At 45.5% G+C, this 71,446-nt stretch overlaps 2 protein-coding genes across 2 annotated transcripts; one reads left to right on the top strand and one right to left on the bottom strand.

Moving 5' to 3' along the window:
- Nucleotides 1-17,825: 17,825 nt before the first annotated feature.
- ASCL1 (achaete-scute family bHLH transcription factor 1) lies at nt 17,826-18,476 on the bottom strand. The gene has a single exon (XM_065658401.1). It carries the CDS (start codon nt 18,474-18,476, stop codon nt 17,826-17,828), a length of 651 nt encoding a protein of 216 aa, XP_065514473.1.
- Nucleotides 18,477-27,862: 9,386 nt separating this feature from the next.
- Nucleotides 27,863-67,893, top strand: PAH (phenylalanine hydroxylase). The gene is made up of 13 exons (XM_065641540.1): nt 27,863-27,904; nt 32,372-32,479; nt 44,869-45,052; nt 53,431-53,519; nt 56,077-56,144; nt 58,950-59,146; nt 59,517-59,652; nt 60,939-61,008; nt 62,460-62,516; nt 63,530-63,625; nt 63,949-64,082; nt 67,113-67,228; nt 67,850-67,893. The coding sequence occupies exons 1-13, from the start codon at nt 27,863-27,865 to the stop codon at nt 67,891-67,893; spliced, it is 1,341 nt and encodes a 446-aa protein (XP_065497612.1).
- The last annotated feature ends 3,553 nt before the right edge of the window (nt 67,894-71,446 follow it).

Below are 71,446 nucleotides of genomic sequence, written 5' to 3'. Positions count from 1 at the left end.
AAAGAGGCATCCTAAGCAGATTTGGAGACATGATCCACCTGAGAGGACAGGTACTGATTTTCAGAGGTATAAGCAAGGCTGAGAGCTAGAGGCCATGGCATCCTGAGAGGTTTAAGGGCTCCCACCTGCTGCCTTTGCTTTACCCCCGAGTCAGGAGGAATGGTCGTTTTGCACAGGCCAATGATTACACTGCAGCAGAAGGTTTTTGCCTCTCTGAGAGGCAATATCTTCTAGCCACGGATGAGCTCTTGTTGTCCTGTGTAACCTCTGCTGATAACCACAGGCTTGCAGACCACCACTGATAGGTTGTTGACCCACATCTTTGCCCTGAAGGCAGTGTCAGCTACACAACCGTTTATAGATTAAAAAATGCACAGCAGCACTATCATGGCTGTACAGCAGTGTGCTCAAGGATTATTTTATTTATTTATGTACGTATCTGAGGCAAAGATTGGTTAAAAACCCGCAGAACAGTAGGACCTCCTTGGCACATCACTGTGGCTTGGCTTATGGCATAAGGGTGAAAGCCCCTACAGAGAGGGGAGGATAAATGCTGCTTTGCTTGAGTGTGTTCATAGCCAGAGGCTTCTTTTTCCTTTCTTCACATCAGCAGGAAACCATGACATCTCTGATCGTTTGAGTTACGAGTTGTGTACTTCCTATTTGTATTTAGTATTAAAATTATTTGTTTAAATGAGCACTAACATGTTTGGCTCTGAAGTCAGAGCAAGGGGAGGTTGCTGTTGCCTGCCGTAGGATCAGAGAAAGGCCAAGCAGCTTGGCGACATCTCGATCTTCACTCTGGACACAGATTCAAGTGTGATGTATTTGCCTAAGCTTGGATGCAGAGAAGCATTTACACTTGTACTTAAATCTGGAACGATGAAATCTTTCCAAAATCAGGGTCTCAGCATATTATGTACAGGACTAAGAAATACCTTTCATTATGAGGGTACAATGTTATTATGAGGGTTCAGTGTCAGGACAGTGGAGATCCATCCTTGTTTAAAGCTTCCAAGCACTTCCATAATAATAATAATTATGACAATAGTAATAATATGATGTACAGTGTGGATCTGCTATATGCCCTTCCAGTTCCTCTCTCCTCTAGCCAGACAAAAAGGAAACTAAAACTGAATGAGTCATGAAAGTGAATGTGACTGCAGTGAAATAATACCAGAACTTTTTTTGTTATGACTGAATTATTGAGCCTACATATAAAATTAATAATGAAAATACGAACATATATGGATTAGTCTCTAATTATTTTTCATGAGATAACTGACATCCTTCTGAAAGACAGATTCCATCTGTAGCTCTGTACTTGCTTTTCCTGTTAACATTTATTTTTATTGAAAACAACTTCACAATCAGGAACTATGAATTTTCCAAGACAACTCTCATCAGAACTCATGTTTTGAATTAAAAAAAGTTTATAAAGTAGTTATTCTATAGACACTTTCTAACCACATACAGATTCAGTTGAACTCCATAAACAAATCCTCATAACCTACTCCTATATGGAAACTGAAATGAAGACAAAGCTTTTGCTTCAAAATCTGCTTAGATTTCCAGATTTCATTTATGGCATGGGTTTCCAAAGATTAACTTTCTTCTTTCAAACTGCATTAATAGCATTAGGCCTCAATTAATCAGATTCAAAATTTGGAAACAAAGAAAGTATTTTGTCCATATAATCACTGAGAAGCCATATACCAGGAGCTTTTCTTACCAGCCTTTTTAATGATTATTTCAGTCCAGAATTCTTTTTTTTAACGGAACCGTTGAAATCTAGGCTTTGAATTTTGTAAATGAGCCTGCTGCTCAACACACTTCTCAGCAAGATAAGGGCAGAATGGCATTTGCAGAAATGCTTAGCTATCTCTCTAACAATCCTGCTTGGTTGTGGGCCCCTTGGTAACAGCTTGGCAAATCTGCAAAAGGAATGCGACTATATAGTTTGTGTGTGGATTGTTGAGTCATTATAGCCTCCAAATTGCACAGCAGATCATTAATCATAGGCCAAGATAGGCAATCACTGCAGAAACCTGATGAAAAGGCTCCAGAATAATGCCTGCTAAATCATGTTTAACATGCAGACCTTGCCTGTGCAGATATGGAAAGGGGGAGGTAAGGAAAAAAATCATTCCCCTTTTAGGAAAGAAAACTTCTACTTATCTTTGATTTGCATTCAGCCCTCCCTCAATAGTCCTTAAGCCTGTTATTTAATTCATTTTGGTGCCAGGTCCCATCACAAAGCAAAAATCCTAACCAGGACCTATGCAGTCTATGACCTCCAAACCCCCTGTCTTTTCTTGTCAGTTCTATGTCATTTGTGCAGTTGAACTCCACCAATTTGAAATGCTGACCTCTTCCATAGACAACCTTATTCTCCTTGAGTGAAAGAAAGGGACAAGGCCTACAAACCACTCAAGCGAGAGATGGCAAGAAAAGAGAAAAGTGGTTGACTCGTAAATCAATTTCCACAGCCCACCCAAAACCCACATGGACAATAACAATGGTATTTTTTTAAAGTTGTGTTGTTGTGGTTTTCTTAATTGAGCTCATTCATTTTAGAAAAAGTTTCACGCAAAGTAAAATTGTTTGCTCAGGGTGGAAAATTAAACTAGATCCCACTCACAACCCACTTCAAATCAGGATATATTTATATCAGACCTCCGTTCCCACCTGTCATCCCCACAGAAAAGTAGTGCAGGCTCACAAACAGGTCTTTGTCTGCACTGGAAGAGGTGAAAATATAAAGAAAGAGAAACTTTTGGGGCACAAATGTGTGCTCAGACCACGCAGTACCAGTATGCAGGAAGAGCGACAGCACCTGGCTTTGTGTCGCATGGCCTGCCCGCATGGATGTAGCTGTGCAAGTCTCTCTTTGGGCTCCAAGAACCCCACACCTCTGTCTGTGGCCTGTACCAAGGCCCTGGCGTGCTGTAAGCAGGGAAGGAACATGCGAACGTGTGGGCTGCACTGAGCCAAGCACACACATTGTGCTTTAGAGACATGCCAGCAGGCATCCAGGCACACAAACCAGCTAGAAACCTGCCACCACACAGCGAGGTAAATTTTTAAAGACCCATATTTCACACTCTGGGGGTCTGATTCTGCCTATGTTACTCTCTCAGGAAGGTCTCCTGCTCCTCAGGTGGTCTCGCTGGATTCAATGGTTGTGTCTTTAAAGAGCAGCTGCAGAAATTGCCTGGAGCATATCATGCCCCAGGCGCCCATCCCCACTAGCAGCTTTCCATTTTTCAGAGGCCTGGATATGACCGTGCTGTTTCTTACTGGACAGTCACATCACTGGGTTTAAGTCTGGGACATCCTTAAACAGCATTATCAACCTTCCCTACAGGAAAGAGCACCCCTCCCCTGCCAGGCGTGTGTACCTCTGTCCTGCTCTCATGGGATCATAATCCTCTGGAGCACAGGATGACTAGTTAGTCTCTGCCAGCACAGGCAGGTCCAATGCTAGATTGCACATAACAAATGAATCTTTTAAAATTTCTCATTGATCAGGCTTAGTTTTAAATGTACCCAAAGCTTAGTGCCACTTACAACATATTTAGACAAGTCTATGGCAGAAAAAAAGTCTCTAGGAGCAATTAAGTACAATGTCCTGCCCTGGGATCTGCACAGCCTTGAGCTATATGTTACTGAAGGGGGTATCACCATGTGCTTCCCTTTTGTTATTTTTTTCCTTCAACGTCTGGTATTGGCCCTTTCTGGACTACTCAAACCCTCCTTCCAGCTTCTGTTTCTTGAAACAGATTGATGGTACTTTATGATCTGAAAATCCTTGATACCTTACAAGCAAAATACAGTGTGATGTAAGAAAGTTACTCCATCAGAAAAAAAGTACCTACAATGGCAGACTATCTCTTCCAAGGATCTTGGCCTGTTGCACTGGATTTTCTCTAAATTGCTGTGAAAATGCTGATGGGATAGTCAATGGGAGGGGTTCTTCATCTGAGAGAACAGATGCTCCAAAGGAATCTGCCTATGGAGCCTGCTCAGCCAATGTGCCCCATCAGGTCTGCGCCTGCTTGCCGTGGGGCTTACCAGCTCTGAGCCCTTGGGCAGAAGGGAGATTTGGAAGTTTATACCACTTGACCCTCCATCCAGATGACCTTCCATCATCTTGGGCCAGCTGATGCTAAGCAGTAAATTAAATTCAGCGGCATGCTGTCTCACTTCTCAATGGTGTTTTAGTGTGAGAGCTGGAGTCCATAGAGCAGGGCTCATTACACGCTGCTACAGCAGCTGGAGCTAAGGGGAGCATCAAGCTCATTACCTTTTATAATATGCCCACTGATGGAGCTAGGTGTGCTCTAGATGGATTTATCAGGGGCCAGCACTTTTGTGTAGGGGTGAAGCACTGCGTTAATCTGACAGGCAAGACTCCACATTATGCAAAAGGAAGAATTCTACAGGAAACAGATGTATGTGTAAAAAATAAGCAACATTTTCGCAACCTGAACTTCTGAGTGCAGCAGCATCTATAGCAGCAGAAAGGATATATCCTCTCCTTCTTCACCTCTTTTCCTCAGCAAAACAAGGCTTATGGCAAGCAGTTTGCTAAGTTTCACTCCAGTTCAGTGAAATCCTTATATGTTAACAAAGTTTTCAGCAATAATTTTGTTGGCTTTCTTTGTCAGCTCTGTGTATGTCATTATCTAGCCAAAAAACTCACACAATTTTGCTCCTTAATGTCTGAAGTAATGCACCAAAACCTGTATTTGACTGTGATTATGAGTATTGTAACACATACTTCCACTCAAAGCTAACCTTGCAACACTGTTTTGTTTGGAGTGCAGTGCAATACATTTCAGTAATCAATGTACATTCACCTAATTTGCCATACTTCAGAAAAAAAAAATGTCACATGCCTGTAAGGAAGAGAAAATGGAAAGAAAAAAAGAAAACAAAACCAAAACCAAAACCAAACCAAAACAAAAAACCACAAACAAACAAAACAAAACAAAACAATCAAACCAAAACACACACACAAAAAAAACAAAAACCAAAACTAAACCAAACCAAACCAACAAAAAACCCCACAAACACACACACAAAAAAATCCCAAAAAACAAAAAACCTCCAAACCTAACACCACAGCACAAAAACCAGCCTGGCTGTGCCCAGGCTCCCTGGCTAGACAATACTTATCTTGAATCTGTCCAGTAATATCTAGATCTTTTGGGAAAAAGAACATCAGATGTATAATGACAATGAAGTCGGAAGAACAGGGTCTGCAGAGAGTTGCTTGCTGGTTACTGTCCCTGCAGCACAGCAGTGGGCAGCTGAACTGACAAATTCAAGGATAACCCATTTGTCATTGCAGACTGTCTTCCTAGTAGCTTCGTAAATCTTGAAGGATAAGAGGCTATTTCTGAACTTCTGAGCTCATTAGGTCTTATTGGTTATGGCCACTGGGTTACTGATGGTGTGCAGTTTATCCACTAGAGGATAAAAAACAGTTTACAGAGCTTGGAGGAGGTGGACTTGAGGGAATGCACTGGCATTGTAAGCCTTGTACTTTCTGTGCTACTTGATTCACATTTCACACATCCCTGCTAGAAGAAGTAGGCTGTTGCATGGTAGATGGAAACATCACACAGGCCCATCGCTGAAGTAGCCAATTTTAATTTCCTGTTTTCTTAGATAGGGAGATGGCAAGGATATGTGTGCATTGTCTCAATTACAGCAGTAGCAGCAGACATGCATTTAAGAGTGGTGTTAATAAGGCACATGCTCCTGGTTGTGTCTCACAGAAGTAGTTGTGCAGTCATGCAGCCCTTGCTTCTTTTCATGCTGTGGTGGCATCTGGCACGGCTAGATCCTTGTTTGGGTTATTTAATTGCTTCTTTGCCTGCCTTATGCAAACTACATTTGTAGCTGGTTTGACATGGGCTTTTGGGCACTTGGACTCATGACTGCACTGTGTTTAGTAAGCACTCTGCTCTGTCCTGTAGGCAGTATTTCACAGAGTCACCCAGTGACTTTATTCAGTTCACTGGTCTCCAACGTTATTGTCACCCTCCATCATTTACCAATACAATTTTCACAAACAAAATTAGTCATTGCAATGTAGGTGTATGGAAGCTGTCCCACTCTGGAAGGATTCATTAAAATTCCCATAATAGTCTCCTTGTCAGGACTCTTGCCTGCTGTCTGGGAAGTATTTCAACAAGTCTGTCCTACTGTTGTGTTAATTAAACATTGTTCTATTTATAAATGCTCCATTGGTCAGTAGCAGTTCCACACACAGAGAGTGAGACAGGGTAGTGGTAACTATAAGAGATGTGCCAAGAAGACACAATTTGTCCATGCAAAGAAGTCAAGGGACAACCCAGACTGAGTAGAGTGCCCTTCATGGACCTGTCATTGTCCTCATCACCTGCCCCTGCAGCCGTGGTGGTCTTCTGACAAGAAACTTTGGAGCAGGGGAGGGAGGGATGAGGTTTACTCACTACTTCTGCCAGAAGCTATTTTATTTCTGTTTGTCTGTCTTTGTGGTGATTACCACAGAGTGTTGTAGAAGGCTAAAATATATCTGGGTTCAGAAAAGGAACAGGTAGGTGAACAGAGGACAAAGTCATCAGTGGATTTTAAAAATGGGCAGGTGCGGCCTCCAAACTAGTGCCAAACGGCAGGAAGCCGAGATGCTGCACAGCCCAAGGGAAGATAATCCTCCTGTGTGCCGCTCACACTCCCACCAGCCTCCTCTGCAAGTCACTTGCACAAACACATCTCTCTTCTGGCACAGACACAAGGAGAGGGAGCTGTGGGAAGCCTGAGGTGCTATTTGCTGCTACGGGATCATCTCCTGGGGCTGGCACTGCCCAGCGTTGCTTTTTCTATATGTTCCCATTTTGCTCATCAGCATCCCTTCTCTGTGCTGTCATCCTGCCCAGCAGTACATGGCATGGCTGTTTGGCAGGGTGCCTCTCTTCTTCTCATGATTACTGTGAATTTCTGCCATAGCACCTTGTATAGCATCCTGTGATACTGCAGGTCCATACCATCCTCCTTTCTGCACAGGTAGGGGAAATTACCAGCATTTTTACTCATCTCGTACAGGCTATCTGGCCTCAGAGGCAGGAGCAGTTGGCCAACATCCCCACCAGCGGGTCCCTAAGAGGCAGAACCCAAACCTTTGGTGAAGTCCAGGGGAATTTGGGATTCAGATGGGTAGTAATTGCAATGAGATGCTTCTGAAAGTCATGTCTCTGCTTTCTCCTTGGCTTGCTGGTCTCCTCTTACCCCACAGTTGTTCTTGGGATACCATGCTGATGAACAATGTGATAGTGCCTGGAAGAAGATGTATGCAACTGAGTAATTACCCTGCAAGCGGGTTCATGGTGTAACGCTAGACCTCCTATAGCCCAAGATATGAGAAGCAATGGAGCCTAAAGATGAGACCAAAGTTGTGGAGGAGAAGAAAGCAAAAGTTTGACAGCAGAAAGTGTAAAGTTCTGCCAGGCTCACCAGCACGGAGTACATGGGGATGATCACTTCCCTAGTCCTACTGGCCACACTATTCTTGATGCACGCCAGGATGCTGTTGGCCTTTTTGGCCACTTGGGCACACAGCTGGCTCATGTTCAGCCAGCTGTCGATCAACACCCCCAGGGCCTTTTCTGCCAGGCAGCTTTCCAGTCACTCTTCCCTGAGCCTGTAGCATTGCCTGGGGTTGTTGTGACCCAAGTGCAGGACGCGGCACTTGGCCTTGTTGAACCTCATACAGCTGGCCTCAGCCCATCAATCCAGCCAGTCCAGATCCCTTTGTAGAGCCTTCCTACCCTCCAGCAGATCAACACTCTCACCCAACTTGGTGTCATCTGTAAACTTACTGAGAGTGCACTCAATCCCCTTGTCCAGATCATGGATAAAGATATTAAACAGAACTGGCCCCAATACTGAGCCCTGGGGAACACCACTTGTGACTAGCCACCAACTGGATTTGACTCCATTCACCACAACTCTTTGGGCCCTGTCAACCAGCCAGTTCTTTACTCAGCAAAGAGTATGCCTGTCCAGGCCATAAGCTGCCAGCTTCTCCAGCTTGTGCTGTGGGAAACAGTGTCAAAGGCTTTACTGAAGTCTAAGTACACAACATCCACAGCCTTTCCCTCATCCACTAAGTGGGTCACCTTGTCATAGAAGGAGATCAGGCTGGTCAAGCAGGACCTGCTTTTCATATACCCATGCTGGGTGGGGCTGATCACCTGGCTGTCACATACTTGCCACACAATGGTACTCAAGGTGATCTGCTCCATAACCTTCCCTGGCACCAAGGTCAGACTGACAGGCCTGTAATTCCCCAGGTCCTCCTTCTAGCTCTTTTTGTATGTGGGCATCACATTTGCCAACTTCCAGTCAACTGGGACCTCCCTGGTCAGCCAGCACTGCTGATAAATTATGGAAAGTGGCTTGATGAGCACCACCACCAGCTCCCTCAGGACCCTTAGGTGGATCCCATCTGGCCTCATAGATTTGTGCATGTCTAAGTTGTGTAGCAGGTTGCCAACCATTTCCCCTTGGATTATTTGTGCTTCGTTCTGCTGCTTGTTCCTGTCTTCCAGCTCAGGGGGCTGGGTACGTAGAGCACAACTAGTCTTCCTATTAAAGACTGAGGCAGAGAAGGCATTTAGTACCTCAGCCTTTCCCCCATGCTCTGTCACTATGTTTCCCTCCACATCCACCAAAGGTTGGAGATTCTCCTTAGCCCTCCTTTTGTTGTTAATGGATAATTAACAGCTCTAGTTGGGCTTTGAGCCTTCTATTTTTTTCCCTGCATAATTTCATGGCATCCTTGCAGTCCTCCTGAGTAGTCTGCACCTTCTTCCGAAGGTTATACATTCTCCTTTTATTCTTGAGTTCTAGTCGAAGGTCTCTATTCAGCCAGGCAGGTCTTCTTCCCCACCAGCTTATCGTTTGGCACACTGCTCCTGCACCTCTAAGATTTCTTTCTTGAAGCATGACCAGCCTTCCTGGACTACTTTGCCCTTCAGGACTGTCTCCCAAGGGACTCTGCTAACCAGCCTCCTCAAAAGGTCAAAGTCTGCCCTTCGGAAGTACAAGGTAGCAGTTCTGCTGACCATCCTCCTTAGGTCTCCAAGAACAGAAAACTTGATAATTTCATGATTGCTATGCCCCAGCTGAGCTCAGACTGTCACATTACCCATGAGTCCTCCTCTATTAGCAAACAACAGCTCCAGGGACACTGGGGCTGCAAAAGGTATGCTGTGTGGAGCACAGCACTGCACCAACATTGCTCCATCCACAGCCTTCCCTAGTTGGCTCACTGACCAGCTGTGTCAGGAAGTTTTCTTCCACACAATCCAGGACCATCCTAGACTGGGGTTCATCTGAGTGGCAACACAGTCAGTGAGAGATGTGAGCGATAAGCTGAGCTTTTTTTTTTGGCAGTACCTCAAGTTTGAGAGGGTATGAAACACAGCATGTCTCTTTGCCCATAGCTGGGCAGATCAACATGATGTGCATTATAGAAACCTAAAAATGTGGTTTGTTATGAAAGTTAAAACTGAATGAAGCAAAGTGTGTCCCACTGCCTGTTCTTCAACCTCTTGGGTCAGCAGCTCCAAATACAGTTTGTATGGCATGAAGGAACGTGCACAGACACTGTCTTTGAACAACACCCATCATCTGAAAGACTCAGGGAGTTATTAATAACCAGTGACCCTTTGCTTGTAGATCAACAGTCTGACATTATCCCATATATTATCTGAAAACTACTGCTGTCCCACAGTGACACAGTAGTGCATGTGGGGGAGACTGTAGGTTTTGTGTTGACTGGTTATACTGTCATTTGCTGATGTATCCTCAGAGATGCAACAGCAAAGATCTCCAGTACAGTCTGGCATTTAAGCACATGCTTAACTGTTACTGACACTTAGGCAGGCAGGCTGGCTTCCTGTCTTGCTCAGAGAAACCCTCCATCGCTCTCTTGAAGGCCCTCGGCAAAACAGGTTGGGGAACGAACCTCTCTGTGCTACTGCCCGGGCAGTGTTTGTCCTGGTTATGATGCAGGACTTTGCTCTCCTGTGCTGTCAGTTAGGCACCTTTCAGAAGCACTGTGTTCGCTCCTCCAAGTGCACACGTGAATTATTGTTTACTCAATAACAAATCAAACAAATTCCCTCTCTTATTCAAAGCAAACCGCAGTGATAAAAGAGGGCTGATTTCCAGTATCATTAACACCAATTAATGTCTTCCCTTCACTTGACTGTCTTTATTTCACATACAGGTGGCTTTTTTTTTTCTTTTTTCTTTTTTTTTCCCTTTTTTTCTTTTTTTTTCATTTAGAAATGTCATCACCATTTAATTAGCAATGCGTTGTTACCTGAAAGCAAAAGCAAGCCTATCTTAGGCCATATGGCAGGGTTTTAATCTGCATTGTCATGGTATAATCCTGTTGAAATGGCTTCCTTTTTCACTCAAAACTGCATTTCGCACTTTACTAATATGGGGCTTTTCCTTTCCTGTTCCAGAATAATATAGCCCTGCCGGTGCAGCAAGTGCAAATTAAAATAGCTCACAGCTCAGCCAGCAGCGGGAGGGGAGAGAGAGTGGTGTGGCTGAGGGGAGGGAGGAGGACCCCATCCCAAAGTGGGAACACGTGCTCTTTCTGTGACCTGCTTCTGTGAAATTGAACCAAACAAATTTGGGCTTCACTTCAGAAGACAATCACCACCCCTATCACAAAGGCCTGTGGCTGGATTTAGGGTTCTTTGTCAGTTTTACCTTTCTTTCCCCAGCACTATTGGGAACCCCACATCAGGAGTTTATAAAAGCAGAAAGCAAGAAAGCAACATGTTGCTGCAAATTAAGAGTGACCAGCAGAAAATTTGGGCAACTTGACTGCTGCAGTTGTTTGCAGGGTCTAAGAGAGGCCTGAAACACACAGCCTGGTGGGTGACATTTTCAGAAGAATTTTGCTCCCAAGCAGCTTCCAGGTAACACACACAACATACAGATGTTTGCTCTGATGTTTTAGAAGAAGCAAAGCTCTTCTGGGAAAAACACATAACTGTCCCTTTCTGGGGTGGGAGGTGAAGAGCACAAACCAGATTGAATCCTGTTCACAGTAGGATGAAAGGAAACATGGATTGTCTGACCCCCAAAAGACAAGCCAGACTATTAATATGCACTGGGTCTTCCCACAGCACTTTCCACAAGAACATAGTCTGGAGCAGTGACCCCCTCAGTCTTGCCAGCTTCCTCACCTTCTCCCAATGCAGTGTATCCCTGGACACCTGTGAGGAACTACTCATGGTCTCTGTTTAGTATTCATGGATATCAGACTAAAATAAATTGAGACAGGGACAAATCATACCCAGCAATGAATCTAGATAGCTTCAGTCCAAGATCAATGCCCTGTCACAAAAAGCAGCTGTCCCTTAGTTACCCTTCCCTGGATTTTTACCCAACCTCTCCCTTTGCAACTAGTATAGTAAGCACCATGTATCTGGATAGAGAGAGAAAAGGGACCTCAGGAAACTTGTCCCCTCTCCTGCTGGTTGCCTGTGTTTGCCCAGGACAAAAGTGTCAGAGCCAATGGAAGTATCAGCTCTCAGGGGGGCTCTTCCTTTGCTTACATCCTTCTGGAGACACATCTGGCTCCAAAGCCACAGGAAATGCCTGTCTTCTCTGAAGTGGGGGAGCAAGCACCATATTGCCTGAACGCATTGTACTGCTCCAGAGTGTGTGTGGGATGGAGGGCTGGGGCTGCTGTCCCTGAGGACTATGGGCAAAGTCTGACTTGTCTTATTTTCACATGTCATCTGAGCTGTGTTGCTGTGTCCCTTTACTGGTATAACCCCCTAGAACACCTCAGATGAGGTTTGGAGATACTCCTCCTTTTTCTTCAGTCACCTCATATTTTGCAGTAACTCTATTTTTTCAACCCACGTGCGAATATTACAACACACAGCAGTACTCTTCTCCACTCATCTCCTTGCTTTCACTCAACAAAAGGCTGGCCATAAAAGCTGCAGAGTACTGATCTGGTCCTTATCAGATATCAACATATCACAGAATCACAGAATGGTTAGGTTTGAAAGGGACCCGTGGAGATCATCTAGTCCAACCCACCTGCTAAAGCAGGTTCACCCAGAGTAGATTGCACAAATATGTATATTTGCAATGGTATAATACAACAAAAGCAATAAGGGCAAACAAAAAGACATTCAAGTGGTGGTCTGAGGTTTTGCTTACAGTAAGAAAAGGAGCAGAGCTCTCTTCTAATTTAGATGCTTGGGAAAAATCCATGCTGTTACCAGGAAAGTCAAAGCATAGATGTTCACTCACAGGCAGTGCAAGGGAGGCTTTAAATAGTTTGGTGTTCTTGACAGTAGGTGTTTCACTAGGGGAAAGGACTTGAGCATGTGTGTCTGGTTAGTTGAATCTGTACATTTGAGGGAGCAGAAAGCAAAAGGTGGTAACAGATCTGCCATGCTGCTGTTTGACCAGGCACCTCACTTGTGCTTTGCAGGATCGATGCAGGAAAGGGTTGAAGCTGCAGAGAGACAGTGTGAGTGCGTGTGATGGTCCTGAGAGAAAATGTAATTTGGGATAATGAAATGGAGGGAGAAATATCAAGAGCTAATATCCAGCTGCTGGTCCTTTCCCCTTCTTTTTCCAGCTTTTGGATGACCTGCAAAGCTGAGGAGGACTGTTAACATCCTGGGACTGTCCATTTGTCTCTCTCTCTACTTCTCCATCTCTAAATCCCTCTCCCTCTCCCCTCTTGCAGCTCCAGAGGGTGGAGGTGCGATTCGCTATGCCAGTTTTTTATTTCCAGCACGCTTGACAGGCTGGGCGAGGAAGGCGTTAATGTTTTCTGACAGGCCCCCTCTAATTGTTGGAGCTTTTCTTCTCTGCCTTTTCTGTGAAATTCTGACTTAGGCGAGCAGCATAACAAAATGCTCTGGCATTGAAATGTGCGCTTGCACTACACTGGGCTCAGGGAAAAAGCATTATTCATGAAGATTTTCAGCTGGTTTTGTCTTTTAACTAACCTTTGAGTTTGATCAGAGGATAGCCGGGCTCCCTTTCTCAAAAGGCGGTCTTGGCAACCCGACAATGGAGCCAAACTGTTTTCCCTGTTAAAGAGATAACTATGCCGTTGAGTTGGTACATGGGGGAAATTAATCTTCAGGCGCATACAAATGATAGCTTTACCTCGGTCTGCAATCGCCTGCATGGGATTATTAATAGGACGGGGGTAAGGAGCAGGAGAAATTCAGTCTGGGGCAGGGAACTTTAAAAAGAAAAAAAAAATCCCAAACCCATCATCCCTTTTGATTGCATAAAGCCTGCGATTGATTCTTCACCACTTGCCTTTTGCAGCAGGAATTAGCCCTGCATTGTGCCGGCTGACACGCTAAAAGCGAGCTCGCTTGGGAGCAAGAAGTTGCTGTGCGCTGGGACGGACCGGAGTGGCGGCCGAGGGCGGGGGGCCGCTTCTCCCCGCTCCCTTTCCAAGAGGCGAGGAGGGGGGAGACACAGAATCCCCCCCATACACTCCAAGGCGAGCTAATCCCTGAATGCACTGAGTTATACGCGCTGCATTATGGAGCTGCGAGCAGCGGCGGGCCAGGGAGTCCCCCTGGCCGTGGCCGCTCCTTGGGCAGGTGCCCGCTGTCCTCGCGTGCTGCCTGCCTGCCGGCCGCCCCCGCCCGCGCCCCGGACGCGCAGCGCGGACGCGGAGCGGGGCGGGCGGCAGCTGCGGCGGGCGCACGCCCCACGCCCCCCGCCCCGAGCCCGCCGGGTCCCCGCCGCGCCGCCGCCGGCGGAATAAAGGCTGAGGCGGGACACGCGCGGGGGAAGCGCTGCCCGCTGCCTGCCCGGCCCCCACAGCCCCCCCACTTTGTGCCCCTGGGAGCCCGCACACAAAAGGCAGGACCTGCACCGCGGGGAGGAGGGGGAAGGAAAAAAAAAGAGGGAGGGGGAAGGAAAAGAAGGAGGAACAAACAAACAAACAATTTTTTAAAAAAATCCAGAAAGAGGAAAATGAGGGGGAAAAGTTTTTAAAAAGGAGGAAATCGCCCCAGCCTCCCCAAAGCCCGGTGCTTGCGGGGTTGGGTGCGGGTCGAAGCCTCTCCCCGAGGGCAGGGTGGGAGAGGCGGGCTGGGGGCAAGGGGTGGGTCTGCAGGGTGCCTGCGTCCCTTTCCGGGAGCAAGGCCGGGGGTGCGTCCACCTCCGCTCTTACCTGAGCACCCTGAGCGCGGGGGGCGGGGCAGTGCGCGGAGGCTCCGCGGGGCCGGCGCTGGTCCCGGGCGCAGAAAAAATTTTGGGCAGCGGAGGGGCCCGCGGGGAGGGGGCAGTGGCAGGAGCAGAGATGGGGAGCGAAGGGAAGGCCCACGCCACGGGAAGGCTCCCCCCGGGCTCCGCAGGCGCGGACCTCGGCCGGGTCGCCGCGCACGTCGGGGGCGCAGCCCACCTCCGCGGCCTAACGGCGGGGGTCTCGTCGTACTTCTCCGTCGCTGCCCGAGGGTCTTCATTTGCGGGGGTGGGGGGCGGGGAGCGATGGACTCCGGAACAGGCATTTTTTTTAACGGGACACTTTCCCAGCATTAGGAGAAATAAATACACAGGTAAAGAAATTAATAAAGCCGCGGCCCAGGAAACTCCATCTGCATCGCGCCCCCCCCCAGCCCCGGGTAGCTCTAAAACTTATACTGCGCCCAAAGAAGTCCCTGATTTATGGAGTTTACTAATGCTAACTGAATACTGTCTGTCAGGCAGCGCTGAAAGGCTCTCTGCACTAATACAAGAAAAGGCTTTGTGTTGCTAAGCGATTAGAGCAGATGTAATGAGATTTACCCCAATCCTGCTTTGCCCTTTCCCTATCTTCAGTAAAATTGTGTGTGTGTGTTTTCTTTCTTCCTTTCTTTAGGGAGGGGGCTGAGGGGAAAAGGGAGGGAGGAGGTGGTGAATTTCTGAGCCTGCCTTATACATTGTAGCGAACAACAGCGTAACTTTGCCTTTAGTTTAATGAGTCTGGATATTTACTATTCAGAAGTGAGCAAAAAAGAACACCTGTCTACACAAGGAAGAGAAATTTCGCCTTTGTAACAGAATGAAACATTATCCTAATGTTATATTCATAGCTATAAATTAGTCGCTACACTCTCTTTGCATACCTTATCTGTACATTTGCAAAAGTGGGTAAATAAAAAAGGAGATGCTGTAAAGAGAGAGCGGATGGAGGCATATAACGGTTATTATTTTCATAACTAAACATTAGTTCCACGAGCGGTTAAAACAATGAGTGTTTGTGCTGAAGTAATGAGGGATTTCGTGACCCCAGCGTGTCCCATCCCCGTCCCCCGTCCCTCCCCTCCTCGATTAAATCACATATTGATCATTTCAGGGCGTGGGGGAGGAGGCGAAGGGGCAAAAATACAGCAATACAGAAAGGACTACACATTGATATGCTCATGTATGTATGTCCACGTATGCGTATACGTGTGTGCACATATATAGGTACACATACATACACGCACACATAGAAAATTCCAGGGTCCTCCACCAAAGTTTTTCCCTCCTCTTTTTTAAAAATAGCGCATCCCTCGGTACCCGACTCGGAGCGGGCCGATACGCTGGCTCTCCCCGGTCTTTGTTGTTTTGGGGTTTGGTGAGGTTTTTTTGTAAAATGCATTTTGCGCTTTGCTTTCCGCTTGACTTGGTGCACGCAAACTGAATTTGCAAGTGATGCAGGAGCCAGGCGAAAAGGAGAAGGCGAATTCTGGTCACGTCCTTGCTAACTGACAACAAGCAGGCTAGCCAAAAAAAAAAAAAAAAAAAAAATCGTAGCGGGGGGGAAACAGTCCAATTTCTTTTTGAGTCTTGGTAATTGGGTACTTTTACAGGCAGATCACGCTATTTGGGTAGAATAACAAGCTTAGAAAGACCAATGTCTCTAAGCTGCCATCCATTTCTAGTACTTTATTTATTTATTTAATTTTATCTCCCTTCGCCTCTCGCTTCCCGTCTTCCCCCGACGGTTTTATTTACCCAGCCACTATCTTTGCAGAGGCCACACAGTAGCCTGTGTTTTCGGTGGTGACGGCTGTGCCTTCCCTCGGGTTTTTCTGCCCCGTTGGGTCAGGGCCGCGGAGGACAATGTCGCACCGCCGAAATGCGGGACGGAGCGCCCTCTTTTTTAGAACTTGGGCTTCGGGAGGAATTCTTTAATGTGCAGTGATTTCAGGAAGGACAATGCAATCATTAATCATCCCCTCGCCTTTTGATTTGGATACACATTCGCAACACAGAAGGGCAAGAAAACAATGGCGATACCGCTAGATCTTTGCATATTTATATAGAGATAAAGATATATATGTTACATCCATCAGATACAAGCACTTCATATGCAACTTATCTCAGGCATGACAGCATTTAACATTTTGTCCTTACATTCATCGTTGTCAATGGCAGAAAGAAAAAAAATGCATGCAGTGGGCAGCCGATCATTTTAATTAAAAAAAGAAGTTTTATTACGAAACTAATTTGTATAAAACAAGGTTATACAGGACCTTTGTACGTTTGTAATAAAACAGTAAGAAAAGGCAGTGGCATGGGTTTTGTTTGTTTGTTTGTGTATTTTTTTTCAAAAGGCAGCATATAAAAACAAATGGCTACCATTTGCGTTTGGGCAATAGCTGCATAAACTTTGTTCACTTTGAACATTGTTTAATAACATTATTAATACATTAACAAAGTTTCTATAAAGTAAGACACGTTGGTGCTAAAGTACATCTGGAGGAAATCCAAGTCCTTTACAAAACCACATACAAAAATGGCAGTTGTAAGGTAACGCCGACTACAAGTCTAAACATGAAGAGGTAATAAGCATTACATATTAAAAAAAAGTATCAAGATATACACATTTTAAACCATTTGTACAAAACCTCTATAAATCTCTCTCTCTCTTATGTACAAAAATAGCTTAATATATCCCCAAAGGGGTTAGGATAGATACAAATAGATTTTCTTATAATAAAAAAATTCACAAAAAAAAGATTGGAAGCATTCTATGATGGAAACGAGAGGAAAAGCTCGGAGCGCGGGGAGGGAGAGACGCGGGGAGCGGGGGAGACAGAGCTCCAGGTTCTTCTCTGAGCAGAGCATAGCTTCATTTCAACATCTCCACAAACATCGGGGAACTAACTTTGTCCACAGAGTGATGAACGCCAGTCTCTGAAGGGCCGCGGCGGCGGGGCCGGGGTGCGGAGCAGGGGTGCCTTTCTGCTGAGGAGGAGGAAGAGCTCCTCCGCCCGGCCGGGGCCGCCGTGCCTCCCCCGCGGGACACTCACTCCGCCGGCGCGCAGTCTGTGGCGGCGCGACGGAGCGCAAAGGCCGGCCGGGCTCCGGGGTTGGGGGCGGCCGTCGCGACCGCCCCCGCGGCGCGCAGCGCTGTGCCCGCCCGCCGAGAGACGTGCCCGCACCGCCCTCCGACGGCGAGGGAGAGGGAAATGCAACAGGTTGTTTTTCGGTGTGGATGTTTGTCTTGTCTTTCTGTGTGACATATATACTTCTGTGGGGTTTTTTTTCCCTTTTGCAACTGTCCTGTAACAATAAAAGAAAGAGGAGATCAGAGCCGCGCCGGGACTAGCGCAGCGCCGGGCTGCCGGAGCCGCTCGTGAGTACCGAGGGACGGGAGTACCCCGGCGGCTGCACCCCTCCGCCGCCCCGCGGCCCCCCACCCTCGGCCTCCCTCGCCCCGCGGCGTCTCGGCCCTCCGGGGGCGCGCACCCACCTGCCGCGGGGGCCTCCGGCGCTCAGAACCAGCTGGTGAAGTCGAGCAGCTCCTGCTCCTCGGGGCTGAGCGGGTCGTAGGAGCCCTCGTCGGAGGAGTAGGAGGAGACGGGGGAGCCCGCCATGGAGTTCATGTCGTGGGAGTAGCTGGGCGAGATGGTGGGCGAGAGGACGCCGGCCTGGAAGGCGGCGCTGACGGCGTCGTGCTCGTCGAGCAGCTGCTGCAGGGCGCGGATGTACTCGACGGCGGAGCGGAGCGTCTCCACTTTGCTCATCTTCTTGTTGGCGGCGCCATTGGGGACGTGCTCCCGCAGGGTGGCGAAGCCCAGGTTCACCAGCTTCACCCGGTTGCGCTCCCGCTCGTTGCGCCGCGCCACGGCCGCCGGCTGCTGCTGCGGCAGGCTGTACCCGAAGCCGCTGAAGTTGAGCCGCCTCTTGCAGCGCATCAGCTCCGGCGAGGCCGAGCGCTGCCGCTTGGCGGCCCGCGGTGCCGAGGGCTTGCCGGCCGGCGAGGGCTGCCCGCCCGCCGGGCTTAGCTGCGGCGGCGGCGCCCCCGGCGGCGGCCCCGGCGGGGCGGCGGCGGCGGCCACCGCCGCGGCGAAGAAGCACGCTGGCTGCAGGAAGGGCGGCTGCCCGGCGCCGCTGGCCATTCTGGCGGGGCTGCCGCTGGCCATGGGCTCAGGGGCGTCCTGCGAGGCGGGGGGCGCCCGAGCGGCGGCCGATCCCCGTCCCCCCACCACCAAAAAGAAATTTAAAAAGAGGAAAAAAAGAATTGGCGGCGTTCGCTTCAAAAAAATGAGATAGGCGACGGAGAGCAGGGGGAAAGGGGCAGCGGCGACTAAAGGGAGCGGGCGACAGAGCCGGGCGGGCGGCCGGGGATGGCGGGCGGCTCTGCCCGCCCCCCTCCCTCTCGCCCTCCGTGCGGCGGCCGCGGGGAGGCTCGTGGCGCTCGCGTGTGCGCAGGCTGCTTTGCAAAGCCCCTTTTGCAAAAAAGTGGCTGGGGATTGTGTCTCTTATAAGGGGCGGACGGGGCTCGCCACCCCCCCCTCCCTTCCTACACACACACACACAGACGCACACGCACTCTCCCCCCGCCGCCCCCCCGCCCTCACACGCACTCACACACACTCTGCACCTTGCGCCTTCCACGCTCCCCTGCTTTGCCGGCCGCGGAGCGCCGCCGCCTTTTCAGCGCCGTGGGCGGGGGGGGGGGGAACGCACACGCACACACACACACACACACACGCGCGCCCCCCCCGCGGCCCCCGGCGCACACGCGCTGGCCGCCGCGCGGCCCCGCCTTCCCCCGCCCCCCTCCGCCGCCCCCCGGTGCCCGCTCCCCCGCCCCCGCCCCGCCGCCCCCACCCCTCGCGGGTTTGTTGTTGCAAGTGCGTGCGCCCGGCGCGTGCCGCGCTCCCGGCCCTGAGCAAACACCCGCGCCGGGGCGCCGCGCGGGGCGGGCGGCGGGCGCGGCCCGGCGGGGCGGGAGGCGGCGCGCGTGGGCCGCCGCGGGGAGGGGGCCGGGGGAGGGAGGGGGGGGCCGTCGCGGCTCCAGGGGGAGGCGGGGAGGATGCAGGCGAAAGGGAAAGAGGGGAACCCTGCCCCGGGATGGGGATGCCTAAGCGGCGTTTGCTGCCGTGTCCTCCCGCCCTCCGCGGAGGTGGGGTGCGCGCCGGAACGCTGCTTCGGAGGGATAAGGGCGAGGGAGGGGGTGGCTCCCGGGGGAAGCGGGGTGCAGGCAGGTGCGGGCAGCCCCGGGAGGTGCGGGGCATCCTCGGCGGCGGGTGCCGCCAGGGCGCTCGCGGGCTGGGGGCGACCTTAGCGGCACCTCCCAGGGTCTGGAGGGAAGAAGCCGCGGTGCGGTGCGGCACGGCACGGAGGGTCCCGTGGCCGGTGCATGCCCGCGGGAGAAGCGCCCGTGACAGCGCCGTGACGCGGTCCGTGCATGTGCTCAGGCAGTCGCGAAGTGAAACTTCTCGTGTGCGGAACCGCGAAAAGGCGGGTTTATCCGTGTCCCTGGGAAGCCCAGGGATGCCCGGTACCGCTTCCTTCGCTCACCCAGTGCTGCGAGTCTGAGTTTCTCGAGTGTCCGCGACCCGCTGCTGGGCGGCTGCTCCCCTCACAGCGGCTGGAGCTGCGTGTGCTCGGCCCGATGGCTCCATTAGCTTGCGGCGACGGCGGCGGAACCGGTGCGGGTGTTCCGAGGAGCGCTGCTGAGAGCAGCAGCGTGCGTAACCTCGGGAGAAGCCGCCTTGAGCTACCCCTTTGAAATGCTGCGTTCCAAGGGGCGAGCCTGTCTGGAGAAAGAATAAACCCCTCTTGGGTGCATCCGAAGTGGACAGTTACTCAGAAGGTCTGAGTGCCACGGTACTGCCACCGACACGGGGGGAAGAGGTTTGTCTCAGAGGGCATTATAAAGTGTGAGTGTGCTAGGCAGAGCAAGCAGATGTGGGGTCAGTTCTCTGTTCGCTGACAGAGCCTATTTCCCAGGTGATGCAGTCTGCTTGCTGGTCCTGGGGAACTCACAGAGCCCCTGCTTCCTCCCATAGCACCCTGCAAAGTGGGAGCAAGTCATCACCTTTCCAAGCAGGTGATGGCATCTGCTTATAATTAGGGGAGTCAGGACAGACCCGACCAATACAGGGGAAATTATCCCTGCTGCCAGGTGAAGTCACACTTGTGACTCAGGACCAAATGTAGAAAAACAGTGCTGTGAACCTGAGGCTGGCATGACTTGGTGGTCACACTGGCCCTTGGGGCTGCATGGGTGTGAGCAGCCTGGAAAACTCGGCCAGGTTTAGCACTGGGGGATGCTAGTGACCCTGCTCTTGGCACAAGCAGCAGTGAGGACCCCAGCTTGGCCCCTCCATGCTCTCCTACCTTTCACATATCCATGGATCTGTGCAAACTTTAAAACATTTTCTGCCTCCAGCTCCAGCCCATCTCCACCACGCTTTGCACCTGTCCGGTCTGAAAACTGAAATGTGTGCTGTCTAACCCCCTAAAAAAGACAGAGCCATGGTATGACAGTCTTGCCATGGGGTGAGATTATGGCTGTAGGAAGTCCTGCAAGTGGCTTTCATCCCTGGTGCTCACACCAGCCCTAAAGCATGGAGGGAGTGAACCTGTGAAGTCTGTATTCAGGTTTCAGTAGAAATGAGTGGAAAAATAAGCCCTGCTGTGCTGTGGCCCTCAATTACAGCAGCCTGGAGCTGTAGGGATCACTTCTTCTCATCTGCTGCTGGATGCCTGACCCTGGCTGGACATGTGAGTTTAATCAGTGAAAAGCACAAAGTCATTCGGCAAAACCTTAATGTGCACTTGCTGGCTAGTCTTTTAATAGTTTTTAATGTGGTAGCTTTCAATACACCTGTATGATGAAAAAGGTGAAGTAGTTGTGGTCTAAGCTCTATCATATTTATTTCAGGGCCCTCTTCACTGGTCACTGAGTTTCTTTCTGATTTTTAGCCTACTGTCTCATTGCATATGAAAGGTATTAAATGATTTTATTCTCTTTTGGACAAGATAGCCAGACCTAAGCAGGATAAAACTTTCACTTTTATTTTCTGTATATGAGCTTTCCCTCTTCAGGTCCAAGTCTTCTGGATGGTTTGTTCAACATCCCTTGTCTGACATCAGAATTCTCTGCACTGGGAATAGTTGTTGCATCATTAGCTCTGCATTGTGATGTCACATCACTGGAGCAAGAGAACAGTAATGAACCAGCCCCGTGATTTGCGTCCCAGTGCTTTGGGAAGTGACAACAGAAATATCAAATAATTGCAGCCTTGTAAAATATATACGTACGTAAACAGAGTAATTCTGGAGCAGCCCACTACCAGAACTGGCATGGAAACACCACGTAGGGAAATTCCTGCCCTTTTCCCCCAAAATGGCAGAATGAAACTGGAATGTCTGGGTCCCTCTTTCTTCAGTCTCAGAGGGCTCTTAAAAAGGCAAAAGACGCCAGTCCCAGAGGTCACCGAGTGTAACTGTCATGTAATTTTGCCTCCGTGGCCCTGTCCCCTCTCAGCTCCCCTGGCTCCGGGGCCCGGGGGGGTGAAGGGGAAGGGCAGAGCCTTTTCCTCCCTTCGCCCAGCACGTCCTTTGCCATCCGCTGCTGCCGGGGAGAAAACTCAACCCTAGCGTCGGCCCATCTTGCCAGCTTCCCTGTCCTCTCCCTGCACAGAAGGGTCTGGCGCTTCCAGATTTACGAATAATGAATATTGTTTCAAGGTCCCCCACCTCCACCCACTCACATGCATAGTCCTGCACCTGCACTTTGAAATTCTTAATTCTAACATAATGATAAATAGCCCTTGCCCTTTTCATTCGGCTTCCTCCTCCCCCCCCGCGTTTGTTTTTTTTTTTTTTTAGTCTTGAACCATCATTATTTTATAGTGGCTTTTTTGTGTACCTAAATTGTAGTCACACTCATGAGATCTTTCGAAGTCCTTGCTTTTTTTTTTTTTTTCCCCTTTTTTTTTCCTTAAAAAAACCCAACAACAACCAAACAAACAAAAAACACCCCCAAACGAAACAACTTTGGTATGCCTATTTTTTTTTATCCCCTTTTCTTTTTTAAAGGCCATTTATGTTATGATTAAATGCCGTCTTAGAAAAGCAGAACGAAAGTCGTTAATCTATATGGATCTTCAAAGAATCGATACATTCGGGAGTTCTGTAGGATTTGTTACACTCCATTTTGTTACAGTAGGCAGCTCGTCTGGATTTGGGCACATGTGTTTCCCTCCCCTCACCCTCCCCCTCCCCTTTCCAGCTTCCCCCCCAAGAGTGAAAATAAAGTAAAAGGTCTTTCATGGTAAACAAAACCAGCTTATTCTCCACATAGAACACATGAATAGCTGGAAAAAAAACTTACAATAAATGGTGCATTTTTTTCTCTGCTGGGTATAGCATTCAAGATCAGTCCAGTATTCAAGAAGCAGTCCATTTTTTGCTCAGCAAGAGAGTTTAGAAAAGAAGCGTGGGGTCTATTCAAGGATCTTTTCCCCCTTCACAATTGCCGGGCTTTATGAAACCTATCTTCCATGCCTTGTCAGAGTATTTCTGGGGACCAATTAGTGCTTTGTTGCAAGGCTTCTTTGCTGAATCTTTGAGCAGCAAGAAAAAGCTCTCTTGAGTCTCCCCTTATTTTGACTATTTCAGTCATTACTCAGTGTAATAATTAATATGACAACTGGACGCTGAAGTTTGTATAGAAACACCTCGGCTGCAGGAGAGAGCGTGCAGTGGGTGGTAACAAGCTACAGATCAGACCGAGAAGCCACACACACAAGGAAGAAAAAAAAAAAAAAGAAGGGGAGAGAGAATAATGAATGAAAAGAAAAAGAATAAAGATAAATAAATAGTTGGTGCAACCTGAAGAAACATAATACAGACTTGTGAGGGAAAAAAAAGGCAATTAGGAGAGAGGGGAGGGCGACCTCAGAGAGGTAAACTTATTTTGAAACAGTTTCTATGCGAATATAACTTTCAAAACTTTGCTACTTTCAGAAGGCAGGAAAGTGATTTTTCCCTGACGACTAGTTCCTGCAAGTAATTTTCAAGGAGCATCTGCCTACACTTTTGCATACTTGATGAACTTTAATGTCTCTTCCTAAGCATCCCTTCACAGAAAGAAGGACTTTGAGCGTTAAACCGTGTTCGTGAGTAATTGTTGCCCATCCTGCCCAGAATGGAGGGAGAATAGCTCTTGAGATAGCGAGTTGTACTAGTTTTCTTAGCGTTGTATCGTCTACAAGAGGAATAAAGCCTGTGCCCCAAATGAAGAATTAAAAATGACGTTTGACCAGGGACACTGCTGAATTCTTCTCGAAGGGCGTCTTCGGATGAACACTCATCACTTTGCAGACATTTCTTGGGCTGCCAATTAGGGCATAATAAATAATTAGAGGTTTTAAGCATATTAGATACAGCTCATGCTAATGAGCTACATCAGGTCTTGTGCTAACCTGAAGTGACAGTTTGCATATAGGGCATATAGGAAAAAAAAAGCAGCAGCCGCGGCAGCCGCCCCCCCCGCCCGGCCCCAGCCCCGGTCCGCTCGCCCCTTCGCTGCTCCCGCGGGTCCCACCGGGCTGCGCGGCTCCCCCGGCCCTCCGCGCCCGCGGAACGGGGCCCTTCGCCGGTCGGCCCCGCCGTGTGGCCCCATTGTGGGGCCACGCGTCTCGCGTCCATCACAGCCTCAGGGGATAAATCACACAGGACTGCCTCCCACCTTCCCCCCTCCCCACTTTTTTGGAGAGCTAAAGTTTGGAGGTTTCCCGGCGCCTCCGCAGTGGTAGTCCCCTGGCAGAGGGGGTAGGAGGGGGGTCTGGGTGATGCCTACCACAGCCTGGGAGGCGGACTCCCCCCAAGCCGAGGGCTGGCGGCGGGGACAGCCGGGTGTCGTCGTCGGCCCTCCCCCGCCCCTGCTTCTCCGGGCGCTGCCGTGAGGATACAGTGCCACCTCCCGGCAACGCCGCGCTCCGGGGGGAAGGAGACAGGGAAATTCATCTGGGGAGGGGACGGTGTGCGGCCAACAAGCATTTAAGCGGGGGACTGCAAGAGGTGTCGGGAAACACGGCTCTGCAAGGAGAGGGGATGTGGTTGCGCGGTTTTGCAACCACGATGCAGATCGAGGTGTGAGGAAAAGCAGACTGGCCGGCATGTTATGAAGAGCCGCAGCAGCTGGAGACCTATAGTAAATGTACACATAATATCAATAAGAGAGACTCCCCCTCTGCCATACAGACACACACAAACCCCTTGAGATACTCAGTCTCCATCTGGAAAATTTTCAGGAGCTTCTGGTTTTACTAGAAAAGCCCCCTTCCACTGCTCACTGCTCCCTCAAATTGACTGGGACCTCCTGAAGCAGCAGGGCAGGCAGTGAGATGCAGGCCAAGGATAGTCCCAGTGTCCATGCAAGGGAAGGGACATCCCTGCCCAAACCAGAAAACACACAGCTCTGAGGAAGCTGCCACTCTGCAAATACTGGCTACAGGCAGAGACAGGAAAGAGCAGTCTGAAAAGCAGCCAAAGTCCGTGGCCCTTTGAACTTGCATCATGCCGGCCAGGGGAACCAGCCAACTTTGAGTGCAAAGAGCTCTCTTAGTAGTGGCTGAGCAGCATAGCCAGGAATGGATGTGTGTGGTGCATGTGTGTGTACTCCAAGAAGGCATGTATTTCTGAAGGCAAAAAGGTGTTTTTAGATGGAGGCAAAGCGGGACATCAGTGCATCTCTGCATATGGTCGAAAGGCGTGGGGATTGCACAGTGCTGCAGAAGGACCCCAGAGCAGGACTAATGGACCCGAAGTTCAGATGCACACCCAGAGCACAGAGAACCAGACACATGGGGCAACTTGAAACACAAGTAGGAAATCTCAGCAACGTCACTGCAGGCAGATGAACTCGTACACTGAACTAGTACTTCAAAGAAGACAGGGAAGGTCAGGCAGTCTGGACTCTGAAATGGTCCAAGGTAACCAGCACTGATGCAATTGTGTATTCATACTGTAATTGCACTTGAGACACACACGTATGCAGTCTCACACTGTCCCCTCCCTAACCCCCCCCGCCCCCCCAACCACACACCCTCTTTGCTCCAGAACAAGAGAATTTGGGAATTCCTCCTGGCAAACAGGAGTTTTGCTTCCCTCAGCCAGTGCCTTGTGCTATGAGGCAATCTCTGATAGTCCAGGCTGATTAAACAGTGAACTGGTGGCAGAACAGTGGTGATATTATTATGTTTATGTAGCAATAAGACTAAGACATAAGCTTGCAATATAAACAGATAAAGCTGGCAGTGGGAAGAGTCAAAATAGATAATTATGAGGATTTGGCATGAGCAGTATTTTGCATACCAAATATTTCACTTTGCTTTGCCATTACTGTGAGGGTAGAGTGAACAGAGGGTATAATACATAAGAAAAGAGATGCAAGAAACAAAAAAAAAGACTAAATGCATGTAAAAGCCACAGAGAAGAAAAAAAGATTGATCAAAGGCCGGTAAAAAGAGAAGGAAAAAAGAAAGAAAAAGGAAGGCGCAAACAAATGATAGAAAAAAATAGTTCATTACTTTGGATACCACAGTTATTTTGGCCATCCTTAGGACATGCACTTAAGTTTTTTAATATCTAGTTGAAAAATGTACGAGGTAGCGAGTCATGGTGCATGGGGAAAGCAAAAAAGAGCAGTTGCTCAAGGCTGTCCTGCCCTGCACAGGGACTGCTATAATCAGCATTGTCACCATCCTCATCTCAATGCTTTTTTTCTGCAAGGTGATCTTCAACATCCCTGTCATGGGTAAGACTGTTCTAGTTACTGCACAAACACAGGACACAAAATACTGCCTCCCATAGTGAATTTATTGGCTGAGCAGTTAAAAAATACTAGATTTTGTACTGCTGGCAATTACTAAGGTTAACCTCCCTTTTTCCTACTGCTTCATCTCTCCTCACCTCAACCTGCTGTCACGGTGTCCATAGCGCTCAGTGTTTTATGCGTGTATCACATTTGGCTGCCCACCTTGACCTGCCAGCCCATACCACAGGCTTGCTGATCTCTTCAGAAAGTGACTTTCTACCCCTGTGTATACCCACAAGATGCTCTTCTTTCAGCTCTTCTGAAAAAGGTATGTATTCATGCCCAAAACACTGAGTTACTTCAGATGCACATTATCAGGTAGATAATTTCAGTGGGCTGGATTCTGACTCCTTGATTATAGAGTTCAACAGGGGTTTGGACTGAGATCCCTGAAAATGGCTCCACTCAGTTTCCCTACTGCGAAACCGATTCTGTTCAGCAGCTATTGGATTTTTTAAGTACAGCTGATTCATGGTGAGTCTTTGTTAGCATTTACCAATCTTGGTTTGCTGTGGTGTGTGCAAGAGAGCTTCCCTCAAAGCTAAAACAACTGTAAAGAGATGATTTCTCATTCCACAGAATTTTTCTCCATCACAAAAATATAACAAGATTACCTGCCGTGACATAGTTTGTCAGTACAGATTTCACCATTCCATATAACAAGTCAGATACTTGAACAGTTGTTTTGTTTTTTTTTTTTTTTTAAATCTGCCCTCTGGTATTGGGCTATAGCTTTCCATTATTCCCTCAACCCCTTGGGTGACTCTAAACCAAATCTGGGCTCTTTTATACCAAGCCTTTACCAACCTTTTCTGAAATAATTTATGCCTCCTACTCTGTTCCTCTTGTAGTTCTCCACAATGGACACTATATAGAAGCACACAAAGATCTGCAGTTCTTCTGCATTCTCCTGCCCTGCCCTCTAGCTCTGATGTGCTCTTCCCTGCTCTTTTTCTTCCTTTATCTTCTTCCCTTTCTCCATGTCCACACTCATATCCCACTGTGAGGTTCATGCAGCTAACTCCTCTCTCATGCTTCCTTTGCACAGGCTGTTTCTCTCTGATGTCTGGTGTGTGGAGTGATGTCTCCTGCTCTCTGACCTCTTGGATGCAGCCCAGGAGGTCCTACTAAAGGACAAATCCCCCAGCTGCTGCTCTATGTCACGGCCCTCCCTGTCTCATGTCTGGCATCCAAACAGCAGATCCCGGAGAACATCTGATCTCTGGTCATGTGGAGCGAGCCTTGACAGGAAACCCACCTGAGGCAGAACACACATGGGGCGGTGGGAATGGATGGGGAGAAGGATGAACCGAAGATGATGTGTTGACATGCAAAAATGAAAACAGCAGCTGATGTTGATCAGGAGGAGGAAGGCTGTTAATTCAAAGCATGCTGCTCGTCCACGTTGGTTGAAGATAGAAACAATATGCTGGAGTGCCGCTGTGCTCCGGGGTGGGACTTGCTTGTCCATGCACCGGGGGTGGGTGGAAGAGGCGTGCAGGGAGAACGCCCCCTTGGCACTGTGTCCAGGGGAGGGAGCTGGAGAAGGGAGGGAAAGGGAATAGCTTTGCCTGGCTTGCTCCACTTTAAATACCTTTGCACAGAGCTCTGACTGCTGTCATAAGATCAGAAGGCTTCACCTAGAGCGGCAAAGGGACCTCCCTGAGTAGGCATCGCTGCCTCTGCAACATGGATGCTCAGCACTGCAAAATGAATGGTGACCCTTTCCAGGTAAGTGATGGGATCTGCATGTCCACTCTTCGCAGAAGGGGCTGTAGCTGCCTCTCTCCTGCCCCCTCCTCCCATGCTGGCAAGTCTTATCCCCCCCTTCTCTGAGAGGCAGTGTGACCCGAGATGAGAGGAAACAAGTTGCCTGTCTTGATGCATTGCCACGCCTGTTTGCCACCGTTCTCCCTTTTGGCAGCTGGAGTACTTGTCTGTTGTTACTTATGCTCACAAAACAGCAGTGAGAACAAAAAAGAACACTGCAGCAGTATCCTTGCAGGTATGGCAAATAGAAGAAGAAGCAGAAAAGACCAACAGCTAATTAGAAGTCTTAAACATGTGCAATGAAATGTAAGCTGTCTTCTTCTCTTAAAGGAAAACAGCTCTTCTGATGGAACTATTTGTTAAATTTTGTGATTTTGATATCCTTTTTTTAAATGTTTACCTTTTTGCTTTGAACTCTTTGCTTTCAAAAAAATAGGAAAGTCCTGAAGCCCCCACCTTTCGATTACAGGCACTATAGTTACTGCAGGGGCAAGTGATGTAACCTGAGGCCAGTGTGGTTAATTATTAGGACCAAATTCTGTGGTGTGCGTGTGTCCTATGCAGTGCTGCTGAAGCTAGAGAAAAGCTGTAGAAGGTGGTCAAAAAAGGGCTTCAGTTTCTACAAGCCTTTTTAAGAGTGGAGCAGCCAAGGAAGCCTTGTGCGCTGAGGCTGAAATACCACAATAATTCTCTGAAGTGTCACCATGCTACTTTTTCAAGTCCCGCTTGGTCCCAATGAGATATGTGGCAGCTGAGCATCTAAGTGCCTTAAAAAAGTCTGAGTTGGAAACTGGTTTGATTTTCAGAAGTAACTTAGAAATCTTATTGCCTTTGAGATACTTTCCCCCATTTTTTTCCTACTATTTTGTGTATCCAGTAAGTATGGAATTTACAACAGAGAAGTGAAATTTTTCTCTCACTGAAACAGCAAGCACAACTTCCTCTGGCTTTAACAGTGTTGGAATTCACTCTGAAGGGCTTTATCTAACCAGCTCAGAAATGGATTAGAAGGTGGACAGGTCTGTGTTATTGACCTCCATAGTGCCACAAGTGTCAGGAAGGCAATACCAGTCTATGTACGAAGTGGTTAACTAAAAATGCAGATTTGCATTGCGCTCAGATAAACCTGTCCTTGCATCTACGCATCACCTATCTTTGAGACTGTGCTATGTTCAGGAATGGATGTTCATGTTGATCCACTATTTCTTGTTCTATTTCTGGAAAAAAAAATGTCAGAAGAAAATGAGTACTTAATTTATTCCATATACATGTATAAATCACGTATACAGATCATATAGGCAGTGTTTCAATGACAATGAAATTAATATTCAATTCTTAATCATAATCACAGTAGTAACAGAACAGTAGAACCGTCCCAAAGTTGCAATTCCTCCAATGTAAGAAGTTGAAACCCAAGAAATTAGAATCAGAATTGAAAATGGATAAACTGTGATCACCACTTAAAACTATATATAGGTAGTACAAAAAGCTCAACAACAAATGTGAGTGCATGTGTGTCTGTTGACGTATATCACCTCCAATGGATATGTTCATGTACATTGTCTCCAGTGTATAGATTTATATCACTTCCATATATATTGATAAGAACTGGGTACCAGGAAAACAAACATTTTTGTCTTCTTTCCTCTTGCAATGAAAGCTGTCGTCTCTGTGGGTATGAACTAACTTTTGTCAAGAGAAATGCATGCACATGCAGATGTGCAAGAAGTTAAGCAAGTGTCACCCTGTTTGCAGGATTAGTGCCTACTCCTTACTGCAACTGGTCTTACTTTTAAGCAGCAACATAAATCAGTTTACAAGATTGGGAAAATGAGTGAAGGCACCTTGAAAGTGGCTGATCTCAATACATCAAGGCTAGTGACAAATGAGAATCTATCTGGGTTGAAAAAAAGGTTTTTAAGGTGCTTTTGGATTATCTTATCGTATAAAGAGATCAATTAACATCAAAAGTACCTTGCAGGACTTGAACCTTGCATTGTATCCCATGCAGGTGTCCAAACAACAAATTCTTTGTCATAGATTCATAGAATGTCCTGAGTTGGAAGGGACCCACAAGGATCATCGAGTCCAACTCCTGTCTCTGCATATGACAACCCCACAGTTCACACCGTGTGTCTGAGGACGTTATTCAGTCTCTTCTTGAACACTGTCAGGCTTGGGGCCGTGACACCTCCCTGGGGAGCCTGTTCCAGTGCTCCACCACCCTCTGGGTGAAGAACCTTTTCCTAATGTCCAACCTAAACCTCCCCTGGCACATCTTCCTGCCATTCCTTCAGATTCTGTCATTGGCCACTAAAGAGAAGAGTTCGGTGCCTGACCCTCCTCTTCCCCTTGTAAGGAAGCTGTAGACCATGATGAGATCTCCTCTTAGTCTCCTCTTCTCCAGGCTGAACAAACCAAGTGACTGTCACACAGATTCAAGTCAACCTGCCATAGAAATTAGTCCTTGAGGCATCTTTTGGCAAGAGTATTTTAAATGCATAAAAGCACGGCTTTTAAAACTGTTCCAGTGCAGACCATGAAAACCAAATTCTTGGTCCACTGGGCAGACACTGGTGTAACACAGTTCTGTCCTTAAGATCAGTTTTGGTTGCAGTGGGGGAGACCAGAATGGCAAAGCCACGCAGGGATGGTATTTAAGATTATGGTTTTGGTCACACTAACTCTCATAAAATTTCTTGATGGCTGACATTTTCTTTTGCCTTTTGACAGACTTCTGTCATTGTTTCCACTTGTGTTGCTTCAGGTGAGAATGAGTTTCATTAGCCAGCTGCCACACCACTCCTGACTGCTTCTCCTCTTGGTTCCCACCAGCTAAGAGCTGGGACGGGTCCCTGGCTGGGTGAGGAACCGGGAAACACAGAGATGCTGCTGGAAGTGTCACAGTTGAGCAGGCGACAAACTTCCCTCTGGTGCATAAAACCAGTATTTCTACTACAGTTCCCACTAGAGGCTCCCCATAAAGATGGAAAACATTTGGATAAATTTTGCAACCTCTGGAAATAAAGCCAGGTAGAAAATTGTGTTGCCAGTCTCTGGCAAAGAATTCTCAGGTCAGCAGCAGCCTCAGAGACAGCTTGAAGAATTGGCAATTATTTACTTTACAAAATAAAGCTATTCCTTAAAATGCTGTCTCAGAAAATGCAGTCCCACCAAGAGCTTTATGGCTTCAGGAGCAGCTGGATTTGATTATTAATCCTTCAGCTACAAAGACTGCCTTTGCTATTTCTGAGGACAATATTTGGAAACTGAGACTCCTTATACTCTGATTTATATGTTAAATTATGCAATAGCTGTAATGGAGACAGACTCTGACTGAAAATCCAGACTGTAACGAAGAAAAATTGAAAGGATGGATACCTTAAGTCAGGTTTTAGCCCAGGACTTGTTACATCAGGACCTGTGTGTGTTGCAGATGTCTGGTATGATCTTTGAAATACCAGCCAGGAGTGATTTGCCCAAGGCCAGTAGTAAAAAAACACAAATAAGGCCTTAATGTGACTTTTGAAAGTTTGTGTTGGTTGTGCATCAAATTTAATATAAAAAACTCCATAAGTGATTCTGGAAATCTCAGCAGGCACTTACCTGCCATGGCAGATACCCAGATAATTTTGAAAATCTGGCCCAACTCCAGGACTCAGTTTCCTGCTTCTAAAGCAGTGAAATAGCTCTTCCCTACTCAACATAGCTTTTTTAAAAATAAATGCATGTACTGGGACATACCAAGATATTCTGGAAATGAGCAGAAAATCAATAAGAGAAAGAGAACAAACATAAATGAAAACATATCTCTCCCTAACTGGGTCTTTACTCACTGTAGGATTTAGGAAAGATATGAATGAACATTTGCTCCAATATCATTCTCTTTTTTTTGTTGTCGTTTTTATTTTGTTTTTGAACTATCTTCCATTTACTCCTTGTGAATACAGCTCTCCTGGTGCTACCTGGAAGGTATAAGCAGAACTAAAGGGAAACATAGATCATGGCCTGCAGCTCTATACAGAGCTCGTCTATGTTGCTCTGCTTAGTCTTGAGTGTTAATGAAAAGAGAGCGTGAGGGAAGATCTTACTGTAGCTGAAACCCAAAGTGCAGTAATGTTTCCAGTCTTCCCTGAGTTTGATACACTTGACAGGCGAAGCAAGGTAGAGATGATATTAGAGTATTTTCATGTCCTTTTTGACCACCTCCCTCTCGCCTGAAGAGAAGGGATTTGTGTCTGTACCATCTTAAATCACAGCAGCCCCAGAACTGCTCTACTTCAGGCAGCAACAGTGGCCTTAATTCTCACTTAAAGCAACTTTACACCCTCTTTACATCGCTGATGCTGTGCAAAAGGAAAATGAAGCAAATCGAAACTGACTTCTGGTGTGACTATAGATCTTTTATGTTTGTTTGTTTTCTTTCAGGAATCTATGTACCTTGAAGAGTCCTCAAATAAAAATGGTGTGATTTCCTTGATTTTCTCTCTGAAGGAAGAAGTTGGGGCATTGGCTAAAGTTCTGCGCACATTTGAGGTAAATATTTTCCTTCAGGAGACCCGACCATGTGTTTACGTTTTTGCATTGCAGCAACATATTCTCAGGGTATTTGTGGTCATGTTTGTAATTCCATTTCTTTGCCATAATGGGGGAAACTAGCATGAGGTTCTTTTCTGGGGCTAAAATAACATAAAGTCCTGGCGCAGAAGTGGCCTTTTTAAGTTAAAATTTGACTTCAAACTTTTAAATTAAAGCCTCTATTTTAAACTCATATGAGGGTAGAAAAAAAGCATTTTCTCATTTAAGAAGAAGATATTTCACTGCAACTGCTTGAGTAACAGGTAGAAGTGAATTGTGCCATAGCCTGAGATTGACATCTGAGTTTATATTTATATGTATATTTATATTTATATTTAGGCAAATATAACCTGAATGTGAGCTGTGTTCCATGTTCCATGAAGTATTTCTACTCAGGACAGCTACTGCTCTCTTAATCCTTGCTTGCCTCAATAAATCTGATGTAAATAAGCGTACCATTTCCCACTGTTGGCACTTCTACAGAGAAGGTAGAGTCTACCTACAATACAGCCCAAAAATGACAGCATTTTGCACTTTGTTCAATCCAAAGGAACTCAGCAGCTTTTACTGACTGATTTGGAAAGCTTTTGGGGAAATAAGGAGCCATTTACCTTTCAGGGCATTGTGTGCCTATTTATTCTTCTGGAAGTTTTTCCCAGATGTCATGGATGCTGTTTAAAAAGCACAAAATCCTTGCAATTCAAGATGGTTGTGTTACAACACACTCAGCTGTGTACTCTGTGCTCCCAAGCAAATACACTGTTATGTTGGTTTTGTGACTTCTTTTTTTTTTAGAACACCATCATGTAACAGTTGTGCCTCAAAGCAGCTCTTTCTGTAAAACACTGTAAAAAGTTGTGGCCTACATACTTTCCATTCATAAACCAAACTGACTAGGAAATGAAAGGTTTGTGTGGTATTAGTACAAATGAAAACTGATTATGGACATACTTGATTCATTAAGATGAAGAGAAATTCATACCAACAACAGCAGAGCTAGTCCAAATCTGTGGACTGACCACAGTAATACAGTCCTGCAAAATGTCCATGTGTTGGTGGCATGTAAGTGAATTAAAGAGGCTGCTCACATTCTCTAGATAAATGCATTGCTGTCTACTAATCAAATCGCTGTCAGCTCTAGAGGAAAATCTGCATGGGAGCTAGTATAGGAAGGAGAGAAGTAGCCAGTTCTTGGATGTGACCCTCCTTGCCCCAAAGCAGGTACCTAAACTAGACCATCTGAGTCATAGTTTTCCCTAGTGACCCTGATGGCAACTGAGGGGATGGAGCTCAGCTAAAGATGTCTATACTGGTGGCTGGGTGGTTTCCCATCCCAATGAAGCCAATCCTTTTTGTGCAAACTCGCAGTCTCCCTCAGCACCAAGGCTTGACAAGAGACCTGGCATAGATGTTCTTATATCAGTTTATGCATGGGTGGCTGGAGAAAAGGGATTTAATTGTGCAAGCCTGACCTGCAGCTTCAGCTCCTCAGGGTTGTCATTAGGGAATTCATGAGCATTGGGATGTGTTAGCAAAAGCAGCCCTTGGGCTGCTCTAATTCAGTGCAAAGGACCTCGCCCTGAGTACAGCACTGTAAAACCCATGCGCACACACAGCTGAGGTAACCTCCACCTTTTCCCACTTGGGCCATGACCATGGCACCTCAGAGACACAGACTCTGTGCTCAGTGACATCTGCAGCAGATACGAGAAAGGTGGTGTTACGCAGGGGAAGGGTGGGGACAAGGAGGAAGATCTTGAGAGGATTTTTTCATCTTTACGCCTTCCCTTCTTAAAAAAATCAATTCTGAGATGCAGGTTAGCTACAGGAGTTAGTTCAGACTCTCTGTTGCTGGGCACCTCTGGGCAGGGACACCCCTCGTCTTGTCCCCATGGTTTCTGTCGCCAGCTCAGCGCTGGCCTGGGGAAACCCAGCAGGTTTATCTCAGAGTAACAGCACAGGGAGGAGATGTGGGGATGGCTGCTCTGGCTGTCGTTGCCTTAAGCAACCACACGAAGTAGGAAAAAGGAAAACATGAAAGCCACAAAATATGATCAGACGTCCACCACTCCACCAGAGTGGATGTTGGCTCCCACGGAGGGCCAGACCTTGTGCAGCCACTGGTGCTGATGGCCATGCATGGCACATTTAGAGCCCCTCTGATCCTTGCTGAGGCTGGGGGTTGCCCAGGCCACCAGTCTCTCTCAGCATTCTTGCGTGGGAACGCAGGAGGACAACACAGCTCAACCCTCTACTCCTCCCAGCTCACACTTGGGAATGATTAAGGGATGGTGCCGCCAGCACTGGCTTTGAGGATTTTGCCTCTTGTCTAGCCAATTTATAAAATTACTCTGGGAAATGAAGGGTGGAGGAGGAGGGTTGAGAGAGCTGTAAATATGAAAGTCTGGGAAAATAAATCCTCTTTCAAGACAGGGAAGAAAGTGTGGAGACATGATCCAGACTGAGACGCAGGGAATTGAGGGGGTACCCAAAAAAAAATGAGTGATCACGCCATGTCATCAGCAGTCAGGCTGCCTTTCTGTAAAGGAGGTGTCTGTGTGGGCCTTGGGAGGTTCATCCTCTGCTTGGCTGAAGAGCTGGAGGAAAAATTTCTGTTGCTCTGGGAGGGCTGTTCAGTCACTCTTATGTCCCTGCCCAACACAGGAGCACCTCCTCACTCCCAGTTACACATCCCATCTGTGTCTCATCTTCATGCTGGGGTGAAACTTGGCCAGGCGTTAGCCCCCACTGCAGCCTGATGTCCACGGGGTGAAAGAGTCCAAAGGGAGCTGAGATGTGCTCCAGTCCGGCCTTGCATGCAGATAACAGGAGGTCCAGGACTGACGCCAAATCAAACACCATGGCTGCTCCCCAGTCTAGCCATCATCTGTACTCGCCCAGGAGACAAACCTCCCAAGGAGGGAGGCAATGTCCAAACACAGCCCAGATGAACTGGGTAAGCCCCCATTGTGGGCCAGGATGGCCTGAAGGTGGGGGAGCCTAGTAGCCAGGCAGGTGAAGGCACAAGTCCAGTCTCTATAGAGAGAGCACTCATGGCACAGAATTACGTCCTGTAACCGAAACACCAAGTTTAATATAAATTCAATGTGTTTTGGGGACTAGTCCATTAACATTTGTTCTACTCAAACATCTCTCAAGGTTACTCATGCAGTTGACAGGGTGCTGCATACTCTCACATTTGTTTTCTTGTTCAGAGACCCAAACTCTTGGTTTCTGTTCAGGTCCCAGTTGCACATAAGTGTGTAGCTACAGTGACAAATATTGTTTTTCCTATGTAGCTTGAAGGCTTTTTTCCTGAGGAATTTCCTCTATGTACTCAAGTTCCTTATGTCTGCTGGCTTTATGTCCAAAATGTACTTGATTATATACACTTTTCTCTTATGTTTACCCTTGATTCATCTTCTCTCTAAAGCATTTTGGTGTCAGGCCAATGCACAATGTCCAAAAAGAGCAAGCAGTCTGTATGGAACAAGGGCTGGACCCTCAGAAGGGCATGCACGTATTTAAAGAAAGACTATATGGCTTTTTAAGTTGAAAGCATTTCTGTCTTTAAAAACAAGCCCAAACCATGTCTATGGAAGGATTCAACATCCACTTTGGGTGGGAGAAGAATCTTTTCCCAGTCTCTCACACAAAAATAAGCAGCATTGAGGAAAACATCCCCAAACACCAGACATCAGCAGGCTCCTAAGCTCTTCTGGCCCCTAGCTCTTGTCTCTCCTCTGTTTTGCAAATCCTTGCCTGGTTGTGTGAATCTGCTCCTCCTGGACTGTTCTGCACCCAGGGTGCCCTATGCCATGGTTGACAGTAGAGTCCTTGAGTCCCTTCTCCACCTTCCCTGAAGAGAGGCAGCATCCACAGGACCAGGCTCACACTCTGCCATGCTGTAATGTAATAGCAGCTCAATCATGCCCAGCAATAAGTAGATTGTCAAAACTGAATCCACTTTGCTTCCACGCTAGATGCTCTGTGTGTATATTGGGATGTGGTAAAAATTCACTTTCTGCTTATCAGACCCAACTATTCTGCACTTGAATAGCCTATTTGGCCATAAACTTTATCCATCCTAGTGTGCATACAAATTCCTTATGGGTTATTCTTGGAGAACACCTTTTTCCTCCTTGCAGGCTTGAGGGTTGCCATAGAGGCAGCATGAACCTGCCAGCAGAGTTATTACACCAACTTTATTTTAATAGGACCTGCCGTACCCTAAGGTACTGCTTAGTGCAACTGTATACTGTTCATTTGTCTAATGCGATTACAGAAGATGATAGCTAGGAAGCCAAAACTTTAATAAATACCTTAGTCTGAAACACAATATCACACATAAGCAAAATATCATGCTTAAAATCAGGAAAACACAACTGTCATTGTGAACTATGGTTTGGGTTTTTTTTTTATTTACTGGACAAATCATAGAATCATAGAATGATTTGGGTTGGAAGGGACCTTAGAGATCATCTAGTTCCAACCTCCCTGACATATGCAGGGACATCTTCCACTAGACCAGGTTGCTCAAAGCCCTATCCAACCTGACCTTGAACACTTTCAGGGATGGAGCATTCACAACATCTCTGGGCAACCTCTTCCAGTGCCTCACCATCCTCATGGTGAAGAATTTCTCCCTTGTAACTAATCTAAATCTACCCTCTTTCAGTTTAAAGCCATTACCCCTTGTCCTATCACTACATGCCCTTGTAAGAAGTCCCTCTCTAGCTTTCTTGTAGGTCTCCTTTAAGTACTGGGAAGCTTCTATAAGGTCTTCCCAGAGCCTTCTCTTCTCCAGGCTGAACAACTCCATCTCTCTCTGCCTGTCTTCATAGGAGAAGTGCACCAGTCCTCTGTTCATATTCAAGGCCCTCCTCTGAACTCGCTCAAACAAGTCCATATCCTTCTTATGTTGGAGGTCCCAGAGATGAACACAGTGCTCCAGATGGAGTCTCATGAGAACAGAGTAGAGGAGGAGAAGCACCCCCCTGACCTATCAGTCATGCTTCTTCTAATGCAGCCCAGGATGCAGTTGGCTTTCTGGGCTGCAAGTGCACATTGCTGGGTCATGTTGAGCTTCTCATCAATGAACACTTCCAAGTCCTTCTCCTCAGGGCTGCTCTCAATCCATTCTCTGCCCAGCCTGTATTTGTGCTTGGGATTGCCCTGACCCATGTGCAGAACCTTGCACTTGGCTTTGTTGGACTCCATGAGGTTCACACTGGCCTGCCTCTCAATCCTGTCAAGGTCCCTCTGGATGGCATCCCTTCCTTCCAGCATGTTGACTGCACCACGCATCTTGGAACGTCACTTGTCACTGGTTTCCACTTGGTCATCAAGCCACTGACCACAGCTCTTTGAGTGTGACCATCCAGCCAATTCCCTATCTTCCAAGTGGCCCATCCATCGAATTCATGTCTCTCCACTTTAGAGACAAGGATGTCATGCAGGACAGTGTTAAGTGCTTTCCACAAATCCAGGTAGGTGATGTCAGTTGCTCTTTCCTTATCCATCAATGCTGTAACCCCATTGTAGAAGGCCACCAAATTTGTCTGGCATGATTTGCCTTTAGTGAAGCCATGTTAGCTGTCACCAATCACCTCCTTCTTTTCCATCTGCCTTAGCGTAGCTTCCAGAAGGTTCTGCTCCATGATCTTGCCAGGCATAGAGGTGAGACTGACTGGCCTGTAGTTCTTCAGGTCTTCCTTTTTTTTCCTTTTTACAAATAGGGGTTATGTTTCCCCTTTCCAGTGAGTGCGAACTTCACCAGACTGCCATGACTTCTCAAATATGATGGATACCGGCTTAGCAACTTCATCCACCAGTTCCCTGAGGACCCATGGTTACATCTCCTCAGGTCTCATGGACTTGTGCACCTTCAGTTTCCTTAGGTGGTCTTGAACCTGATCTTCTCCTACAGTGGGTGATTCTTCATTCTCCCAGTCCCTGCCCTTGCCTTCTGTGACTTGGGCAATGTGGCTTCTTGGTGAAGACTGAGGCAAAAAAGTCATTGAGTACCTCGGTCTTCTCCATATCTCAGGTAACCAGGTCTCCCTTTTCCTTCTGGAGAGAGCCCACATTTTCTCTAGTCTTCCTTTCATCACTGACATACCTATAGAAGCTTTTGTCATTGCCCTTGATGTCCCTGGTCAGATTTAATTCTATCAAGGCTTTATCTTTCCTAACATGATCCCTGGCTGCTCAGACAATTTCTCTGTGTTGGTTGCCTGTCCTTGCTTCCACCCTCTGTAGACTTCATATTTGTGTTTGAGTTTGCCCAGGAGCTCCTTGTTCATCCATGCAGGTGATTTTTGCCTGACTTCCTCTTTGTTGGGATGCATCCCTCCTGAGCTTGGAGGAGGTGATCCCCAAACATTAACCAGCCTTCTTGGGCCCCTCTTCCTTCCAAGGCTTTGTCCCATGGTACTGTACCAAGCAGATCCCTGAAGAATCCAAATGAAGAAGTTCCAGAGTATCAGTCCAGGTCAGAAAAAGACAGAAATCTTCCAGGTGTCTTATCAAAACTGAAAAAGCAAAGCAGAGCATTTCGGGTTAAACCAAATGTTACACATGATGGGAATGTTGAGACTGCTTTTTAAAATGACAACAAAGTCCATTCTGAAAGAAAAAGAATGGAAGGAAAAAAAAAGTTGTCCCCTCTCAAAGACTGGCATTTCAAAATTTAAATTTATCATTAAAAACATCAGAACTAGACATTTTAATACACAAAAGATTTGAATTGAAATTTTTCCACATGAGTTTGTGAATACAATTATCTCCTCCAAAGTCCTTTTCCTGATGGATTTACAAGAAGTAGAAGACATGTTACCTGTAGTATGTGGTAAACATTGGGTTGGAATATATTACAAGTTTGCTCAACCCGTTCTTGGAGGGGAGTCTTCCATTTTCTCTTCACTGATGTGACCTTCCCAAATATAGAGCAAGACTTCAGTACAAGGTTCAGCCGTCAGTGGTGTTACTTACAGTGGGTAGGGCTTTAGCTCAAAAGCAGCCACATTGATTTGCACTGAGTAGGATTCCTGCTCCTGGAGCAAGTTACTGCTCCATGGGAGGACTGGATGAGAGTAACGAGCTGCACCGTATGAGACTCTGTTGCTTTCACATCCAATGAAGATGACTGTGCTCTTTTTCTGTTTAGGAGTTTACATTATTGAACAGAAAGTCTAAAACAACTGTTATCTCTTTGTCCCTTGTGAAGGTATTGGCTCTGCAGTGTTTTGGGTTGTTTCCAAATCGGGAGAAGTGAATGGTCGTTTGGCCAGGGGGTGTGTTGGAGGTGTCTGCAGTGATAGGTGAGAAGGCCAGGCGTGCCTGTCCCGTGACGCTTGTTTTTTCATCACAGTATGCACATGCACAGCTACAATCATCTTATTACACCTGAACTCACTGCTCTAAATCCATGTCTTCGGTCTTATCTCTCCTTCTTATGGGGCCAGGAGAGCAGGACACTTTGATCTAGTAAAACAACATGAGTTTAAAGGGAGGAGTGCCTTCTTGCTAGGTGTTTGTGCAGTGCCACATGCTGTCACATAAGCTTTTTGATTTGTCCTGCCTCATGGGTTTTGTGGCTAGATTGTGCTAAATGCCTCATACCAAACTTTATGTTTGGAGCAGAAATGTGGAGTGATGGACACCAGGGGCAGCTCCAGGACCAGCTGGCCGTTGGAGCTATTTGCTGGCAGAGACCAGGTCTGGGTCCCTTTGCCTCCATGAGCTTGTCATGTGAGGAAGACCTTAGGAAATATGAAGGAGAAGATGGGGAAGCACTGTCTGCAGCTGAGAAACAGGCCCTTGGACAATAAAGCTGAACCAGATGGCTGGTTTTGCCTTCACGTTGGGAAACCATGGCTGAAGGCACCACTGTAACTTCCTCATCTCCTGTGAAAATTAGGCACTGAGTTTCTTCTTGTGTTTCTGCAAGCACAAAGTATCCATCTGCACTGAAAGCTTCCCCATGTAGCTATGAAAACATAACTTTTCTTTTCCAATGATCAGGTCATTAAATTCTCTTGGCAGTGACCTCTGCAAGACTTCTGACTTAGTGTAACACCAGGCTGGTTTGACCCTGCTGGTGTGGGGCAGCTGCAGCATGAGAGATGCTTGGTTGGGACGGCATAAGTGGAATAACCTGGGGAAGAGGCTGGAGCTGCTTCACAGCCTCTCAGAGAGAGCCAAGGCTGAGATCCAGCATCGTGGGGAAAGGCAGGCAGGTAGATGGGCAGTCTTCTCCTGCATTCCTCATTACCTCTGTTATAAATTGCTATCTGTATTGCTAACCCGTCATTCAAAAATCATGACTTACACAAAATAGACTTAAATTCTAACTTGCTTTTTGGGCTCTGAGAATGTCTTGAGACTTCTTTCTCTAAAGGGGAGCAGTAGAGATACAGTTAACTTGGATATTAAAGCCGACATCTTTCACTCCCAGGAGTGGAGGTTTTAAGAAAAAAAGCAAGAAATTTGAAGTGACTTCTGCTAACTCCAAGGCATCTGGCAATACCGTACCCCTGTGGTGCCCTTAGGTGTTACACTTAATGCTGCCCTCAGTCCTCAAGGCAAAATCTGTTCTAAATTGTTAATACTTGCTAAAAAGTATATCAGAAATGGCCTAGTACACTACTTCAATGTAAATGCAAGGTGAACAACTACGCCTTCCTCTACCGATACAGAAGCACTCCAGCTAGTATGTGGTTGTATGATGGGATGTGTCCATATAGGAAAGACTCAACCTCTGTGCCGGTCATAATCCTGAGGGGAAGCAGGGAAGGAGGAACCTGCTGCAAATTCTTTGAAGCTGATGAATGGTGGGGAGAATTCAGCAAAGACACATCTGATCTCAAGCCATGGGCTCATCTGATTCCTATCAGCTCTAAAATAGGAAGAACAGAAGAGACCAATGTTAATAGTTCAGGCATGAATCCAGCTTCAAACATGTGACAGCCCAAATCTTCCAAAACCAGTTAGGTTAGGAGTTAGGTTCCATCAACAAAAAATCGCTGAAAAATCATGAAGTTGCATAAAATCAATACAAAAATTTTATTAGCTCTCTTTTGAGGTCATATGTTGTCAAGATTTCAAGCTTTACTGAAAAACACAGAGATTGAAAACTGCTTAAAATAAACAACTAAACCAAAACTGTCCCCATTCTCCTTTCTTGGGTATCTATTTGTCTCCAAAAGTTGGAGCTTTAAATAAAACATCAACTACTATGAGAAATCTCATGCAATTGCAAGATTTGGCGATACTGGGAGTACAAAAGTTTTGAACAGTGTGGAACTATGAAGATTTAACACTAGATGGAGTAGTTGTACTAGAATGAAATCAAGATATTTGTAAAGCAGCTCTAGTAACAGAGCCATTGTAAATATTTTGAAATCGGGAGCTTAGTAGCAAGTCACAGCATATGAAAGCATGTTTCTACAGGAGCGCCAGTTGAGGCGTTTGGATGTATGCTCCTGAATTCTTGCTTCAAAAACAGACGCCAGAAGGGTTCTCCCTTCAGCTTCTCTGTCATGAGGTCCTGAAGCCTCATCACAAGGAGGTAATGTGTTGGCTCTGCACATTGCTGAGCTACAGGCACCTCTCAAATAAACAGCAAACCAGCTTCACACTCTGCAGGAGGTGATGGTCCCTCCTCCCTGTCTTCTTTTTTTTTCTTTTCCTTTCCCTTTTCCCAATGTCTTAGGTTGTGACAATACTTTGGGAAGCATTGATGCTCCTGCTGCCTTAAGCATGCTTTGTGCCCACCCCACAGCTTTTCTCTTCATTCCCAACCGCTGCATCATTCCCTCCATTTTGTGCAGCTGCTCCCTGAGCCGGGTTGGAGAGCTGGTACAATGGAAAAGTCACTTGGCCAAAGAAAGGAAAAAAAAAAAGGCTTATAGTTGAGGTACCTGTGTGACCTCCCAAGCAGTTCTGCTATCTCGAGGAAGGATGCTGAGGCAGGGATGGAAATTTGTGAGAGGGGGAAGCAAGCAGAAGATAATGGCCACTGAAGAGTGGTCCATTTTATCACAGCCTCTGCAAGATGTGGAAAGCCCAAACAGTGTCTGTGAACCTACACAGAGACAGAATACAACACCCCGACGCATCAGCCCAACACATCAGTGCAAGGCAAAAGCAAAGCAGCAGCTCAGTGTGCCTGAGCCGAGACTTGGGCTGAGGGATGTTTTACGCTCACTCTCTAACTTTCTGAGTGGCTCTACAGAGCAGCTGAATGGCGCTGGGCTCCAGGTGCCAGCTTCACGTTGCCGCACTGCTCTGCCTGACATGGCCGTGGCGAAGGGGCCCGCGGCCCTCTGCGCCTGCTCTCTTTCGAAATTGTTCCAGCCCCAAGTCATCTGAACTTCCATCTCTGGGCTGCCCCACCTCCCTGGGCCTCACCAAGCAGAGGGTACAATGGGCACTCTGTTTGCAAAATGGGGCTTTGGAGGTCTAAAACAAATTGTCCTCGGGGCTGAGGACACTGGCAGCCATTCTCTCCCCCAAGACGTCCCCGCCAGGACAGCATCTCTCAAATGCAGCAGTTGGCAAATGAGCTTTTGACCTTTTCAACTTATTGTGTTGGTATCTAGCCAAACAATTTAAGTTCATCTGTAGCGTGCGACACTCAGGAAACAGAGGAATGACATGCATGCTCTTTCCTACCAAGTAATAAACTGCCTTTTGTGGTGGAGTGAATGAGGCCTTTGCCGCTGATGGCCAGATGCCCTCCTGCACTGTGCAAGCACTGAGAGGAGCAAAGAAAACCTTAAAGGGCTTGAGAAGCTCAGACTAGAGGGAGGTATAGAAAAAAATCTTCCCTCTTTCTTCCCTGTAGGTCACAAGTAGATCCTTGCAGCATTTCTTCATGGATGAAATCCTGATCCCACTGCAGCAGGGGGTTTGTCACTGACACCAGTAGGGCCATCACTTCATCCCACGTAGTTTGAGGTCTTAAGCCTGAAAGCAGCAGACCAGTAGCTTCTCCAGGGCTGCTGAGCACTGCCTGTGAGCTCCTCTGACTCTTCTGTGCTTGATCTTCAGGCTCAAATTTCCTCCAGGGGTTTCTCTATTCTTTCCAATGAACAGAAGACCAGACCTGGTCTCAGTGTGCCATGGATGCAGTCCAGTGTGAGCTTGGCAGGAAGGTCCGATGGTAAAGTCAGCATGAACGGAAATCTGTTCAAAAGGCTTTTCGCAAAAAAAGAGAAAATAATATTTTCATATGCAAATTACAGTGCTCAGGAAAACATTTGAGTTCAGATAAACCAAGGCAGATTTTCCTAGACTTGTGTTTAAGTGACTGAAAAAACAGGATTTTTAGCTACTTGTTGCTTTACACAATAACATGGTGGCATGTCTAAGGTCAGGTTCCCACTGGCCATAGTTGTCAAGGCTATAGTTGCCAATGATCCCTTTCTTCAGAGTTAGGAGGAACTGCTACTGGTCAGAAGGTATTTAGTGAGATGGAATTTGAATTTCTGTGCTGAAGAAAATACTTCTTTGTTTTAAGAGTGATCATACTCTGGAGCAGCTGCCCAGAGAGCTTATGGAGTCTCCATCTTTGGAGATACTCAAAACCTGACTGGAAACAGTCCTGACCAATCTGCTCTAGTGGATCCTGCCTGAGCCAGAGGCCTTGTCTAACCTCAGCAACTCTGCCATGCTGTGATTTTGTGATTCTATGATTTAAAACACCTATATTTTTATTTGCACAAACCTGGGCTGCCTTTTTGGTGCAGATCCATGTTTCCCATTGGATCTCTGCCCGACACCTGCTCACAGCCCTGGAAACTGTCGCAGGTGGCTTTGCAGGTGACTGTGCAGTGGCTTGGCAGACACTTATCTCATAGAGTGCCCAGCTGCTTCCTTTTCCAACCTCCTTTCAAGATGCTCCTAAATACAGCATTCAGTTTCTCATGAGAGAGTTCTCTACAGGTGGAATGCCTACTTCCCATGTTGATCCTGGGGAAATACCCTTGTCCACACAGACAAGCTCTCATTATGTACTTGCAGTACTGGAGTCACCATTTACAACACAAAGCTTGTTTACTATTTGTATCCTGCTTCCACCTGTTTCAAAGGTTGATGTAGTGCATAGTCTTTATGTTGGAGCTCTGCACAAGGGTGAATCCCACATACTTCTCTTTCTTCTTTTTTGTCTTTCTCTCTGTTGTGAAAGCCCTCTGTCTAGTGGCCACCAGAGCCAAGTCTCTACTTTTGAGTTATTTGAATTGTATAGTATGGGTTGTTGACTAACACATGAATTTTAGCTAGTCTTTATGTCATATTTCTTTCCCCAAATCCTGTGTGACCAAAATCTATCTTTCTCATAGGAAAAAGGTATAAACCTGACCCACATTGAGTCTCGACCTTCCCGTCTCAACAAAGATGAGTATGAATTCTTCATTAACTTGGAAGGCAAGAATGTTCCAGCACTAGATGAGATCATCAAGTCCTTGAGAAATGATATCGGAGCAACTGTCCATGAGCTCTCACGAACAAAGAAGAAGGACACTGGTAAGGATACACTGACAAGGATAATATTGACAAGGAATATTTACTTCACATACTTAAATGACTTCTTTTTTCTGTAGCGAAGGAGTTCCTCTGGGATCTGTATGGCTGCATTTGCCTCTCTCTACCTATCTTGCCTGTATTGTAAGCTTTTTCATATGAAGAGTTTCTCCCAGTGAGAACTGGCACGCTCCATCTTTTGCCATGCTTCTGACTAGGTCTCCTGGGAACTGGTGTTAAGGTGTTATGTTGTCATCTGTCTGGTTGGTTGGCAGCACTCACGGTCTCTTAAAGACAGCTTTGTTGCAGTAGCTTGTTACACTACATGCAGAAGTTAACAGGGATCAAAAGATGATTTGATTACAGGCTAAGGGCTAGATTTGCAAATCCCTAAGCAATGGTTGCAGGAAGTTGTGGGTACATCTATTTTCTGCTTGCAGTCTCTGCCCAGTGTTAAAACAGGCAGCATTTATATACACAGCTTTTGATAAGTCATGCAGGATGCCAACTTTTGCTCTTGACACACACCTGTAAGGTGGAGGAATAACTCTGCCCACATGAGAACTTAAAACAGAAGAAGAGAAACGACAAGTATCTCCATGAGAGATGCACTACATCTGTCCAGTTACTGAGTCAAAAAACCCGCATAAACTCAATCGAAATTTAAAAGGGCAAACAGTTCCAGCAAAATCTGCAGGCGTGTGCATGGGCTTGGCTTTTAGATCAATTGTCCTGACAAATCCAGGCCTTGATCTGCTTCCTTTTCCGGTCCACTCCATCCCCATAATAACTCCATGCCTGTTCAGTACCCAGCAGATTCGAGCCTCTACAGTGCCATTTTGTGGAAAAATGTCACCTGTTGAAGACTGCCTTTCACATTCCTAAGGAAGGATGGCTCCCTGGAGTCCCAAGGAAGGTCACCAAGAGGGTGTCCTGAAGACAATGCCTGTGAATTGTGTGTCCCAGCTGGGGGACTGCCTCAAGTGAAAAGAAGCTGTGGTTTTTTAACTTCTAAGTGATACATAGACTTTGTGAACCCAATCAGATTTTGCTGTCTCATACAGTGAGTCCATTCAGAGTCAGTTCATACAGAGCCAGCACTGATGGGTGAGTACGTTAAAATTGTGATAGGCCATCTTAAAAATAGACATAAAATTTTAAATCAGAAGATGGGGAGGAAAGCCCTGCAAAGGGTTATGTTGTCTGTCCCCTGGCAAAAGGCAGGACTAGCTAAACCACTGTATGTCCTGAGCGCTGGAGATTATCTGAGCTCCATGTCTCTGCACTGCGGGGCTGCCCTGCTCTGACCCAGTCTCACTTGCTGCACTGAGAGCTGATGACTTCTCCTCCTGCCTGCCTTTGGCACTTGGAATAGAAGATACTCTTTCTCTTTAGACCAGTCTTTTTGGTGTCTGGTGTTGTATCCTGTCCAACCTCAGCCTCCTCTTCTCAGGGCACCTGGTTTCTGGGTTTGTGGCCAGTCTTGTTGCTCTTTTCTAGAGAGTCTCCAGTAGATTAGATAAAACCTACATGTAAGTATGGGAAATAAAGGTTCTATTGCTCTGCTGAGCAATTAATTAACTAGTTATTAAACAGGTTGTTGCTCATTTGCTGACTCTTTCTAAACTGTTTATTCAATGGATTCTTTACACAAATTCCAGCTGTCTTCCAGATTCGAATAATTCAGGCTGGAACTGCTGGTAAAGGGTAGCATAATAAAAAAAAAAAGTGGCAGTGACCTGCTGTTGCAGTGCCTTCCCCCTTGCCAAATATCTCTGGGACCTCACAAATCAACCTTGCACAAACCTTGTGGTGTAGCTGATGTGCTAAGAGCCTGGTATGAAGTGGTGGCATCCTCATGGGGCAGGAGGAGGAATTGCCCTCCTGAGCTCCTGGGCTGGCACGCCTCTTTGAACACCTGGATTTGCTTTCTGATTTTGATATCATGAACTGTGGCTGCTGGCTGCTGCAGCCCTGTCCTTGCAGGACACCTTGCACCTCTGGGCTGAGATGAGATGGGAGGAGGAGAGGAAAAGTCCCCCAGAGTGACCATTCCCCCTGCTAGCCACCTGTCCCTCACGCAAGTATATACGAGTCCAACGTCATCCATCTGCCTCTCCACTTTTTGGGCTTGTGGATGCCCCTCACTTCTGCTGTTGAAACTGGGGAGGGTCTGCCACCCACTTTGGTGGGAACAGGACTAACTCAGTTCCTGGAAGAAATCTCAGGGAGGTCAGTTGTAATTCTGTCTTTAGAGGGCAATAAGAAAAGATTTTGTAAGTTGTCCATGCTTCTAATTCTCAGAGATTTTTGCTGGAGCTGAGGCTGCTCGGTACGGGGGTGGTTGCCCAGCATCCAGTCTGAGACACACTTAAATGCCTCTTGAGATAACAGATGTGATTTTAACAGGATTTCAGACTTTAAATACTTTAGGCCTAGATCTTCCTTTTCCTTCCTAGTAACAACATGAAAGGACATTAATACCTTCTTGAGATCACTGTTGGTAATCCTTTTACTGTTTCCTTTGTGTTCCATCCATGACATTACATTTGAAGATGAAAAAGAATAAAGCAGATACTCTTTGGAGTCAGTTCTCTCCATTCATGAGTCAGAGGGACAAAAAGTTGATTAGGTGATTTATGATCACATCAAATTAAAGATATTCTCTTTTGGGGGCTTTCGCATTTCCAGAAGAAAGATACAGGGCCTAGAAGGACTTGGCATTATTTTGTTTTTCTAATTATTATTAAGAAGTTAATAATAAACTATTAAATAATAAAGTCGTGTATAAGCATAGACCAGAGTTGCATAGAGCTATAGCTCTAAATGTCAGCCAAGAAAGACCTGTGAGTGAAATTCTGACCTCACAGAAGTCAAAACTCCTGTGGCCAGCTGTAGGATTAGGATTTCACTGCATGTTACTGTGTTGATCAAAGGATTTTTTGAGCTAGATTATCCTGTCAGTGCTGCAAAAAAGGACTTGATACCCTTCTGTCTCAGAAGATAACCTATGTTTGTTAGTTTCAGTAATTCAGAAATAGTATAAAGTGGGAGCAATTTACTGCCAAGGAAAGAGAAGAAGATGGATATTTCTTTTTGCCCTTTCCCTTTCCCTTTTTTTTTCTTTTTCAATTTCAGCTTCTTTCACAAGTAGTAAACGTCCAGTCAAACTGAAATTCCCAAAGAGCCATATTTTAAACGGCCAAACAAGCCCTGCTTAGGTTATGAACTGTGGGTGGCAAATTCTGGGATGAGGCAGCTATACTGGCGGAGCCCTGGCAAATCTGGTCATAATCCACAGATGTGATTTTGTGATATTTTATTCATAAAACACAGAATGAGAGCAATATGTCTCCAGGGAGCAAAATCTCAGGACTATGGTTTATGGGGACATTGTCACGTTTTTCTCAGTTGAGAGGTAAAGGCTGGAAAGGTTTTCTCCTGAAGACAGTCCAAACATCCATTGAACTGATTCTTTCATCACTGCCTTAGATACTCTCAGCCCTTCTTTGCTTATGTTCATGATTTGAGAAAAATATCCCTATTTTACTGTTTCCTCTAGGAAGACACAGTGCCATTCTTGGGATGGTGTTCTGCGGGCAGTCAAAAAGATTTCTTGCCTTGCCCTTTCTGTATAGTTTAGCATTAAACACGTGTGTGTGCTTTATTTCGTATATTGGGCAAGGTATAAATGAACAGCACTTTTTTTTTTTTTGTCTGATCACTATAGCTGTTTTTAGGGTCTTTCCCCTCTTAAGTGCAAAATGTAATTTTGGTTTCCCATTTACACACCAAAATAGTTACAAATATGAAGTTTGGATCAACAGTGTAATTTTAGCTGAGGGCAGACCAGCGAAATGTTCTAAATACAAAGGTAGTTTTAGAGCTTCAGATGAGATGGGCTAGCAGTCACTGGGCCCAAACCCCTCTGTAGAGATGGAAAGATTTGTTGTAAAAACACAGTACATCTCTTCATGGCTCTTTTTGGAAACAAGCTGGGTATCTGCAGACCACTCAGAGCCCATGAATAAAAATAATTAAATATTATTCTGTTGCAGCATTAGGGAAATGCAGAAAATTTATTGCATTTCTGAGACAGGCTGGAGGCTGAGGTTCTGTAGGGGCCTTGTTTTCTAAACCCTGAGGCTGGCCAAAGCATTTGGGACTGTTTAAAAAAGGGCTAAACCTGGGCCTCGAACTGCTATAAATTGCATAGACCTGTCTTTGACCCTCCTCACAATGGTCCAAATGGAGGAGTTCTGCAGAAGTCCTTACTGCCCCTGCTTTGCTGCCCCTCATATAAATGGCTTATTAGCATTCTGCTAAGCATTTGACCCCATGGTAATTTGGTCACCACTTGGGTGTTCGGCACAATCCCATAAATGCTGCTGTTTCATTTACAGACAAATCAATATTTATTACTGATCAGCCTACGTTTGCTCCTCAGACCTTCACAGAGGCCCAGTGTTGCAGCAGCTTGCCCTGGCAATTCATTAATGGCCATGCAGACAGACAGTGAGTCTGGCAAATGGGGCTGGAGGAGGATGTTACAAACGATATATGGGATAGATTCAGCCAGGGGGTAATTTGATTTGATCTTTTAAATAGTTGCTGGGAGGACTGGGGACAGCGTCCTGGCACAGCACAGCTAGGCAGAAGACCCAGTAGCCTCTTTGCACTCTAGTCCCTGACATGAGGACATGTGACTGCCCTGGAGCTGTGCTCAGCACCTTCATTTCTTGTTTCCACAAGTGCTGAGTAGGCTCAGGACTTTCCAGAACCTGACTTAACATCCGCTATGCTGGTGCAAATAGTACTAAACATCCTGAGGATTTCCTTTTCACAGTCTGCCCATTTTATCCAGCTCTGCAGATCAGAGCTGCTCTCTCTTAGCTACCACTGGTGTCTGGGGGAACCTGGGTGCAGGGCAGAAATCTGCTGAAAATAGGTCAGGTACCTATAGGGGCTGCATGCCTAAAAGGTAAGGTGCTGCTTCTGTGTAGGGGAAAAACAAGCCACCCATCTCCATGCCTGGGATTGACACCACATCAGCCTGGAAGTCAGTATGTCCCAGAGTTTGTAATAAGCTCTGCAGCACATACTGTGGGGATGTTGAAAATTAAATGTATTTAATGAAAGTAAGTCACTATTATATATCCGTTTTATCCCTTCTTGAAGTTGCAATGATTCAAACCCTGCCCAGCTTTCTGATTCACAGCAGCAAAACCCTACAGACATTGCTGCTGAAATCCACTGCAGACTTCAGCCCCATTAGTCTGTCTGCACAGCCCGGATCCTTCAGGTCATGGTGTGTCTCTAAGAATAGTGGTTATTCACTCTAACACTGACAAATCCTTTGCTGTGGTGCTGCCAGAGAGCTTTTTGTCCAGTACCCAATCCCAAAACCTTTATCAGTGTGCCTCACCCCAACCTGACTGTGGGAGTCTGAAGCACAAAACAGTGAAGTGAATCCCCCACCATCACACAAAGCTCAGTGGCAGAGCTAGGAGATGAACCTGGTGCTCAGCTGCCCATGTAGAAAACAGAATCAAGACAATTTCGTGTGCTTACACTTCATGTTGTGTGAGTAATGACTCCTCTCTAGGACTCAAACATGTCTTTTTCTACTCGCCCCCTCTGACTGGTTTAACTCAAGGGGCTGGAAGCTCAGGAATGTTGCTAACTGCAAGACGAGAGAGTATTTCTGGAGAAACTAGAGAGCTAGTGGTAGGTACACCCGGCAAATTAAGCCATTTCAGGAAGATCTTCCTGGGACTGCTGCTGCCATCTAGTGACTTGCTCAGGTCTGTTTTTTAGAGCAAAGCAGGAGGGTGTGCAGCTCAGAAAGGGGGAGACGAAAACCCACTTGTGCTGGTCGGGAGAAAGCGGGGGGCACAGCCGGGAGCAGCCCGGTGAGCCCGGGCAGCCCGGGACCTCCCCCGGCTGGCAGCCAACAGCTGCCCGCTTTCCCTGTCCTCCCTGGAACACATCTGGGGGCTCCCAGTGGGGGAGTTGGATGGAGCCAGGCTGGTGGTGGGACAGCAGGTCAGGGGGAGGAAGTACTCTACATGGGGCTGAGCTTTGGCCGCCCAAAATGTGCCCTGTAAATCTGCTGTTGTTGCCCTGGCTCCTCTGTGCAGGTGTCTCACAGAAACCCAGAGACACAAGTGCCCTCTGTGTTGTTAGGCTCAGCAAAAAGCAAGGCTGAATAGTCCTGGAAACCGAGTGATCCTCTTATCCCGTAGGTGGTCCATCCAGGTCTGGGATGAGCCCCATCAGCCAGGAGCTGCAGGGAGGTCGTGCTGCAGCTGCGGCTGGGGATCAGGTTCATTTGGCACAAACCCCAAATTCAGATGGGGATGTATGGCTGAGTGGCAGTGCTCCCAGCTGAGCAGAGAGCCACACAGGAGAATGAGCTGTTTTCCAAGCACTGACTGAACCAGCGACACCCGTTCATGCAAGAAAGTAATCAATGAACTGCAACATTTAACTGATAGATTGCTCAGAGCCCCTGGGCTTGGACCAGCAGACCTTTGGGTGATGTTAACCTCGGAGTCCGTGGATCTGACTTGTACTCAGCGTGGGGAGCATACAGGACATGATTGCAGGGCCTGAGTATGGGGTACTTTCTCAGATGAAGGTCTTGTGCCCTTTCTTCAGAAAAAGTATGGCAGAACTGGCAGTCATGCAGAGAGAAATTATGAGAGTGCTCAAAGGTAGCCCATGGTTTCTGTGCCTGAAATAAATACACAAGTAAGACACCAGCCAGTATGATGCATGGTAGATGGAGGATCTGTCACAGAGCTATAAAATCTTAAGTGGCCTGGAGAAGGTAAATAATGGCAAATGATGTTTGTATGCAGGAACTAATAAACATCATATGAAATAATCAAGTTTGAAACAAAAAGGAGCTATTTTTCATATCACATGTAAAGACACAATAAAGCTCAGTGCTGCGGAGTGTCTTGGAGACAGAAGTGTACATGGGCTCAAAGAGCAATTAATGTATTTGTAAGAAGTTCATCAGAAGCTATTAACTTGAGGTATGGTTGTAACTTCTGACTCAGGCAGGAAGGAGTGGAAGGGAAAAAGAGGCAAGCAGCCAGGATCAAAGGGCCGAAAAATGTAAGAAAGGGGCCGCAGAAGGGCAAGCCAAGTAAACCATATCCAGCAGCATTAGCAACTCCCAGAAGGTGCCCAGCTGCCAGTGGTACCTGGCAACAGTACCTACAGATGTGCTTCACAAGCGATGACGGGCCAAGGGAGAGGAAAGGGCCCATGGACCCTTTGCTCCCTCCATCAAGCTTCCCTGTATCAGCATGGCAGAGAGCTGGGGTGGCCAGGCCCAGTGGTGGCTGACATGGGGGTCCCTGGTTTGGTATGCAATTGGGTCCTCCTAGAGGACATGGAAGAGGAGGCTGCAGCCTGGTACAGCAACTGCACGTGTGCGCCAGGCCTCTGGTTGGTGAGGGGACACATGCCAGGGGACTGCCTGGACCAGTGAGCGAGTACACCTGTGCCCGTCACTCTGGGAAGGAGGTCCGACATGGGATGACTGCTCCATGCACCTCACAAGCTGCAAAGAGCCTCTCCTTGTAGTGCAGTTGCTATGAAGACACTCGATATCTGCTTTCCCCTATCTGAACACCACATCTGGAAAGCCCTGTGAGTCTTCCTTGCCCTCCACCTTATGTACTTCTGTAAAGGGAGGGCCACAGGGGCATTACATGCTGTGCGCTCCCATTTCATATCCTGACTGTGCCGTAGGAGGTGTGTATAGCATGTGAGCTACAACCCAATAGAAAACCAGAACCAAAATGTTAATTAAATTAGTGCATTATTGTATAATGACTGCAGTAATACTATGCTAGTCTGAGGTATTAGGGTGCCATTTATCATTTCTTTTCAGCATCCTAGCTTAAGTGAGGCCACCAAGTAACTCTTAGAAAGAGATTTTCAGAGGGTCAAATAATCCTGTATCCTTCTTGCTGTGGGGGTTTGTGCTGTTCCTTTGAAATGGCTCGTTGTAGCAACTGTGAAAGGAAGGATACTCTGGAAAAAATTGCTACATTTTGGTAAGCCAAGACACCAGAATAATAAACAGAAAATCATAAATATTACAAGCCAACTCTATGCCAAGGGCTAGACATTCCTCATGCTCTGTGTTCTTCCAACAGTGCAAAACAGCCACAAATTCAAGACAATTTGCAGGGTTTGTTCTTGCCTCCTACTACAGGGAAAGGCCATTGCTGCCCGAAGAATTTAGCCCCTTGCATATGTTTCTTTATATTTATGACCAAAAAATGGAAAAAAACAGGAGAATGTTCCAAATCAAGTAATGAAGAAGAATAGCAGTCTCTATTTCTTTTTTTGTTTTGCAGTGCCATGGTTCCCAAGAAGTATCCAGGAGCTGGACAGATTTGCTAATCAGATCCTAAGCTATGGAGCGGAATTGGATGCTGACCATCCTGTAAGAAACAAAGTTGTTTGTTTGTTTATTTTTAACATGTTTCTAGTTATTGGGACAGATGTTTATTTTATTTACATTTGCTTTGCTTTAAGACAAGTTTAGTAGACTGAGTCTCACGTGGTTTAGGACCAGAAAGGTACCATGTTTACAGGGTTAGAATCAGCCCAATCCCTAGTATGAAGTAAATTAGACCAAAGGTCGCTTTAATTTAAGCAAACACCAGGAGACCTTAAAAGTCATAGTGGTCATCAGAGCACAGAGCCACCACAGGACACCTCTGGTTTTCCCAAGTGGCTCTGATATGATGACTTCAGACTCATTTTGTGAATCAGTAGCAACAAAAACTTTGGAAGCAGCATATCATAGACCAGAGATGTAATAGGAAGATTGTTTTTTTCATCTGTGATCACATACACGTGATTGAGCTTGGTGTCTTGTTATGTGGTTTTTAAATCTGACATGATTGTTGTATGTTGAAACAGAACAAAAGGTCTCTGTTTCAAAAAGTTTGTGGTTTAAATGGTAGAGTCAAAAAGTTTTGTTCATTGGTTTAGCTGATAAAAATAATTTGTTCAGCGGTTTTACAGCTCTTCCAGATACAAGAATAATTTCTGCCTCTATTCCCTCTCCAAGCAAACAACAACTTATTTTCATTTGTCAAAACACACTGAGTTCCATGCAGAGCAACAGAAATTGCTGCTATTAGTTTAATTGGGATAGGGTGATTATAAATAAATTACATGCAGCGCAACAAAAATTGCTGCTATTAGTTTAATTGAGATGGGGTGATTAGTTATTCACTACCTATTGCTTAATTTGAGATGTGTTATGTATCATGTACAATGATTCATGATGTTCGGTGTGGTCATGTGAAAGACAGAATGAAAAGAGATACACTGAGTCAATGGCCCCCTTGTGTGTCATGTGGGAACAGACCAAGATTGTATTTGAAAAAGGAAACAACAACAGCAAAGATACTAAAAGGAATTAAGCATCTCTGCTCCAGTTCCTAGAATTAGTTAGTGAGCAGGTTAGGCCTTAAAAAGGAAACCCAGCTGCTGGGCTAAATAGGTGTGACAGTACCTAGAGTGTAGAAAAAGAGAAAATAAAGGAGCCTGTGGTTTTAGTAAAGTGATATAGGATTTAATCACAAATACCTCTATGCCAAGTTAATCTTGAACAGCACATATTTTAGGCCATTGGCTGCCTTTTTTTGACCCACACTCTTAGATCTGCACTCTACTTCAGCTGTCTCCTGTACTTCATTGTGCTTCATGGCTCTTTGGTCCAGATATGCCATGCACCACCAAAAGATGCATTTGTGAGCAGCCACAGTGCCCAGTGGGCAGTTGCTGTTTGTCCTGCAGAACTATGTCCTAGCTTGGAAGGACATTTCTCCACTTTACGTGGTGAAGACACTCCTAGCCCTGAGGAGCTCTTAGTCTAAATAGCAGGCACACTGGGACAGGAGAATGATTATCCTAGCTGAAGATTTAGAGATTATATTCTTTATCCCTGGTTTTATTGCTAATTAGCTGCAAAGGTCAAGCTCCAAACCACAAGGTCTATTAGACGTTCTCGGTAGTAATTAAATCCCTTCAAATGGTTGAATTTGAAGAGCAAATAGAGCTTTTTGGTCAGCAAAGTGCCTACTGTTCTTCTAACAGTTTGAAAATGCACACCTTTAAGCATGGTTCATGCTGAAAATCCACCTAAAATGTCTGACTGAGTTGATTAGTGTGTTTCTAATGTGGTTTAACTCTGTTCTGCTAGACCAGCCTGGCCCTGCTAGGAACTGCAACAAGCTTCCTGAGAAACGATAAGGACCTGGTTATCTGAGTGCCATTAATGAGGTGTATTGCTCTTGCAGGAGCACCTTGCGGATTCTGTAAATCACAGAATCACAGAATCACAGAATGTTAGGGATTGGAAGGGACCTCAAAAGATCATCTAGTCCAATCCCCCTGCCGGAGCAGGAACACCCAGATGAGGTTACACAGGAAGGCGTCCAGGTGGGTTTTGAATGTCTCCAGAGAAGGAGACTCCACAACCCCCCCGGGCAGCCTGTTCCAGTGTTCCGTCACCCTGACTGAGAAGAAGTTTCTTCTCAAATTTAAGTGGAACCTCTTGTGTTCCGGCTTGAACCCATTACCCCTTGTCCTATCATTGGTTGTCGCTGAGAAGAGCCTGGCTCCATCCTCGTGACACCCACCCTTTATATATTTATAAACATTGATGAGGTCACCCCTCAGTCTCCTAAAGGAGCATGTTTACCTTTTCTGTAGCATGTGGAAATGAGAAAATGAAAGAACTTGGCAGGGGGAGAGGTGCTGGGAGGCTGTGGCTGAATGGTTGACCTAGTGGCCTTGCAGATGGGGAAGGAGCAGTGCCCTGTGCAAGCAGGGTGCACCTGAGCTGGGCAGGATGAAGGCAGCTTCCCGACTCGTCCTCCTGCACTTCTTGGACTGCACCAGTCATGCCAAAGAGTGCTTGGTGAGAGGAACACTGTTCACCGCCTGCACTTACACAAGGACTGACCATCGCTGTTTCTCTTTAGGGGTTCAAAGATCCTGTGTACCGGGCCCGAAGGAAGGAGTTTGCAGATATCGCCTACAACTACAGGCAGTGAGTGCTCAGAGTGTGGGCAGAAAGCAACTCTACATCTCTTGGCCTTTCCTAAAGCTCTCACGCTGCTGGCAATCCCTGCTTTTCCATAAGCATCCTCCTGCTGTTGGCTTTTCTCTGCCATGTGTTTAAATCTTCCTGTTCATGTATTTATCCCCAAATCACAGTAAAACAAAAGTAAATTGTTCCAGGCACATGTTCAGAAGATAATATCGCCTCTCTTCTTTCCTCACAACGCCCCTCTTCCCCAGCTTTGTTGTCTAATTGGGCAGTAGACTCCGTTGCTACTACAAAGACCTGAGTGTTGAATAAATCTGCTTCTGGCATTCTCTCCATTAAACCAGGGCTAAGGGAGGAGTGCCTATCATTTACATTAAAGCAGGAGCTGCATACACTATTAAAATAATGAATAACTTATGGTTCTGATGCTAATCCAGTTTCTGATACTCTACTTTTATCATGTCTGACCCAGCTGCAATCAGCAATTTGAGCTCTCATTTCCCAAGAAAAATAAATGGAGATAATAAACTCAGTTAGAACAGGCTTGCTTGATTGCTTTCAGTGATCAAATCTGGAAGAGGTAAAATTCTGTTCCCGGAGCCACTCACACATTTACATCAGTACTACTGGGCCTTATTCTTGCTGAGACTGCCAAAAATTGTGATTGCAAAGAATAAAGTAACATATGTTGTACATTTAGGGCTTCACTTTGCACAGGACTGCAATGAAAAGATAGTCCCTGAGCCAAAGAGCTAATAACCTAATCACAAAATGAGAGACAAAATTTGACTGATTGATGGAAAGCAAAAAAAAAGTCAGAAGCCCAGTTTATAGTTAGAAAATTTGGATGAAACTTTGTGGCCAGATGTGGATGGACCTAGTGCCCATTTATAGGTATCCCACAGACAATTTACCTTTCCTACATAATGAATATCAATTTCTAATCTCCAGTTTTCAGGCTTTCATCAAATCCTATGTAGAAATAAAACAAAAAAACATGTTAACCACCTCCTCCCCCCAAGATTCAAACTGAAACCATTTTAGGAAGATGAAACCATTATATTCCAAGATGTAACTAATTGATATTTAGTCTTCTATCCAGATCCTCAGATACATTGGAAACAGAGCCTATACCAACCTGGACCTATGTCCCAAGAGCACCTTCTGTGTGAAGTTCTTGGACTTTCCAATAGAGTCTTCCAGTAACAGGTTGTGAAAGCCCATATCTGGGCTTCTGGCACTTGCGGAAAGAAAGCACATGTTTTTTGTGACTTTGGGTGTTGATTTGGGAAGACCCAGATGGATGTGTGATATCCTTGCCCCCAGGTGCTACACCTGGCAGACATGCCTTTCAGGGTTTACAGTGAGGAGGAGAGGTTGAAGGGGTGTCTCCAGCTGGGGGGACAGAGATGCAGAGACTAGACAGAAGGAGAGGGACAACCAAAGTTATCAGGCTCCATGGGAAGTTTCTGAAATGACAAATATGCTTAGCTTGTGAAGTCAGCTACAAAGGTGAGGTGGGTCTGTGGTTGTTTGCCTCGTACTCTTCTTCCTACCATCAATTTCATCCTCTTCTTTGTCCCTTCTCTTGCACCCATTTTGTCCTCTTCCCTCCTGCTGTTCGCCTCTCTCTTCTGCCTTTGCTCTTTTGTCTTCTCTCCTGACACATTTACTGGTCATTTTTGTTGTATGCCTAATTTCCCTGACTTGTCTGTTTTTTTGCTTTTAGCTTGCCTCTTCCCTCTGCCTTCCTTTGCTTCTGGCCCTGTTGTTCCCTGAAATTTTTAATTGAAATTTGAAAGGTTTTTAAGCCATAGCTTCCCCCTGTAGCCCTTGAAAGTAGCTGAAGATTACTAGGAGTGCCCAACAATCCCCCAGTGCCAACAATCCCCCAGCAATCCTCATAATTCAACATGCTGTTTAAAGCTCCACAGATCAAGGAGGGCTGACACAGAGAGACAGAAAATGATGGTGCTCCAGAGGAGCTGCCCTGAGGCTCAAGGAAAAAATGAGGGGGTGGGAGATGGTGGGGTGTCATCAAGAGTTTAACAATGGATCTCTGGGGCTTAGAAGGCTCCAGCATTATTCCAGCAGTGATGTTAACCCTATTAAGTTACTTAAACCCCTTTGATTTTTCAAAGCTGCTGGATTCACCTATGGCCCTGTCATTATTGCTAAAGAATTGACTATTCACAGGAGGCCGAACTATATTGCTTGTGATTTTCTAATTCCTGCTAGCTTCAACATGAGCTAAAGACATGGAAGCTTGAGGGTGGGATTTGACTCAAAATGACTCTTTTTTATTATTAAAAAGCATCAAACTGGCTTAAGTCTGCATGTGTTAAAGCATGAAGCACAGCTCAGAATTTCTCCGCATCTCCATGAAATAGGTTTCTGGAGCTGATGATTTCCCTGTTGTAACCAAAACAATTAATGTAATGCGTATTAGAGCAAGAAATACAACAGCTGCTCCATATCTAGAAATGCAAATAAATTGAAACCATCAGCCAGCAAATATTTTTAGAATAACATCTTGATAACACAAATAAGCAATACATTATTTTTACCACATTAATAAAAGGAGTTGTCTAAAGGCCAGTATCTCAGCTGAGGTCAGCAGCGTACTTCCAAGCTTATGCCTAGGGGCAAGTGAGGCTCCTTTTGCACCTGCTTATCAGACAAAAGGCAACTCCCCTTCTGCACCAGCAGCTCCTGGCCAGCCCATGTAAAGTTCCTGAGTATAATGCTGCTGGCATAGAACATTTTCTCTGTCGCTCCTATAGAGGGTATCTATTTTCTTTTCAGTGGCAAACCTATTCCTCGAGTCACCTACACAGAAGAAGAAAAGAAAACATGGGGCACTGTCTTCAGGGAGCTGAAGAGTCTTTATCCAACTCATGCTTGTTACGAACACAACCACGTGTTCCCACTGTTGGAGAAGTACTGTGGCTACCGGGAGGATAACATTCCCCAGCTTGAGGATATTTCACAATTTTTGCAGAGTAAGTTTGAAGCATATAAAAAACTGAAATCAAATGAAAGGCCTCAGCTGTCAGTGGGGGTGGTGCTTCCAGGGATAGAAAAGTAGTCCCTGCTTTATCACAGTCTCCCTGTGGTGCTTGGGCACATCACTATGTCCCTGTGTCCCAGCTCCCTTTCTAAAACTTCCTGGGATATGATGGTACAGATGCTCAGATACTGTGATGGTGGAACAAATGAGTAGAACACTCTCTACTCTCTCACAACTAAGCTCTGTTTGGCATGGGGAGAGCAAAGAAAACAATTAACAAACTTCTTCCACTGTGAGGAGTCTAGACAAGGAAAAATCAAGCACACTAGCTGCTTTTAAAATTCCATTTTTTGTCCCTTCAGCCTGCACTGGATTTCGCCTGCGTCCTGTTGCAGGCTTGCTCTCCTCTCGGGACTTCTTGGCTGGGCTGGCATTCCGAGTATTTCACTCTACGCAGTATATTCGCCACGCGTCCAAACCCATGTACACACCAGAGCCGTAAGTACTTTGGCACAGAAAGTGTGTAAAGTTGCAGCAGACTAACAGCAGGGTCAGCCCAACTGATAATAACCATGTGGGACTCTGGAGCACTCCTGGGAATGGAGCTAATGGAGAGCAGCCAAGCAACCGCTCTCTTCTGAAAACGTTTTCGGAAGATTTCTAGTCTTTTTAACAAGCTGCATCCTCTTCTGCTAGTTCTTATGGGACTGATCAGACAGTTTTGCTACTGAAGGCGTGCTTGCGTGGTGGCTGGGAAGCAAGAGAGCAGTGTACAAAGGCTATTAACACCCAAACAGTGGTGTGAAATCTTGTGCAGGAATGACTCAACATGTTGCAAGCAAGTTTCTGGCAGCAAGACAGAGGAAACTCAGATCATTGTTCCCTTCTCTTTTTCAGTTTTATATTGTAATGTTTCTCTCTGTCCCTGTCCATTGTCCTTTTCCACTTGCTATTTTCAAAACAATTTTCTTCCTCTGCTTCATATTGTTGTAATTCTTCCTCCCCTCCCATACTGTTTCTTTGCTTCCTAGTCCTTTCCACAACCTCCTTTTCCCCTCCATTTTTCTACCCCTCATTCTTCTGATTTTCCTCCCTGCTTCTCCTTATCCCCTTCTCATCATGCACAAAGCCAGGCTGAAATGTCTTCTGCAGACTTGCCCTCCTGGGAGCATCTTATACCTCTCCCTTTCCATCTCACCAAGCCACTTCTCTGTCTTTGGAAAATCTAGAAGTCCCTAGGTGAGTCCATCCTCAAACATGCCTGCCCAGCTGGCAGCTTCAACTTGCAATGAAAGCAGCCCTACCAGAGGAAGGGCAAGCTTCCACCTCTCAGTGTGAGGCTGTGGGCCTGAACAGGGACTGGATTTGAGCTCTTGTGGTACATGTTGACACCATGGTGTCTCAGTATCTTGAACTTGATCTAAAGAGGTTTCTTGTCATTGAGAGTCCATATTCTTTTTGGTCGGGTGATTTCTTCCTGGGCTTTGTTGAGCTGGATGGGCAGTTGAATTAATGGTTTTCTTCCATAAGGAAAAATGAATAATATATCCTACTTCCTCTAAGGGATGTATGATGATGAAAGCGCTGAAAACCCTGGAGTGTGCAACCTTTTCCGTCACAAGAATCATTTTAGAGCAAAATGTTTTCCTGGGAGTCCTGAACATTATTTGCTGGTAGGAGCAAAGGCACTGCACTCCTGACTATGTTCTGACTCTAGGGCATTCATCCAGCATTGCTGAACTTTTCCTAAATTAAAGTTATTCAGATATCATGTTTTCCTGCAGTGATATTTGCCACGAGCTGCTAGGACATGTGCCTCTTTTTGCTGATCCCAGTTTTGCTCAATTTTCCCAGGTAAGTTACTCAGTGGTTATACTATTTTTATAATTGATCACGCAAGAGACTAGTTAATTCAGAGGATGAACAAAGAGTTATAAGAAGTGGGGTGGATTCACCTTTAAGCATATTAAGAGTGGCTGAGGCTCATTTATTTATTGCTTGAAATCTTGACACAAATCACTTAGGTGAACTTATACACCCAAACTCCAAATGTCTGTCTTGTGTGAGGTGTTTTTTTACAGGTAAACTTTTTGCAAAGCTATCTTCTAAAAATCTTTTTATAGATGTTGATCCTTGTGATCAAAGTTAGGTAGCTCATGAGTCAGATGAATTATTGCCCCACCCTACAGTTCAAATGTTGGGGAAAGTGAAGATTTTTTTCTTTTTTCTTTGTCTTTTTTCTTTTTCTTTTTTTTTTTTTTTTTTTCTGTTGAAGTTACAGAGGAGACTGAGTGTCCTAGCTGCAGGCATGGGAGAAGGCTGGAGAGGAGCTTTCTCTTTGGTAGTGTTAATGTTTCTCTAAAAGAAGCCAGACCTTGGTGAAGGAGTAAACTTTTGATTGCATCTTACCAGAAAACATGAAAAGACAGAAAGGAAAAGTCAGAAAGAATCAGAAAGGCAGATAGACAAACCGCAAGAGAGAGAGAAGGAAAGGAAGAAAGGAAGAAGGGAAAATGAACAATGTAACATCCTGCTCACAAGACAAAAGTCAACCTCATGTAGTTAGTAAGCGCTCAGTATTGCACTCAGGCTTTGTCCTTTCCCAGAACAGAGGATTTCCTTCAAGATAAGCCCTACTGCATCTTGGCTTATTAGGATTTGACATGGTGATGGCTGCTTCCATGCTCTTAGTGTATATGTGGGGCGCTCTGATTTTTGCATTGTACAGTCCTCACTGGAATGAACCGAGAAAGGTGTCTGGTTACATACAGTCTCGGGTGGCTGTCTTCTGAATCCAGCTGTTGCAAGCCTCTCAGGAAAGTCTCCATTAGCTGTCAAGATATGAACAAGCTCTTTTAAATCATGCCCTGTCCTTCAGAAAAAATAACTCATTCAAGGCTCCAGGAAAACTCCTGCAATCAGGGCCCATTCAAACAAAGAGAAATATTTCAGGTGTCTGGGTGTGATTGATTTACCTCCTTTTGACCGTATCATTCTCTTGGGTGTGCATTGTAGACTTGACCAAAAGCCTGTCAAAACAAGAAGAAAATTTTATTCGACCTCAATGGGCTTGGTACCCGACACAAAGGATCATGCCTTGTAAATGACATTTGGACAGGACCTTTTGTTCATTTCTGGAGAGATTTCTGATTTAAAATTGATGTTGCATGATAGGAACATGTCCTGTAAACATTTGTGTGTGGTACTAAGCAATGGTAACATTTAAAATGTGAGAAATTACATAAGATGAGACAGGAAGAATGTTTGCAATAAACAGCTTGAAGAATAATGGTTTATTGTTACAGGAAATTGGACTGGCATCTCTGGGAGCTCCAGATGATTTCATCGAGAAACTTGCTACGGTAATTTAATAAATGAGAGCTCAGTTTTCCAAAGCACCCTGCGTTGTCTTAATTCTTCTGCCACTGAAAGCACTGATAGAACTCCCATAGAGTTGAATGGGAATGGAGTGAAGTCTATGATTGGAAAACCCCACCCTGAAACAGTTGCGTTAAAGGAAAATAACTTTGGCACCCCTTATTCAAAGTGACAGTTGTGATTAAACACAGAAGCCTAGACAAGATTTCCTCCAGCACAAACATATTGGGCAAGAAGAGATTATGTGTTACTATATCCCCATAGGAAATCTCAGGAGGCAGCTTCAGTAGCAGTCCTACCTGTGAATGTCCCTTCTTTTCCACTTTCCCAGGCAGATGATGTGCTCTACAGTCAGTGTGGCTCCCCTGAATCCTACTCTGTGACTACTGAGACCCAGAGTTGCAAACTTCAAATAGAAACAGGGATATGTCTATGAGATTAGTGTCCTCAGTGCCTGGGCAAACCACTGCACCATCTTTACTGTTTCTGACAGATGAGGTAGTTCTTCTGAGCCAGAGCAGGTTTCCCTTCAAAGTGACAGACCAGGAAATCATACTAAGCCACAGATCATCTTCCTTCAATATTGCACTAATAGGTTATTCCCTCTCTTGCTGCTGCAGCTGGACAACCTCTGTGTGAAACAGGACACAAACTTCTATCAGCTAAGGTTCTGACTTCAACTGGTCTGGCCAGCCAAAATGAAATTTTCTTGCTATAGTTTGTTTGTTTCTGCTCTGCTGAACAAATATAAGCACAGTAAAATACAACTGTGTTTGTCAGGGAACTGAACTGATTCACAGGCAGACTAAGTCTAGCACTGTGCCCCTTCCAGAAGAATTTCAGTCTGTGGGGATATTTTTTGTATTTATACAGTTGATATTTGAACCATGGCAACATTTTAAATAGAAATGAAAACTCCAAATATATTCAAATCAATGATGTGTGCCTGCTCTTTTTGATGCATGAATCGTATGCTTCTGTCTAATTTTCTTGCTAGGTTTATTGGTTTACAGTGGAGTTTGGACTATGTAAGGAAGGTGATTCACTCAAGGCATACGGTGCAGGACTGCTGTCTTCATTTGGGGAACTGCAGGTATGTTCTATAAAACAGCATTTCAAAGAAGTTTATAGTCACTCAAATTTCTGAATGTCTTCAGACTCTTATTTTGCTTCATATTTTGTGGACAGAAGTAGCATGAAATGTCATACTTCATTGAAGAGCTCTAATAAATGTGTCAGTGTATACATACACAGGGGACTCATACTTGCTTGTTTTCTAGTAGGTGACATTGTTGTTGTATTCCACAGGAACAGCTCTTTCCTGTCTGAAATTGGGTGGCATTCAGTAGCTCTTTCTTTCACAGCAAATTCAAGCACTTTTTAACTGAAATAAATTTCTTACCATTTTGCTCATAGTATTGTTTATCAAGTAAGCCTGAGATTCGGCCTCTTGTCCTGGAGAAGACTTCTGTGCAGAAGTACCCTGTTACTGAGTTCCAGCCTGTCTACTATGTTGCTGAAAGTTTTAAAGATGCAAAAGAAAAGCTAAGGTAATCCAGTCATTCCACAGAAGATCCAGTTTGTTGTCCATTGCCAATACAGTGGATCCCGTTGCTGTAACAGGTCTTGGATTGACAGTGATATTTTCAGAGGCACTACAAAAAAATGTGCATTGGTTAAAGAGACTGAGCAGTTGTTACACTCAAAATGTTGTTAAGGACAATGAAGGGAAGCTACCTTACACATGAAGTCAAGAATTTCTGGTTAGTCTAAGAGTTTCATCTGTATGACCAAAATGCAGCAAAAAATTATTAGTCCAGTTGCAATGATACTAACACTTAGGGTCAAAGCTAGCTAATTAATGCAAACCAAGTCTCTTTAACAATGCTATAGTTAAAAGTTCTAATATAAAAAATCTCCTAGTATCTATTCCTTTTCCTCTGAAGTTATGCTCACCCTAACGCTTTCTTTTGAGTCTTAAGCCAACAGTTTCTGTCTGATGGTGTAGGGTAGAGTTGTCAAGTGATCAGAAGTTTGAGGTCTTCAGAGCAGGGCTGTGGTGTTAATGAATGGGGTTTCTTCCTCTCTTTTTTGAGGAGGCAGGTGGTGTTGATGCTTCCTTTCTTCCTCCTCAGCCCAAGGTTTCCTCAGGGCCATTTTTATGTTTTCTAATATGCTTTACATCTTGCTCTTTCTACATTGATCTGCAAATCTGTGTTGCTTCTTGCTTCACAATTTAAGTAAAATATTTGTCCCTTTTGTTTTCTCTAAAACTGGTTGTGGTTGTTTTGGTTTTGGTTTGCTTTTTTTCTCTCTCAGGTCCTAAGTTTGCTTTACTATAAATAACTGTCCAGTGGGGAGTTGTTGATAGGCTGGGGACCACCAGCTTCATCCTATGCTCACACCTTCAAGGCTTCTTGTATCAGCCCATGCTGGTACTTTGTTATGCTACATCATTGTGGGCTGGAATAGATGATCTCCAGAGATCCCTTCCAACCACAACCATTATATGATTCTGTGATTACCTTAGGGTCAGATTTAGTTCATTAATACTATGCGCAGTGTAACTACTTGCTATTCTTGCCTATATAATAATTATTAACAATAGGCATAATAGCACACAATTATTCAGAATTAAGCAAAACTAAGACAAATTAGGTAACAGCCACATGGTCATTAGACAATTGCTATTACAACTAAACAAAACTCCAAGCAATCCTAATAACCCCAATCCTGAGGCTTGTGTGGTTAGCTTAATAGAGAGCCTCCAGCTTGTTACCAGCAGTGTGTTTACAAGACTACAGGGCTACACAGTAAATCTTTCAGTCATCTGTGACTGAAATACAGATTCAGGTCCAGTTCAACAAGACTTTGAAATAACAGTCCAGGTTCAGTTCTGGTTTTTGAAACAGGAATGGCTCAGACTGTGTTGTTCAGCTTGGGTTCCACCTCACAACAATATTTCTATTTCTATTTTAAAAAGCACCACTGTGTTTCTGGATGTTAGTCAAGCCACTAGGGGTTAGCTTTGGTACACACTTAACAAATATTTCACTTGGAGATGCCATACAGGGACTCGTCCCAGACCTGCAGTCTCTTCTCTCTCCCTCTCTCCCATTCACAGATAAACACATACAGAGACCCAGGATATTCTGCTGCCCCCAGGTTCCCCAATTCCAAAGTCTTCCTAGCTACCTCCCCTGTTGCTTCTTCAGTTGTCATAAGGCTGCAGCTTCTCCTTTTGCCATTTTCTCTGGGGTAATACCTGAGAAAGATGGCCTCCTTTTCTGTGCTGTGCTATTAATATCCTACACACGGTTCCTATCTTCTCTGTGTACTCTAACTCAGTAGCAAGTTCCTTGAGAAAACAGAAGATGCTGCCTTACTCTATAAAAACAATCTTGGAACATCTTTAATTGTTTCAATGACCAAATTGGAAAACTGATTAAACTGAAATAGAGGTCTGGGGGTTAATCCAGTGCCTGTGTTCGTGGCATGCACCTGGCCATGTATGTTTGTGTGTAATGGAAAACCTCCCTGAAAAATTATACTGAGGCTGACCTAAAATATTTTTCATCTTAAGAAATTCATCTTCTGATTAGGATCTTACCTTCAGCTGAGATTTGGGAAGATTATTTTCTAATGTGCATCTCTCCCCTTAGAAAAACGGGACTGATGCCACTAAACAATTTCACCCTAGCTAACATTTTTTTTTTCCCACTGTCGCACCTTGTGTCCTGCTCACACTGCAGTTTGAGATAATGACCTTAGCTGATCATAATTAGGACTAAACTGAAAGAGAAATTTGGAGGCGGCATCCAGCGTACTCCACTGTTCTGGGCATATGGGATTCACCATGCTGAGTCACAATCAGGGGCTCCATAATCAACTCCTGCGTGCTTTCCTTCCTCTTTCAGCAATAACTTCAGTAATCCAAAACAGATATATAAACCAGCATCCCGCTGGGATCTACAAGGAGCCTGGAACAATAGCTCTGACCATGTCATCCCATTCAGAGTCTGCCATGGAATTAACTATTTTGCAGAAGGGAAGGCTTCAGATAACGAGTGGCAAGAATGCTGCTTTACTCCATTGACTATCTCCTATCTTTGCAATGGCCTGGAAGCCACTACCACCATGCCAGACGTTAGCATTCTGCTTGTTCCTTAATATGTCGGGATGGCATAGGTACTTGACCTTACTTTCCCAGAAATTGCAGACTTGGATCAGGATTCTTATATTTTGCATTACTGAAAGGAAAATGAGGTTTTCAAGTTCGACAAATCCAAATAGCTGCATAGTTGGCCTATACCAGGAGCAGAGTTGCCATGCCAATTATGTAATTGGCTAATTATGTAATTAGTTCTGTTTGGAAAAAAAAAAAAAAAAAGGTAGTAAGGGCAAATGCAGATTCAAGAGTGTTACAGAGTGCTGTAGGTCTCAGATCACTCAGCAGGAATTTATTTCCTCTCACAGATTTTCTTATTCTCCTCATCAAATGCACATACCAATAAAAGAGTGACTTACTGCAAAAATAAGCTTTTCAAGTTTGTTTATGTTTTTGCTTTTTTTTGCCTCAGGAAATTTGCTCAAACGATCCCTCGTCCTTTCTCTGTTCGTTACAATCCCTACACCCAAAGGATTGAAGTCTTGGACAATGCAAAGCAGCTGAAGAACTTAGCTGACACTATCAATAGTAAGGAACTACAGATTTGTTACCTTGAATTCCTCAAAACTTGGATCAGAAATAGCAACCACAAAACAGATTTCATCTGGTTGCATTTAATGTTCTCAGCCTGACCAAGTTCAAGCCATACACATCTCTTTTCTGCTGGAAAAATTGCTTCCTGATTCTAGCCAAGATTCAAAATAGTTTTTCCACTTGACTGGAGTTGGCTATGTCTGGAATATCCAGTAAGAGTGCTTCAGTGGAGATGCTAGGAAAGGCCAGAGGGCCTTATGATGGATTCTGATGCGTGCTTTACCTGTTCTCAGTAAGGAAGAAAGATAAAAGCTTGGCTGTAATGATGTTTGCTTTTGCCATTCTAGCCTTTTTCCTAAAACATTTCCCCTTAACATTGGCTAGCCTGCTAAAAGGCAGCACCCCTGGTCCTGTGAGCCATCCTCGTATGGCTGATGAAGGCAAAGGGCTGACTCTGCAGACCTTACTCCACTAAGACCCTAATAAATGTGTCCAATCCAGCACTTCTTTTTTCACCTTATTCTTTCAGGGAATGGATATAAAGGGTGAATATATACACGAGTGTTAGAAATGGGCCAGCTTTAGGATTAACTGCTCTGATTATTTCCTTTTCAGGTGAGATGGGGATCCTTTGCAATGCCCTCCAGAAGATAAAGTGAAGATTTGCTAAAACTTGCTAATTGCTGGCTACTGACTAGAAGCTGCCATGTGCAAATGCCAGTCTTCATCTAGCTTCAGTCTATCATCTTCCTCTGTACTGCATGAATGCTTATGTTATGTATCTTAATTACTATAGATTAGCAGAGAAAGAGACACCTGCATGCTACCCTTGACTCTTTTGGCCTTCAGACACTAACCCATTTTTTATAACTAATGCATAAAAATTACCTTAGTTCTGGGAATCTGGGGAAAGACTCCATGTCTCTTGTGCCAAAGGTTAGCAGAATGAGATCTCCACCCTGCAGAGCTATAGTCTGTTGCAGCTGTGAAGTTGCATTACCACCCTGGGGCCAGGGATGGGATGGTAATGACTAACAGACTAATCCACCTTGATTTTTTTCACAGTCATTCTCCCTTCAGTTCCTCACCTTTGTGCAAGGTTCCCATGGATTCCCAAATTCTGCACCTATCAGAGGGTATACATATACCGCTTGGCCCTCTATAGCTCTACTTTTGCACACAAGAACCTCTATCCTGATTTTTTTTCCTAAAAACAAGATATTGCCATTGATCCAAATCACAGATACTAGCAGAAGAGACAGCAAGTATACTGCAGCCTCACTAGCAAAGATTTATCACCATGAATAAATATACTGTACTTGCACAAGCACCAATCCTGAAAGGGTCTTTGCAGGCCAAGAATGTTGTATGCTGTGGTGTGACATTGGTTTGCAGAGCAGAGTCCCTAAGCAAGGCACTGAGGCTGCCTATCCAGAGCATAGAGTCTGTGCCTCAATACAGCACCCACAAAAAAACCCCTTCAGAGGAGAGTTACCTAAAGGCAAGGCTGTGTGGCTGTTTGTGGTTGGATGCGAGGTCAGTTTGTCAATACTTCATGCAAGCAAGAAACCATGCAGATGTTTTAACAGGGCATCAAGACCTTATTATTAATAGTCCAGTCTCAGGGCTGTGCTGGCTGTAATATTGTGTAACATCATGGATTCAGAGCTGATTCAGGACCAGGTAGTTTACAGAAGGAGGACACTTCTCTTAATAGATATGATCAGCTACTCACTGTGGAAGGTTGATGTGTGAAGTCTACCTTGTGTTGTGTCTGTCCTTCTCTGAGTGTGTTTTATTCAGAACTTCTACAAGGTGTGTTCTAACTTTCTGGACTCACAATCCAGGAGGTGGATACCAATACCTTGGACACAGAGAAGTGGTTCTTACAATGCAGCTGAAGGTCTCAGAGCCTTCCAACTCCTAACTCACCGTATCTGTAGCCAGAGTCCCCACCAAAGCTTTGGAAGACCTGGGTTAGCTGTTTCCCAGTCTGAGTGCATTCGAACCCAAACATGATATCTTTCAAGACAGGTCCTAAGTCATAATACTTTTTGGAGTCTCCTTCCTTCTCTCACTTGAGCTTTAATCTCCCTTTTTCAGTTAAAGCAGTTTTATTCTTCCTGGAGTATAACTTGACTGAGGCAGCAAATAGAAGCAAGGATGAATCCAGCTTAACTCAATGGCTGAGTCATGGAGACAGAAGAGCTTGTCTATTCAAAAAGCTATTTCAGTATTTTATCCAATAACTTTCACTCAAAGCAGCTAAATGCCCTCTTGGACTAGTCCATATTGTATAATGCCTCCCTGTAGCTCTTTAGTTGAAGGAGGAAGGAGATCAGCACTGGTACATTGGAACGGAATGGAGCAAAGCAAAGCAGAACAGTATTTGAAACAATTCTGTGTCATGACACTAACATGAATCAGGAATCACGTTTCTGTTAGGAGATCCAAATATGAAGAAGGATTTGAATGTCCACAGGTCTTGTACCTACTATTGTACTTCTCTTGTATTTGTAGTTTGAAAATCAATGAAACTTTAATGTAAGCATCATCCTTTAGGAAGACAGAAAGTACATCTGTTTCCATTATATTTATGGTGGGTAATAACATTAATCTAGGCATTCCAGCTGGAATCCTTTTCAATAGACATATACTTATGCAAAATGGTATCATTTTGGTGCTTTGAAGTAAGCTTTTTTATCTCTGTATCATTTTTCTTTTTTTTTTTTTTCTTTCTTATGACAATGTCTGTGTAAATCTTTCAGTCCTGCTTGGCACGTATTTTCAGTGTGAAAGGAGCCCATATTTTTCTCTCTTAATATAATAAGACCCATAAGGCAACGGTGTATCACAAAAAGACAATTCCATCTCAAGGGCGAAGTCTTTCGGACTAATCCTCAGACAGCTTTCCAAGCTCCTCTGCTTATACCTGTTGTTATGAGTGACAGCAGCAGCAAATCTATAGTGATATTGAGAACCCAGGATTCATGGTTGTCTTTTATGTGCAAGTGGAATGCTTAAAGAGTATTGATGCCACATATCCAATTCTGTGTCCCTTAATGCAGGTTTAAATGAGCAATAACTCCAGCCAAAGCAGCTTAACATAGCTGTTCAGTGAGACTGAGAGATGAGGAAAAGTTTAAATGCTCAGTATTTTAAAAGCAGAGGAAGTATACTGAAAGCAGATTTTCTTGCAGAACAAATTAGCCTGTGCATATGTGCTTTAATAAGTTGCATTTTAAATAGTACTTCTTAATGGGTGACTTCTTATTTCCATGCTAAAAAAATTTAAGTTGTGTATCAAACTGGCCAGTTATCTGGTCAGTGTAACTCCTCTTTGCAAGGTAACCACACAGGCCTATCAGTATTAAATACCCAGGTAGGTGGCATGCCCATTTGAGGTGAGTTCCAGCTCAAAAAAGGCTGTCTTGCACTGGTTGAGTACCACTCATCCAGACAAGATCATGAAAATTATATATAAAAAAAATAATCTCTCGATTTATGTGATTACCTAGAAATATACGGCAAAGCCTTGATTGCTCTACCTTTGCATACTCTGGACATTTTTATATGCTACTCTGACTAACCTATCCCAAGCTACTCTTTTACATAACTTTCATCTCTTCTGTCCCGCTATGATCACATTTCTTGATGTCCTCATCTCCAGGGCTGTTTCAGGTGATCAAAGAAGAATGCTCATGAGGCCCTCTTCCTTTGCAGTGACCTTGGCAAAGGTCAGTGATGGTGGTGGAGGAGAGAGTTGTCAGCACAGCTTACACCGAAGGGTGGTCTCCTCTGAATTTCCTAAGATACCTAGATATAGTGGCAGCCTTGGAGTAAGGACACATTATTCCCCAAAGGATGCAGAAATTGTTCGAAGAGGGATTAAGCACAGAAGGACTCAACAGAAGTGCATTATTTTAAAGCCTGTCTCTTCACTGCTTCATACCAGTCTGGCAGTTGGCGGAGAAGATTTTTTTCATATTCAAATGTAACCATAAAAACTAACCTAAATAAACGGAAATATTAATGACACATCCATCTCAAATGAATAGCAGTGTGCTCATATAGGGTGGAGATATTTGTATGGGAAGAGATCAAAAATGGGCAGGTTGTTTGTAACAACCAGCCACAGCCTTTTAAAGCACCCACCCCAGGGTCTGCATGAGAGGGGGTGAGTCTACTCTTGGGGTGGGAGATCCCCACCTT

Source organism: Caloenas nicobarica, chromosome 1 (genome assembly GCF_036013445.1).
Source record: "Caloenas nicobarica isolate bCalNic1 chromosome 1, bCalNic1.hap1, whole genome shotgun sequence".
Taxonomy (NCBI): Eukaryota; Metazoa; Chordata; class Aves; order Columbiformes; family Columbidae; genus Caloenas; species Caloenas nicobarica.
Note: the sequence above shows the minus strand (reverse complement) of the source record. Positions and strands in the feature narration are given on the sequence as shown.

Coding starts and splice junctions, on each gene's coding strand:
- ASCL1 (XM_065658401.1), bottom strand. CDS start 18,476: ATGGCCAGCGGCAGCCCCGCCAGAATGGCCAGCGGCGCCGGGCAGCCG.
- PAH (XM_065641540.1), top strand. CDS start 27,863: ATGGATGCTCAGCACTGCAAAATGAATGGTGACCCTTTCCAG. Junction 63,626..63,948: donor CTTCATTTGGGGAACTGCAG/GTATGTTCTATA, acceptor TTTTGCTCATAG/TATTGTTTATCAAGTAAGCC. Junction 67,229..67,849: donor CTTAGCTGACACTATCAATA/GTAAGGAACTAC, acceptor TTTCCTTTTCAG/GTGAGATGGGGATCCTTTGC.